At 44.4% G+C, this 71308-nt stretch overlaps 5 protein-coding genes and 1 long non-coding RNA gene across 6 annotated transcripts in view; all 6 read left to right on the forward strand.

Moving 5' to 3' along the window:
• Positions 1-3056, forward strand: part of LOC123156029 (uncharacterized) — a 3726-nt gene extending 670 nt beyond the window's left edge. The window contains exons 1-3 of the mRNA XM_044574214.1: positions 1-651; positions 1597-1703; positions 2733-3056. The exon at positions 1-651 is cut by the window's left edge and continues 670 nt beyond it. Of these exons, the coding sequence (XP_044430149.1) occupies positions 1-651; positions 1597-1670 (725 nt within the window). The 3' untranslated portion in view covers positions 1671-1703; positions 2733-3056. The remainder of the gene's footprint in view (positions 652-1596; positions 1704-2732) is intronic.
• Positions 3057-27011: 23955 nt separating this feature from the next.
• LOC123156103 (uncharacterized) lies at positions 27012-29579 on the forward strand. The gene is made up of 2 exons (XM_044574302.1): positions 27012-28516; positions 29279-29579. Exons 1-2 carry the CDS (start codon positions 27295-27297, stop codon positions 29308-29310), a joined length of 1254 nt encoding a protein of 417 aa, XP_044430237.1. The 5' UTR covers positions 27012-27294; the 3' UTR covers positions 29311-29579.
• A 693-nt stretch (positions 29580-30272) lies between these two features.
• LOC123156189 (uncharacterized) lies at positions 30273-35653 on the forward strand. Its single transcript, XR_006477920.1, has 3 exons — positions 30273-30820; positions 31325-32532; positions 35318-35653. It is a non-coding gene; the product is annotated as an uncharacterized lncRNA (long non-coding RNA).
• An 837-nt stretch (positions 35654-36490) lies between these two features.
• LOC123156258 (uncharacterized) lies at positions 36491-40308 on the forward strand. The gene is made up of 3 exons (XM_044574430.1): positions 36491-37793; positions 38853-38920; positions 39892-40308. Exons 1-2 carry the CDS (start codon positions 36578-36580, stop codon positions 38915-38917), a joined length of 1281 nt encoding a protein of 426 aa, XP_044430365.1. The 5' UTR covers positions 36491-36577; the 3' UTR covers positions 38918-38920; positions 39892-40308.
• Positions 40309-41065: 757 nt separating this feature from the next.
• LOC123156348 (uncharacterized) lies at positions 41066-45214 on the forward strand. Its single transcript, XM_044574507.1, has 3 exons — positions 41066-42333; positions 43254-43329; positions 44596-45214. Exons 1-2 carry the CDS (start codon positions 41103-41105, stop codon positions 43325-43327), a joined length of 1305 nt encoding a protein of 434 aa, XP_044430442.1. The 5' UTR covers positions 41066-41102; the 3' UTR covers positions 43328-43329; positions 44596-45214.
• Positions 45215-45355: 141 nt separating this feature from the next.
• Positions 45356-49036, forward strand: LOC123190000 (uncharacterized). The gene is made up of 3 exons (XM_044602577.1): positions 45356-46262; positions 47489-47564; positions 48697-49036. The coding sequence occupies exons 1-2, from the start codon at positions 45356-45358 to the stop codon at positions 47560-47562; spliced, it is 981 nt and encodes a 326-aa protein (XP_044458512.1). The 3' UTR covers positions 47563-47564; positions 48697-49036.
• The last annotated feature ends 22272 nt before the right edge of the window (positions 49037-71308 follow it).

A 71308-nucleotide genomic window follows, 5' to 3' on the forward strand; every position in this document is an offset into this window, starting at 1 on the left:
AGACAGGAAAGTGGGACGAGCTGCTGCTGCCGTCCCCGCTGCCGCCTGGGCGCCGGATGCACATGAACCACGAGGTGCTGGACTTCGGGGGCCGGCTCTGGTGGGTGGACGTGAGCTGGGGCGCCCTCAACGTCGACCCGTTCAGCGACCGGCCTGAGCTCTGCCCCGTCGAGCTGCCAGGAGGCAGCATGCTTCCGAACCAACAGAGCGCTATCGAGATGTGGCAGCTCCTCCTGCACAGGCGCATGGGGGTCAGCGACGGCAGGCTGCGGTTTGTCGAGGTTTCCGAGGAGCCCTTCCGCATCAAGTCGTTCACGCTGGGCGGCGATAGTGGCCGTTGGACGCTGGAGCATCAGGTGTCGTGGAGAACTCTCTATTCCGATGCCAAGGCGACGCCTTTGATTGCTGCCATTGATCCACTCAACCCCGACTCGCTGTATTTCACCGTGCTTGTGGGCAAAGCATCATGTTTAAGCGTGGATCTCTCTGTGCCTGTCGGCAAAGCATTATGTTTAGGCGTGGACATGCGCTCGAAGAGACCGACTGAGTCTATGGCATTAGGTGGTGGCGGCGTTCATCCAAGCAAGTGCAACTCAAGCTTTGTTCTGCCATGTGTGCTCCCCTCATTTCTCGGATCAAGCTCCATTCCAGGTGATCAGTCACACATTTCTCTTTATATTAGTTGCAATGATATCTAAGTATACATGATTACTGTCTTGGTGAGACTCTGCATATATGTTTAGTTCAAGTCATGTGTGTTTGGCCCCTTGGGTGCCGCATTGGTTGTGTTAATGAGCATGCCTGCAGTTTGTCCAGATTTTTATTCAAGCATTTCGACCCATTGGTTTTCTAATCGTGTTAGATTTTGCCTTGGTCATAGAGAAAATTTATCTTGAAACATGTATGCAGTGGTATGAGTATTTTGCTTCTAAACAACTATTTTTAGCGCTATCTGTAGCTTAGGTTAATCCTATAATGATCAGTGTTGGTTTATATTCTCAGTTATGAAGCTGTGTATTTCTTTTTCTGAAACTATTTCCTGAATGGTGTGTATCTTCTGCCTGTTATCAACTTATCTTTAGTTGACTGCTAGTTAACGCAGCGAAGTAGCAGCAGCCTGCGTTGGTGATTTGTTCCAAGTTAGAATCCAGTCTAAAAGCTGATTAGAGTTATCTCCTGTTTATGAATTTCTAATTTACAACATGTTCTATACTATTTATTTCTCTCTGTGCAATGAAGTTGTAGAAGGGTAGAAGGCTCCTTCAGGATTTTGTATCCATTTTAATCACCTAATTCATTACTTTATTTGACTGACTACTCAGTGCTTTTTCTAAAATACAATTGTATTCTTGTGATTGTCATGTAGTCATGGCTTATGCCATGCTGCACTGAATTCTTGACAGCCTGCTTTATGTATCAGTTGTCTAGCTCTTGTATGAGATGCAGTGAAATCCGTACTGTTATGATTTTTGTTGTTGTTAGTATTATGTTTTGTGTGTGTTAGTATTAGGACTGCTATTAGCATTTTGATTTTTTGTGTTAGTATTAGGATTTTTGTTCGAAATCTTGTACACTGATAATCATATCCCTTTGTAGGCAAGAACGGCCTCATGAAAAACAAGACTCTGGCAGATATTCTGGTTCGTTCAGACAAACAGCCGAATGCCTGAAGGGTACCGATTTACCACCTAACGAATCTCTGGGTACTTTCTCTTAGCTAATGGTCATTTGTGAATGCATTTATGGCTATATATCATCCGTTCACATGTCTATGATGCTGTATTGTTCTTTTATATATTCATTAATCAATCCATGCATTTTATAACCTGGAAAACAATGTTGTGCATATTTAACAAGTTATTACTACTATTTTCAGCTTGTTCTCTCTGTATTATCAAATATACTGACATCTTTCATTGTGAATACCTGAAAGTCTCTGGTTGAGTTCTACTCAGGGTTTTGTGGAACTTGAAATATTTGTAGGGGCCCAAAACTAGTTTACATTCTATTCTACATTTTGTATGTTGGCATATTCTCAAATCCGTAACCATCGCTGATAATTCTGTGTAAACGATTAGTTGTGTTGAAGTTTGCTACCTGAATTTATTCTTCTAGTCGTGCACTCTTGTGGTAGTAGGCAACTTGACATATGCTGAAACTATGAGTTGGCATCTTATCATGGATCTTCCATCCAAGTCTATTAATTACTCCCTCCGATCCAAATTAATTGACGCACACTTAGTACAACTTTAGTACGAAGTTATACTAAGTGTGCGCCAAATAATATGGATCGGAGGGAGTAACATTTCCTGAAGTAGCAGGTGTGATTGTGTCCGAAACTAAAGATCGATCAAACCATCGCGTATATAGGTACAGGAGCCTGCCCTTGTTCATTATCCCGACCACTGCCTTACTGAATAAATTTTATAAAAGCCTGAAATTAAAGGTGCCTACCTATTTCATCAGTATGCGAATTATGTTTGCTTCTCGTGAAATGCTTTTGGATATCTGGTGTACCCTGAAAGTGAAGCTCCCTTGCTTACTACACCAGTGTTGATTGTGTAGTTTCGTCTCATCAGTAGTAAGCAAATACGATACTAAACTTGGAAACAGGCATACATGGACCAAAGTAGCTTTTTTTTTACTCAAAACATTTTTTTTCATATTACTCATCTCCACATTGTTATTCAAACTCTCCTGATGTTTCTGTTCTCTCTCTTTTAAACTAACAGATACAAGTCATCTGATCAACTAGGAAGCTGATGGTGGATAAGTGTTTAGCAAACTCCTTTTGGGGAATATGGAGAAGCTTGGGTTTGCTGGAGTTAGCTGATGCACTTGCTGTCTCGTTTTTGGGAATCTGTGCGAGTTGGTTCAGACTTCCAGTTCACATTAGAACAGTCTAGTACTTAGAAATTACTAGGTTCAATTAATCAGCATGCATTGATCATTGGAGAATACCATGCTTGCAAGACGATCGCTTATATATCTTCCGCATGATAATAGAAACAATGTAATCGCAATGCTTAGCTTTATCTATCTTGTTTCTTTGGATTTGGAGGGACTGAGTTGCTCTATCAATAGTCACCGTGGAAATTGTGTTTTTTTAGGGGTTCCGTGGCACTTTTTTTTTAGGGGTAGTGGTTCCGTTTTTTTTTTTTTTGAGACACAGGGGTAGTGGTTCCGTGGCTCTGTGTGTTGAGTTTGAGCAATGGAGCTCTGAGTTTGAGCCAGGCCCTGAGAATTTTGGCGGGAAAATGGTGACGTCAGGTGTCCAGCCAATGGGAAGCTTTTGCAGCGCAGTAAGACCATCCATAACGCTGAACCCGGTCCATACACCACACCGCAATCTGTCTGACTGACGTATGGGCCCCAGTAATCTCTCCCGGTACAGTACCCAGTAGAACGACTGCACGCTGCTTTCCGTCCTCCCACCCCCCTGGTATCTACGTTGCGTGCACCCAGTCCACGTGCACCAAGCGTTCCAGAACAATCCCACTCTCCCCACCACCACAACCCCACAAGGAAATCCCCACCGCCAGCGAGATGCCGCTCCGCCGCCGTCTCCGGCGGCCTCCGCCGCTCCCTCACCACCGCCGCCTCGCATCCCCCGTGGGCCGCGATGGGCGCCACGGCGTCGGCGCCCCCCGGAGCGTCGAGCGCGGGGGTGTACCTCCATCACCCGCCGCGCGTCTCCCAACTGTACGTCCCGGAGCACTTCGCCCATACCGGCGCCGTCCCCGACCCCGACAGCGACGTCACGCAGGTTGTCGGCGGCGAGGTCTGCGCCGCGAGCGGCGACGGCCTCCTCCTCGTCTACTCAGACTTCCGCTTCGTGGCCCCCGTCGTCGCCAAGCAGGGCGCCCATCGGCTGCGGCAAACGCCCAGCACGCCCACCGTCGACCCCACCCACGTCCCCGCCACCACGCATTTCGTCTTCAACCCTGTCACCCACCAGCTATCCCGCCTCCCGTACATCGCCTGCCACCCCGTGGTGAAGTTACTGTACGGCCGCGGCATGGGCCTCCTCACCCAAGCCGACAGCGGGCACGGGCACGGGCCGCCTGACAGGTTCGCCGCCGCCAACCTGCTTGAGGGGAACCTCATGCTCCGGTTCCTCTCGCACAAAGACATGTGGGAGATCGTGGCGGTCTCGCCGTGCCAGCTCCCGTCTGCGCGGCGGTTGAAGATAAACCAAGAGCCGCTGGCGTTCCGCGGCCGCATGTGGTGGGTCGACGTGACCTGGGGCGCAGTCTCCGCCGACCCCTTCAGCGACCGGCCGGAGCTCTCCTTCGTCGAGCTGCCGAGGGGCAGCCTGCTCCCTGCAGGCGCTCAGGAGGACCAAGCGCTCGGCCTAGGGAGTCTGTTGCCTGACGCCGACAGCATCTTGTGCTGGAGGAAGGCCCCCGTCAGGTACCGGCGCGTCGGCGTCAGCGAAGGGCGGCTGCGGTACGTCGAGGTCTCTCGAGAGGAGCCGTTTCTACTCAGCTCCTTCGCGCTCGATGACGAAGGCAGCGGCTGGACGCTGGAGCACCGGGTGGCGCTCAGCAAGCACTTGCCGGAGGGGAAGACGCCGCAAATTGGCCTTCTTGATCCTCTTAACGCCAATGTGGTTTACCTCATGGTTGACGAGCAAACCATTATCGTCGTGGACATGGACGGGAAGGAGGTGACTGGGAGCTATCTGTCTAATGTCGACGTCTCCTATATACCATGTGTTCTTCCACCATGGCTCGGATCGACCCGGATCCCTTCTGCAGCTGCAGGTAGTCGCTTGCTCGTTCAACACATTACATACTTTCAGTTTTAGATGCGTAATGGATGAGTTTCTTTATGGATCACCTTTGACAGAATTTATTTTGTGTATCCTAGTGGTAGGATTTGTTGATCGTAATGTGGGGGTAGTCCAGTAGACATATTACTTCTCTTTACATGGCCATCTGACTATAAAAGTAATTTATCATGCTGTATATTAATAGATGTCATATTTATATATCCTGTCTTTGGTAACAATTGGGATTGCAATATATTGATATGAGCCACTAAGATATCACTCGAAAGCTGTAATCAAGGACTAAAATGTGTCAATCGTATCCAGAACGCAGATTATTACTTTGTTCTCAATCCCAAACTTCTCCTTGATTTGAAACTTCCAATCCCTTGTCATTTCTACCTGTTTTCCTGGTCATAAGAATTTTCCTTGAAACATATTCGGTGGTCTAAGTGATTTAGCTTTTGAACAGGAAGTTTACAACGTTTTTGTTGCTTCGATGGTACACTGTATGTATGTTCTACTTTATGTTTTCATATCTCTATAATTTGGTTTTAGAAGGTAACTTAAGGATTTAAATCTGTTGCATCCTTTTATTAATTCCTCTACTCTAGTCATTTGCTACCTTCCTCTATTGTTGTGCTATCACTTATGGGTACAGTGCTGAATTCTTCAGAACCTGCTCTAACTATCATTTTTTTGCCACTTTAATTCTTGTATACAATGCACAGAAATCTATAATGTTCTAAATTGTATTGTGTTAGTGTTGCTTCTGCTGTTCAAATTCTTGTAAATTGATCAAGTTAACTCTTTTCAGGCAAGAAGGACCCTGTGACTAACAAGACTTTGTCAGACGTCCTGGTTCGCTCTAAAATCCCGTAGAAGAGACTAAGGTGCCAATTTACCAGCTAATGATCTCTCTTTACTTTATGTTGGCTCATGCTTCTTGTTGTCTCTCATCCATTCACATTTGTCGTATGCTGCATTCTTTGGGGTAAACCCTCCTTTTGGAAAGAATGCTGCATTCTTAATACAAGCATCTCTTAGTCAATCGATGCAGTTTATGGATTGAAAAAAGCAAGCAGTATGCATCTTTTTGCCAATTACAACGATTATCTTCAACTGGTTTCGTGTGTATTTTCTAACATATCCCTATCCTTAAAACCAGCTTCTATTTGGTTGTGTTCAAGTTGATGTTTTAGTGCAACCTAGTAACATATTTACTTCTTAGAATAATTATTGTGTGCTACCTGAAATTGTTATTCCACTCATATTCTTCTGGCAGCTACTTGCCAGGCTGCCAAAATTTATGGGTTGGTGTGTCAGCATGGATATTCCATCCCTTCATTCAGGTGTATTAGTGTTTCTGAACTAGCAGGCAGAAAGGATGCCTAGCCTTATTTGTCTGGTGACCACTGCATTAGAATCTGAAGGATATCACTGTATTAGAATCTCAAGGATATCTAGCCTTGTCATCATGATGCCCACCATTTTTTTCGACTTAAGGAGCATCACTCCCATCTTTCATTTCTGAAAGTTGATAAAAACAAATGACGATATGATGACCGCCATTGTTTTTCCTTTTTCTGAAATACTAACTGATTAAAGCCTGAAACTGAAGCTTGATCTTTCTTAAAATTGATCGTGGTGTAATTTTCCACAACCAAACCTTGGATTGAAAATAAATGTGTTATCCAGTTGATATTTCACTTTTGGAAATACACATTGATGGACTAACTGTAGTAGCATTTTGGTTTACTGAATTTCATCTTGCTGTTTATCCATATCACTCATCTTCTTGATATGTTCATTCAAATGTGTCTAATGTTTCTTATTTTGTTTTCAGATTTCTCAAAACTAGCCGATGCTGCTCCGTAATCAATTAGGAAGCTGATGGTGGTAGCTTACTGAACTCTTATTTTGGTGAAAATCTGCAGGAGTCTTGGTTTGATGGTGTTTCGCGATCAACTTAACTGCATCTCCTTCGTAGGGAAATTGGAGAGAATTTTCAGACTATCCGGTTCCGGTCACAGCAGAACATTAAACAGATCCAGCATGTAACGACCATTACTGAACATCATATATGCTGTGTTTGCTAGCTAGCCAATATATTCCTAGGGCATGTTTACTCCGATGAAAAATCTCATTTAGGGATCTCGGCGTATGTCATCCATGCAGCATTGGTGGTTTGTTCCAGTGCAGTATTGCTATTTGTGTCCTGAGTAATGTATGCTTTTGTGCTAGTTGATGGTATATTGGCATATTGCTCTTGATTTTAGTTAATATATGAAGGATTACAACTCAATTTGGCTTCCGTGCGTGATGATTAGATGCATCATGAAAATACTGATTGAAAACGGGAAGACTCAACAGTAGTTTGTTGTTAGCTTGTCATTACTAGACAGTGGGTTGCCTAACAATTCATAACATATTACTTACTCCCTCTGTTCCTAAATACAAGTCTTTGTAGAGATTCCAATATGAACGACATACGGAGCAAAATGAATGAATCTACACTCTAAAATGCATCTATATACACCCGTATGTGGTCTATCGTGGAATCTCTACAAACACTTATAGTATTTAGGAACGGAGGGAGTATACAGTATTGGTCTGAAAATCATTTACAGCGCCTCGCTTCTTCTTTGAAGCACGTAAAAAAGGGTTTCATGCATTCCATCATAAGAACAACGATGCCCGCCGTTGTTGAGCGATTAGCTTTGGCACCGGTACTCCGGTAGCCCGTGTCGGAGCTAATCGCACATAGGCAGCAAGGTGTCTCCAACTCCTCGACGATCAGGTTCACGCCAAGCTTGGATATTTTGGGGGAATTTGTGGCAGTTGGTTCTCATATCCAACTACACAGTTAATTCAACATGCTTAGCCTTGATAACACTATCCGGGTTCTTTTTGCGGGTCTTGATTGTTAAACATGCAACATGTCACGTTATGTGACCGGCGCATCTCATAGGAGATAGTTGAGATAGTTAGGTTGTTAGAGTCTTATGTTTATCTCATGTAACCTCTTATCTCTATCTCCTTTCTTGATCTCCAAGCTTGTAATCCAAGTGCATATATGCACTGTTATGGGAGGTGCGCCCCATCTATTTAACACGAACTCGTCGGCCTGAGCGAGGCAAGATGTTCCGCTAGTTCGCACATGGTAATCAGAGCCTCATCTCTTCCCATCTACCTGAGCCTAGCCATGTCTTCTTCCTCCTCCTCCGACTCCTCCCAACCTACCCTCAATGGACAGGTCACCGAGAAGCTAACACGCACGAACTACATGTTGTGGCGCATGCAGGTTACTCCCCATGTGCGTGGCGCCGGTGTCTTCGGCTACGTCGACGACACCACGCCGGAGCCGACCAGGCTTCATGTCACCAAGGACAAGGATGGCAAAGAAAGCTCTGCACCCAACCCTCTCCACCCAATCTGGGTCAGGGAGGATCAGCAGGTGTTGGGCTACTTGCTCAGACCCTCTCCAAGGAGGTGCTCGTCACGGTGACCACGGTCACCACGGCGCACGCGCTCTGGACCACGTTGGTAGGTATGTTCACGTCGCAATCCATGAGCCGTGTGAACAATATCAGGAAGGCGCTCATCAACGCACAGAAGGGCAACCAGACGGTTGCCGCCTACTTCGCCTCTCTCCGCGGCCTCGCCGATGAGCTTGCTGCTGCGGGGAAGGCCATCCAAGACGACGAGCTCATCTCCTACATCATCCACGGGCTCGACGTCGACTACCAGCCCCTTGTCTCTGCCCTCGATGCCCGCGTCAGGCCGGTCTCCCTCGACGAGCTCTACGCCATGCTCAGCAACTTCAACCAGCGCATGGCCCAGTTCAACCACTCGGGCGGCAGCTTCTGCTCCTCTGCCAATGCCGCGGTCCGCGGCCGTGGTGGCGGCTCACGTGGCCATGGCTCTTCCCGCAACAAGGGGAAGTCTGGAGGTCACGGTGGTGGCGGCAACAGTGGCAGCGGCAGCTCCAACGACCACTCTGGTGCCTCCCGCGGTCGCCGTGGTGGGGGTCCAAATCGGGCCCGATCAGAGACACCCCGCTGCCAAATTTGTGGTAAGTCAGGGCACACTGCGAAAGACTGCTGGTATCGTTACGATGAAGATGACGATGACTCCCAAGATGAAGAAAAGGTGGCCGCCGCAGCTGATGGATCCTACGGCGTCGACACAAATTGGTATGTTGATAGTTGTGCCACTAATCACATAACCAATGAGCTTGAGAAGGTCACGATGAAGGAAAAGTACCATGGCAAAGATCACATCCACACGGCGAGTGGAGAAGGTATGCAGATTTGTCACATTGGTCATTCTATTTTTCATACCCCTCATCATCCAATTCATCTTAAGAAAATCTTGCATGTCCCTAGTGCTGCTAAAAGTCTTCTCTCTGTTCATAGAATTGCCCTTGATAATCATGTTTTCCTCGAATTTCATCCGTACTTCTTTTTGATCAAGGATCAGGCAATGAAGAAGGTTCTCTATCAAGGTAGATGTGTTCGAGGGATTTACTCGTTGATTCCGGAGCTTAGGAGACTCTATAAACAAGCCAATGGTGTTGTCAAAGTCTCGTCAACACGGTGGCACGATCGATTAGGGCATGCTGCTTTTTCTTTAGTTGAAAGATTACTTAGGAAAAATAAACTCCCATTTGTTGGTGAGCAAAATGTCGAAACTATTTGTGATTCCTGTCAATGTGCTAAAAGTCATCAATTACCATATCCAATATCTACTAGTGTTTCTACCAAACCACTTCAATTAATTTTCTCTCATGTGTGGGGTCCTGCCCCTACCTCCGTTGGTAGACACGAGTATTATGTGAGCTTCATAGATGACTATAGCAAATTTGTATGGATTTACCTCAAAAAGAGATCTGATGTATTTTAAGTTTTTCAAAACTTTCAAGCCTTGGTTGAACGAAAATTTGCTAGCAAAATTATTGCAGTATGAAATGATGACGGGAAAATGGCGGGCGTGAAATACGCGTCCACGTCATTGATACAGAATGAAATTTAAATGCATAAAATAAAAATAGAATCAAACATCGCAGGTACATTATTTCCAGAACTCTTACATTTACATAAAAATTCTGTTAATTACATCTCCGAAGAGAAAACCCCTGATTAAGAATTCCAACATATCTATTACATAGGATTGCATCACATTCCTATTACAACATTCTACAAGAGAATCCTCCTCGTGGTCGACGACGAACTCCTGCTTGGTGAGCTTGAAGTTTGGTTCCATGCAAGTACTCCTCTATGATTTTATGTGTGATGTTTGGGAATATATTTCCTAGCATGCAACCATTTTTGTGTGTTCAACCTCATTTATATGCGGAATGCAGGTTGATTTTGGCAAGGCATAGTTTTATCCTACATTTGGCACATAGGATATGGGTATGTATTTTCCTTTAGGATTTTTATATGACCTCTTTGGTTTTGGTGGCATATATATATGTGACATGCCAATTTTAATAAGTTTTGCATCATCACATTACTACTATCGCCGCGCGACACCGATGTGGAGCCCGTGTGTAGCGTAACGGATTGAAGCTTTCTGACACAATCTTGATGCTTTTTATGGTGCATGTGATATGTGCCATATTTTGTTGACTCTGAGTCCGCCCAGTATCGAGCCTGACCTGAGTGGAGTTTGCTTATCATATTTTGTTTGTTTAAAGCCTATCTGGGCTACATGGAATATCCCTTATCATGTATTTTGCATGAATTTTGTATGCATATGTGGATGTGGAGTGAACCTATTTTTATTAAGTTATTCTTTACCTGTATTACTACTAACACCGCGTAGCACTAATATAATGCCCGCGTGCAGCGTAACCAAGTAAAGGTTTGTGGAGCAGTTATGGCGTTGCATGATCATATGACATATATAATTTTTTGTTTATGTTTGTACCTTACATGGTATTAGCACTAACTCCACATAGCGTCATTTCATTGGCGCTCGTGTGTAGCAGAACCCACGTAAAGTAAGTTTGTGATCCATTTGTGATGATGCTAATAGTTTAGGCTCTTATAGCATTGGAGCATTTCATGACATATTTTATTTGACTTTGGCCAAAACATGTGGCCCGAATGTTTTGTTTAATTTTCTCTCACTTGTATTACTACTAACACGGCGTAGCATGAAGACAATGCCCGCGTGTAGCGTAACCAGGTAAGCTTGGTTTTTATGATGCAACATGTTTTATAATTCATATTGCATGATTTTGGTCTTTGCGTGTGTGGCTTGAACGCATTTTTAATTAAGTTTTTCCTTGCTTGTATTACTACTAACACCGAGTAGCATTAAGATAATGCCCTCGTGTAGCGTAACCAAGTGAAGGTTTGTATTTTATGCTCTTGTTTGTATTACAACTTACGTGACACATAATGCCCGTAGCGCAACCAAACAAAAGATTATCATGAGTTCAGCTTAGCGCGCTCGTAATTTCATTCCAACTTAGTCATATCCATTTTTTTATGATGACCAAGTTAAGGCATTTTTTTATATGAGGTTTTCGCACCTATGACACTCTCTTGGTTTGTATCCATGTATAGAGACCAAACAAAGGAACGCGGTGTTCATCTTGGCTTGTATCGCTAAAGGGACCGAACCAAGACGGAGATCAATGGGACGAAGTGCACGCAACATTTAAAGGAACAGTGCTTACAAGAACCATGCATGCTCCTTGACTCGTACCGTGATGGCCAAGCCGAAGGCGAAAGTTTGGGGTAGATATAACATGCTCCTTGGTTTGTACCGCGATGGCCGAACCAAGGACAAAAATTTGAGATGGATGCAACATGCTCTTTAGACTGTACCAAAATGGCCAAACCAAAGACAAAATTTTGAGATAAATTAAACCATGCACCTTAGTCTGTACCGCAATGGCCGGACTAAGGGCGAGAATTTTGGGGAGATGAAACATACACCTTAGTCTGTACCGCAATGGCCGGACTAAGGGCAAGAATTTTGGGTAGATGAAATATGCTCCTTGATTCGTACCGTGATGGTCGAACCAAGAACAAGAATTTTCAGAAGATGAAACATGCCCCTTGATTTGTACCGTGATGGCCGGACCAAGGGCTAAAGATTTAGGAGAAGAAGAAGAAAAAAAGCTCCCTGGCCTGTACCACAATGGCCAAACCAGGGGCTAGAAGAGAGCCATTGAATCTCACCTTCAAACCAACAGGACGCAGCACGCCTACCTCCTTCTCCTCTTTTCTTTGTGAGTTTGTATGTGTGTGTCATTTTTAGCAAAGGAAAGAAAATGAACTGCAGGCCGACCGACCAAATGAGAGACCAACTCCTGAGCAAACGAGCATGGGGATATTTATAGGGGCGGGCGAGCAGATGAAGCTCTCCCAGACGCGCGCCCACGTTTGATCGATCGTGGGATACGTGGGAATGGTGGGAGTGGGAGTGGGCTGCTCTTTTCTTTTTTTATTTGTTCAATCACTAATTATCCGGCAATGTCCCATCAGCCAATATGGGCTTAATTAGGCCACCATCTGTCAACGTGTGGACTGCTGCTCTAATCCATTTGCTTGTATGGCTTATGGATGATGAGGCAACTCTTGTGCATGCGTAGCCATTTTATAAAACTGGGCTAGGCCTGATTCTAGTAATTCATTAAGGCTAATTTTCTTAAGTGGCATGACAACGTACGGGTCTCTTGACATGCATGCCTAGCTATGTCACGTACGCACACCTCATGCATGTATGTATGCAATCCAATGGATCTTTTTTTTTTTGCAGCGGATCGCTCTTATTATTAGCTATTTTTATCAAATTTATTTTGTGTGCATTCATTAAGATACGACGATATTTTGATGGAGGAACATATTGCACGATGCTTCGACAATATTGGTGTCGTCTTTAACGGTGAAATTTTAGATCAATATCCGTCGGCGACGATGCGCGTACATACAGGACAGACAGAACTTGATGAATATTTATTTATTTTCTCATATTTTATAATTTCTGGTTTAATGTGTGCATTATCAACGTTCGAACATATAATATGCTTATTTTTGTCGATCGTCCACTGAGCGATTGATTATATTTTATTAACTGATTCTTTTCATCATAAAACAGATTTCTGTCGTTTTGCATTTATATTTTATGTGGTTTATGCATTTTATTTTATCTTGGTCAAAATTCATGTCAACAGATGCCCCTCGAGGTCTGGGTTCGATGATTTTTTTACTCGGACCCAGAGCTCGAAACTTGACAATCTATTTTGTGCTTACAATATTTCTGTACGTGGCTCATGATTTGTTTTAGTATTCTTTTTCAGCATCTGATTTTGTATTCAAATGCATCCCAGCTATACGTGGATGTGCAGTTTTTTTGTCTACACTGTGCATTTTTTATATTATAACTTAGGCTCGGAACTCTTTCTTTTCGGAGCGCACGACTTAACATTGGGAGTTTAAACTCATGAAGATTGGATCAAATTTAACATTTTTGAAACATGCTTATAGTTAAGCTCATATAGCATTGAGCATTTTTATGTGTGTTCAAAGTTTCAGACGACGCTTGTAGTTTAGGCTCATATAGCATTGGAGCATTATATCTCTTTCGCTCCATACATGGCTACTAGTTTATACTCGTATATCCTGGGAGCTTATATTCTCCATATGAAGGATACACATATCATGCTTTTGTAGTCATGCTGCCAGCGAATCATGCTTTGCGTAACATCAAAGTATTTTCTGTCGATGTGTTTGCATGGTGCCAATAATTTATGTTGGAGTATGTTTTTTGTTCATTTTTGTTGTAACTCTGACTGTTTGTAGTCTTGGGTCCTTCAATGGAATGATTTTGATGAGCAACTTTTTCTTCATGGTTTCCTATGTTGGGTGCTTTGAGGGCCAAGTCGTCAAAAGTGATTCGTCACACCCCTTGTAAGTGCCAACATACTTGGTAGGAGACTATCTGCAGACATCCATATTGTGCCAACCTCAATGAATTGTTCTTCACACTGAGGCTTAAATTCTCCACCTAATAATAACTTAGAAAACAATATTGTTCAACTTTTTCTTTGTAGAGGCCAATTTGGGGAAACATGCGATTTTTTTTACAAAATATCCAAGAAGGATATCTTGCATTTTTTTCGAGTCCTGATCGAACATGGTTGTAATTTTTTTTTGTACCAAGGACACAATTAGTCCCGATGAAATTTGAACAATTGTCGGAAAGAATATAGCTTTTGCTACGTGTCGAATCTTGGTACGCAACAACTATATGAGCTATATGTTAACATTCGATTGGAAAAGGGGTCAACCCACCATATGGAGGGTATGGTTTGACATACCTTGGCCAGTTGGCATGCCCTGTCTCCATATATTGAGCCTTAGCTTGCTGGGAAATCACCTATTTTATTATCTCAAGAGTGACACAAGAAGATACATAACTTTCTTTGCTTGAGGATGTGTTATTTATTTCCAAGGTATGCAGATTCTTCCTAGTTTTAATGGAAGAAAACATTTAATTGAGATAACTGCTCCTCAACAGAAGTCACTCCTCAACCCGCATAATTTGTTCTGGATGAAAATTGGCATAACCATATGTAACCTGAAGGTCGCTGGGTTTGATGTCTGGTTGCACTAGAATGCACTCTTAGCATTCTATACCACATGAAAGATCATGGTATGACCTCATCCACAACTTTTTCGTTGAGAAATTCGGAAGCATGTGCGTTGACATATATATGATTATTTTTGACAAATCTTGATGGGTTTGCCCCCAGTATTTAGGATATGGAAAGATTGGATTTATCGCCAACCTGTTGGGTGGATTTTTTTGGCACTGGATATTGAGTGTGCATTTTCCTTATGCGCCATTGGATATATGCTTCACATGTAGCATCCTTGGATGATGGTGCCCTTGTCCCAATGCTCTTGATTTACTACCATATTTTAATGGTATACCTTTTTGTATGTATTTGTCAAGTTGATCATATTTATTGACTATTATTTTTGTTAATTCACGCCACCCTTGTTTTTTGAAAAGATGATGCTATTAGTTTGGTTTCTCGCAAGACTCATGAAAGAGTGGGATTTTTTTATACAGAGAATATCCATGCTTATACTTTGATCTTGTTAAGCATTAGAGAGTTATTTCAATGACCTAGCTTGTGTTGATATGGGATTGGATCATATGTCTGAAATTGATTGCTCTTTGACTTACTACGATTTCACAGAAGATATTGTTTGTTCTTAACATATTTCCGTTCAAAAGAAACAAAGGAGCGTAATTGATCCTTTTTCTGTTTTGGTGGTACTCCCGAGTGGGCTTTAGCCACTTGATTATAAGTGCTTCTGCCATTTTCCAAAAACACTTCTGAAATTTAGATCAATCATTATGTAGGCTGACAATACCGTGATTTTTTATGCAGACTTGCATTTCCAGTTTGAGCCAGTGAGGCAAGTTTTGGTGAAATATGATTGATCTTGCACCTTTTGCTCGAGTGAACAATGTATGCTCACAGTTTTGTCTCTTGCAGCATTGGAGCACTCTTAGACATATGGTTATTTAATATGATGTTAGGAATATTTACTCCCAGATGCACACGTTTGAACTTCAATTTTTTGATGAGTATTTGATTTCCATCGATTTGTTGCAGCACAGTCTATACTCTTAAGATGTTGGAGTATATATAAATTTATAATATTTTTTGTACATTTGGCTAACAACCCATACTCATGTTGCCTTGAATATCTTACTATACTCATGTGATTCAGAGTATTTTGTTTTATGTAGCTCATCTTGTAGGGTATGATGTACCCTGGCCTCATGCTGCAGTATGCATGCATGTTTATATGCACAACATGCCTCAAGATGGATGGTCGTCTCGACTCTATGATGTATTTCGTTTTGTTATATATGTTAGTAGCCAAATGATTTCAAGATTCAGCAATCCCTTCCCACTTTTGCTGAAGGGCGAGATGAACTTTACCCATGTATTCCTCGATAGCGGTGATATGTATCTGACGTTTGTAGATGCCTTCAACCTTAAATGATATTGCGTTTTTCTAGCCTTGGACATCTTTGGATGAGTTTGTCCTTAGCATATTGGATAAGGTAAGGTTGATTTTCCCCCAACCTCCTGGGGTAGGATCTTCATTCGCTTGCATAAAGTTATATATGGGAGTGCTGTAGATGAACTTCCCTCCCGCGCGCCATGGGGTACCCAGAACAAATTTCATTTCCACGTCTCACAAATCCTACATATTAGGAGGTGTTTGGATCGAATATTATCCCAACATCTATGGAGAATATTTTTCTGAAGTCATGCTTAGTACTATAGGAGATTCAGGGTAAAACTTGCTCCCTGCACTCTTTTGAATCTTCTCCCATAAACTTGCATATTTATTTACTTTCAGTGGAGTTGCATCCGCTGGGGTTGTTGAAAACTTTTTGAGCATGGTGGTGCTCTTTTATGACACCACCTTCTTGGCGCTAGTATCCCCTTTGGGCCCATCATGGAAGTAACAACAATATTCAAGCATAGAGATCATCATGGAGCACACATTCCTTCTTCAAAATTGATAGGAATGAGTTATTCTCATATTTGTGTTTCATTTTGTTTTGCCTTTTATTAAATAGCATTTTACTTCGCGATGGGCAACTATGTCATTCTTTATGTTCGACCCTTTGTTATAACCATTAAAGTTGATTTTTATGTCTTGAGTAGTTTAAGCATGGTCCGTACTTTCTTAGTGCACCACACCTTACACTCATCAACATAAATTTGCTCAAGTTGACCATAGTTAGCTCTTAAGGTATGTGAACCATCAGTTTATTTGTATTTGTAGTGCCATAGTTTAGACTCATAAGTTTATTGGAGTATATGTTTTTTGGGTGCCCCAGTTTATACTCATGAGGGTATGGAGTTTTATATATATTTATTTTGGTGATTTTTTTCATCACAGTTTATACTCATAAGTCGTTGGAGGTTTTTTCGTGCCCCGGTTTATACTCATGAGGGTATGGGGTTTTATATATATTTATTTTGGTGATTTTTTTCATCACAGTTTATACTCGTAAATCGTTGGAGTTTTTTTTGTGCCCCAGTTTATACTCATGAGGGTATGGAGTATGTTTGATTTTTTTTCTGCATCACAGTTTATACTCACAAGTCATTGAAAAAAAAATTGCGCCTCAGTTTATACTCATGAGGGTGTGGAGTATTTTTTTTCTTTATGTGCCCCAGTTTATACTCTTAAGGGTATGGAGTACGCTTGATGATTTCTTTTCTTTGCATCACAGTTTATACTCGTAAGTCGTGGGAGTCTTTATTTTTTTTGTGGTGTGCCACAGTTTATACTCTTGAGGGTATGGAGTATGGTTGATGATTTCTTTTCTTTGCATCGCAGTTTATACTCGTAAGTTGTTGGAGTAATTTTTTGTGCCCCAGTTTAGACTCATGAGGGTATGGAGTATGTTTGATGATTTTTTTCATCACAGTTTAAACTCATAAGTTGTTGGAGTATATTTGTTTTAATGCCACAGTTTATACTCGTGAGGTATTGGAGTATTTTCCTTTGTGTGCCCCAGTTTATACTCTTGAGGGTATGGAGTATATGTTTCTTTTAAGTCACAGCTTATACTCGTAAGTTATAGGAGTAATATATGTTTTATACCATAGTTTATACTCGTGAGGTATTGGAGTATATTTTTCTTTCTATCACAGTTTAGACTCGTAAGTTTATTGGAGTTTTTTTGGGTGCCCCAGTTTAGACTCGTAAGGGTATGGAGTGATATTTTTTCTATCACAGTTTAGACTCGTAAGTTTATTGGAGTGCATTTTTTGGGGTGCCCCAGTTTAGACTCGTGAGGGTATGGAGTGATTTTGTTTTTGTGAGTCACAATTTTCTTTAAATAATGTTGCAGCATTTGTATTGCGAGCATTAATGCAAAATATATGTTATTTCCCTTCAAATTCACTTGTCTTCTATGAGAACAAAATTATGATGATACAAGAACATTTTATTCCCTGCATCATCATATTAAAAAAATGCACCTAGTGAAATAGTCATAGCCATAATATAAAGAAACAATGGTCATGTACATCCTTTTCTTTGATAAAGACTGAACAACCTTTTTCTTACATATTTCACCTATGAACAAACCTTTCAACGAGCTCTAAGATAACCGGTTATGTTGGAATGTCGCCTGTAAACCTCGAAGCTCGCATAGGCATCCAAGCATGCATACTTGATCTGAGCATGATCCAGGTTGGACTTTTCCCACTGACTGACAGTGATGCTTTTGTCCTTGTTAAGACTTATGTTTGCAACCTTCTTTGCTAGCTTCTCCAATGAAGCCAAATTCCCTGCTTTTTGGTTAGGAACCTTGATACCCAGTCCCTGCACATCAACAGATTTTCTGATACCCAAGTTATAGAACTTGAGTTTTTCTATGTCATTGCCAGGCCGCACCCACGAATTCGACTGTGTCATTGTCAAGAAATTGCGCAGAAGTGGAGGGATAAAACTCTTGGCATGAGCCTGGTATAGATGGTAAATTAGGCAATTCTTGCCCACACAAAGCTGCAAGACAGCAGCACGTTGTGGCTCTTGATTAGAGAGAACAACTTGTTGCTCAAGTGGAAGCTTCTTACGCTCTTTGCTGTGAACATATCTAGTGTATTCACAGTCAAGGCCAACAACACGCCACTTGGCATGATTAAGATACTTTTTCCAGATGAACCTGATGAAGGCAACAACTGTTGAAGGGTTGCTAGTCACCGTAGTATGAATTCTTATACCGCCCTTGCTGATATGAAAAAGGCGATCTGGATGATTATTGTCGACACTCTTGGGGAATTGGATACGGACTTTGCCGACCTTAATATTGTGAAGGTCGACATGGCGAACATTTCTTTGTTGAGGTTGATGGCACACCGACTCCAACGAAGTCTGAGAGGAATCATATGCAATGGGTGTTGATGACGACAAAGGACTTGACAATGTTGACGTTGGGTTCACATGACATGTTTCATAGCCATGGGAATTGGGGTGCTTTTTCTTGCATTCAAGGGGAAACTTGAGAACCGTCTCAGAGCATTCTCCAATGGATTTATCAGCCAGTGGAAGAATAGGCTCTGAAGCATCAACTTGACCTTTATTCTGAACCTTTGACGTCCTTCCATGAAGAAACGATGAGGAGCGAAATATAGTCATGGTATTGCCCCCATTCATAGGTTGCTCATAGTGGAGTTTGTCCATTGTCTTCCCTTTTCCTTGTTTGTCTACCCTCATACTTCCCCCAAACTTGAGTGGAGAGAAGACTTCCATTCCTTGGTCATGTTCAGTCGGTGATGCAGTCATATTATCCATACGCTGATTTGTTGAAGTCGCACATGGACCAACTGGCACATCAAGCCAAATGTCTCCAATGCGGAGTCTCATTGACTGCGGCACCCGACCTTCCATACCTTCAAACTAAAGAAAACCATATATTAGTTTTCTTCATCCTTTTTTCGTGTATACATACATAATACTTTATGTTTCATGTACTATGGAAATTCATGTGTTGCAAACCTATGTTGGAATTCAAAGATGAGGGGAGAAATAGGTCCCACCGGGCGTGCCAGAATCTGATGACGGGAAAATGGCGGGCGTGAAACACGCGTCCACGTCATTGATACAGAATGAAATTTAAATGCATAAAATAAAAATAGAATCAAACATCGCAGGTACATTATTTCCAGAACTCTTACATTTACATAAAAATTCTATTAATTACATCTTCGAAGAGAAAACCCCTGATTAAGAATTCCAACATATCTATTACATAGGATTGCATCACATTCCTATTACAACATTCTACAAGAGAGATCCTCCTCGCGGTCGACGACGAACTCCTGGTTGGTGAGCTTGAAGTTTGGTTCCATGCAAGTACTCCTCTATGATTTTATGTGTGATGTTTAGGAATATATTTCCTAGCATGCAACCATTTTTGTGTGTTCAACCTCATTTATATGCGGAATGCAGGTTGATTTTGGCAAGGCATAGTTTTATCCTACATTTGGCACATAGGATATGAGTATGTATTTTCCTTTAGGATTTTTATATGACCTCTTTGGTTTTGGTGGCATATATATATGTGACATGCCAATTTTAATAAGTTTTGCATCATCACATTACTACTATCGCCGCGCGACACCGATGTGGAGCCCGTGTGTAGCGTAACGGATTGAAGCTTTCTGACACAATCTTGATGCTTTTTATGGTGCATGTGATATGCGCCATATTTTGTTGACTCTGAGTCCGCCCAGTATCAAGCCTGACCTGAGTGGAGTTTGCTTATCATATTTTGTTTGTTTAAAGCCTATCTGGGCTACATGGAATATCCCTTATCATGTATTTTGCATGAATTTTGTATGCATATGTGGATGTGGAGTGAACCTATTTTTATTAAGTTCTTTTTTACCTGTATTACTACTAACACCGCGTAGCACTAATGTAATGCACGCGTGCAGCGTAACCAAGTAAAGGTTTGTGGAGCAGTTATGGCGTTGCATGATCATATGACATATATAATTTTTTGTTTATGTTTGTACCTTACATGGTATTAGCACTAACTCCACATAGCGTCATTTCATTGGCGCTCGTGTGTAGCAGAACCCACGTAAAGTAAGTTTGTGATCCATTTGTGATGATGCTAATAGTTTAGGCTCTTATAGCATTGGAGCATTTCATGACATATTTTATTTGACTTTGGCCAAAACATGTGGCCCGAATGTTTTGTTTAATTTTCTCTCACTTGTATTACTACTAACACGGCGTAGCATGAAGACAATGCCCGCGTGTAGCGTAACCAGGTAAGCTTGGTTTTTATGATGCAACATGTTTTATAATTCATATTGCATGATTTTGGTCTTTGCGTGTGTGGCTTGAACGCATTTTTAATTAAGTTTTTCCTTGCTTGTATTACTACTAACACCGAGTAGCATTAAGATAATGCCCTCGTGTAGCGTAACCAAGTGAAGGTTTGTATTTTATGCTCTTGTTTGTATTACAACTTACGTGACACATAATGCCCGTAGCGCAACCAAACAAAAGATTATCATGAGTTCAGCTTAGCGCGCTCGTAATTTCATTCCAACTTAGTCATATCCATTTTTTTTATGATGACCAAGTTAAGGCATTTTTTTATATGAGGTTTTCGCACCTATGACACTCTCTTGGTTTGTATCCATGTATAGAGACCAAACAAAGGAACGTGGTGTTCATCTTGGCTTGTATCGCTAAAGGGACCGAACCAAGACGGAGATCAATGGGACGAAGTGCACGCAACATTTAAAGGAACAGTGCTTACAAGAACCATGCATGCTCCTTGACTCGTACCGCGATGGCCGAGCCGAAGGCGAAAGTTTGGGGTAGATATAACATGCTCCTTGGTTTGTATCGCGATGGCCGAACCAAGGACAAAAATTTGGGATGGATGCAACATGCTCTTTAGATTGTACCAAAATGGCCAAACCAAAGACAAAATTTTGAGATAAATTAAACCATGCACCTTAGTCTGTACCGCAATGGCCGGACTAAGGGCGAGAATTTTGGGGAGATGAAACATGCACCTTAGTCTGTACCGCAATGGCCGGACTAAGGGCAAGAATTTTGGGTAGATGAAATATGCTCCTTGATTCGTACCGTGATGGTCGAACCAAGAACAAGAATTTTCGGAAGATGAAACATGCCCCTTGATTTATACCGTGATGGCCGGACCAAGGGCTAAAGATTTAGGAGAAGAAGAAGAAAAAAAGCTCCCTGGCCTGTACCACAATGGCCAAACCAGGGGCTAGAAGAGAGCCATTGAATCTCACCTTCAAACCAACAGGACGCAGCACGCCTACCTCCTTCTCCTCTTTTCTTTGTGAGTTTGTATGTGTGTGTGATTTTTAGCAAAGGAAAGAAAATGAACTGCAGGCCGACCGACCAAATGAGAGACCAACTCCTGAGCAAACGAGCATGGGGGTATTTATAGGGGCGGGCGAGCAGATAAAGCTCTCCCAGGACGCGCGCCCACGTTTGATCGATCGTGGGATCGTGGGAATGGTGGGAGTGGGAGTGGGCTGCTCTTTTCTTTTTTTATTTGTTCAATCACTAATTATCCGGCAATGTCCCATCAGCCAATATGGGCTTAATTAGGCCACCATCTGTCAACGTGTGGACTGCTGCTCTAATCCATTTGCTTGTATGGCTTATGGATGATGAGGCAACTCTTGTGCATGCGTAGCCATTTTATAAAACTGGGCTAGGCCTGATTCTAGTAATTCATTAAGGCTAATTTTCTTAAGTGGCATGACAACGTACGGGTCTCTTGACATGCATGCCTAGCTATGTCACGTACGCACACCTCATGCATGTATGTATGCAATCCAATGGATCTTTTTTTTGCAGCGGATCGCTCTTATTATTAGCTATCTTTATCAAATTTATTTTGTGTGCATTCATTAAGATACGATGATATTTTGATGGAGGAACATATTGCACGATGCTTCGACAATATTGGTGTCGTCTTTAACGGTGAAATTTTAGATCAATATCCGTCGGCGACGATGCGCGTACATACAGGACAGACAGAACTTGATGAATATTTATTTATTTTCTCATATTTTATAATTTCTGGTTTAATGTGTGCATTATCAACGTTCGAACATATAATATGCTTATTTTTGTCGATCGTCCACTGAGCGATTGATTATATTTTATTAACTGATTCTTTTCATCATAAAACAGATTTCTGTCGTTTTGCATTTATATTTTATGTGGTTTATGCATTTTATTTTATCTTGGTCAAAATTCATGTCAACATGAAAAACTAAACTCCTTCTTCTAAACACTTGGCATACCACACCATGTTTCATGCCCTCATGCTCATCAGCAGAATGGCTCTGCTGAACGCAAGCACAGGCACATAGTTGAGGTTGGGCTAGCCCTCTTGGCAGGGGCCTCCATGCCTCTCAAGTTTTGGGATGAGGCTTTTCTCACAGTTGTTCATATCATCAATATGCTTCCTAGTTGAGTCATCAACAATGAAACTCCGGTAGAAAGATTCTTCACACAAAACCAGAATACAAATCTCTTCGTGTTTTGGGTGTGCTTGTTGGCCCAATCTTCGCCCATACAACAAACACAAACTCATGCTACGCTCCAAGCAATGTGCTTTTCTAGGATATAGCCCTCAACACAAAGGTGTCAAGTGCTTAGATATATCCACTGGTCGCGTTTATATATCTCGTGACGTTGTTTTTGACGAAACAAAGTTTCCATTCGCCACTCTACATCCAAACGCTGGCGCTCGCCTTCGAGAAGAAATTCTCCTCCTGCCCACTCATCTCACCAGTATTGATCAAGGGGGATCCGAATTATGATGATCAATTGTTGACTAACTCTGCTACTAATGGTGTGCATGAGCTTTCTGATGATGCTACATGAGAAAACAGCGAAAACGATGCAGAAATCCATGAAAAAAACGCGCCGGCAGGTCCATATTCCACGTGTCCGCTTCTGGGAGGCAAATCCTCCTCGGGATCGGCCCCGCAACAGCAGCCCAGTCGATCCCCCTTGGGATCCGCATCCGCAGGCGCGACAGACGCGCCTGCGGCAGCGTCCACCGACCACGTCGTTGTCTCCAGCCCAGCGCGCGACACGCGTTCCCCCTCCAGTGGCGGCGGCCCGAGTCCCCCTCCACGCCACTCCTCGCCTGGCACGCGGCTGCACGCGGCTCATCAGGACGGCGTGCGGTTCCGCGACCAGCCGCTCGTGTACAAGCGGCACTACTCCGTTCGCCAACCTGCCGCGGGGCCCAAGCCTGACGCGGGATCCGGCGCGGACTCCAGCGCGCCCACGCGCGCGTCCACATGCCCGACCGGCGTCCGCTTTGAGGTGGATACGCCATCATCAGCCAATGACGAGGCCCCAGGATCCTCTGCACCGACCGAAGACGCTGCACATGACCAAATCGTCACAGAAGATCTGATAAGAGCAGATTCTGCTACAGGAGTCCCTGCCCCGGGATTCTCTGTGGCTGGTGATCCTGCTGCTGCACCGTCACGCCGTACATGACTACAACATGGGGTAATACATCCTATTAATTATAAACACATAACCAAATATGGTATGGTTTGTTCTACAGGTGAACCCTGTGAACCACATACACTTGAGGAAGCACTTGGTGATGAAAAATGGAAGAATGCCATGAACGAAGAATAGATGGCACTTAAGAAAAATAAAACTTGGCATTTAGTTCCCCCACAGCAAGGTAAAAAATTAATTGATTGCAAGTGGGTATTCAGAATCAAAAAGAAATCTGATGGAACTATTGATCATTATAAAGCTAGGCTCGTTGCAAAGGGTTTTAAACAACGGTATGGCATAGACCATGAGGACATGTTTAGTCCGGTTGTTAAAGCTACCACTATCCGTCTTGTTTTGACTATTGTTGTTTCCAGGGGATGGAGTCTCAGACAACTTGATGGACAGAACGCGTTTTTTCATGGTGTTCTGGAAGAGGAGGTATATATGAAACAACCTCCTGGGTTTATAAGTAAAAGTGCACCCTCTTATGTCTGCAAGTTGGACAAAGCACTCTATGGCTTGAAACAGGCACCAAGAGCATGGTACTCCCGTCTCTGTCACAAAATGCAAACACTTGGTTTTGTTCCTTCAAAGTCCGACACTTCTTTGTTCATCTACAACAAGTCCAATACATGCATATTTGTCCTAATATATGTTGAATGATATTATTGTGACAAGCTCGTCTGATGAAGCCATCACATGACTTTTGAAAGATTTGAGTGCAGATTTTGCTTTGAAGGATCTTGGAGACTTGCATTATTTTCTTGGGATTGAAGTAAAGAGGCACAAGGAAAGTATGCAGTTGACTTGGTAAGGAAAGCTGGTCTGCAAGGTTGTAAACCTACACCTACTCCACTATCAAGCTCAGACAAATTATCTCTTACACAAGGAACTCTCTTGACTCAAGAGGACATCACAAAATACAGGAGCCTGGTAGGAGCTCTTCAATACCTCACTCTTACCAGGCCTGATATTTCTTTTGCTGTTAACAAAGTATGCCAGTTCCTTCATGCACTTACAACTGTCCATTTTAACTGCTGCCAAAAGGATAGTTCGATATGTCAAAAACACATTAAGCATGGGTCTTAATTTCAGCAAAACATCTTCTACACTTGTTAGTGCCTTCTCTGATTTTGATTGGGCAAGCTGTCTTAATGATAGACGATCTACTTGTGGTTTTGTTATTTTCTTTGGATCCAACTTGATATCATGGTGTGCTCGCAAACAAGCTACAGTCTCCAGATCCAGTACAGAGGCAGAATATAAGGCTCTAGCAAATGCCACAGCTGAAATTATATGGGTTCGGTCCATACTAAAGGAACTTGGTATGAAGAGTAAACAAGCTCCTTGTCTGTGGTGTGATAACCTTGGTGCTACCTATCTTTCAACTAATCCAGTGTTTCATGCAAAGACTAAACACATTGAGATAGACTTTCATTTTGTCAGAGAAAGAGTTGCTCAGAAGCAACTTGACATTCGTTTTGTGCATTCCCGTGAGCAAATTGCATATGGGTTCACAAAGGCATTGCCTGTCAAGAGCTTCGAAAACTTCAAGTATAATCTTAACTTAATGCAGTTATGATTAAGGGAGGGTGTTAAACATGCAACATGTCACGTTATGTGACCGACGCATCTCATAGGAGATACTCCTTCCGTTCCGAATTACTCGCCGCAGAAATGGATGTATCTAAATGTATTTTAGTTCTAGATACATTCATTTCCGCGACGAATAATTTGGAACGGAGGGAGTAGTTGAGATAGTTAGGTTGTTAGAGTCTTATGTTTATCTCATGTAACCTTTTATCTCTATCTCCTTTCTTGATCTTCAAGCTTGTAATTCAAATTGCATGTATGCGCTGTTATGGGAGGTGCGCCCCATTTATTTAACACGAACCGTCGGCCTGAGCGAGGCAAGATGTTTCGCTAGTTCGCACATTGATCACTCAGTGTTTACTTGCAAGGCATCGCTTACTTAGTCTCACTTCAAGGATAAGTGGTAAACACATATGGAAGGGCTCCCCTATGTCTCACTTCAAGCAAGACAGAGCATCCGCTCATTGAAGGGACGTGGGAATTGGCCGACCGAGTTGCATTGTCCGTGCATTTCGGATTTCATTCGTTTGTTTCCTTAGTCCCTTCTTTGATTTCGTTTTCTCTTTTTATTTTTGTTATATTTGCATAGAAACTTTAAAAAATATTTTAAAAACTTATGTTTGAAAAAATGTTTGTGAAACTTAAAAAAACTGCTGATAGCACTTGGAAAAAATGTTTCAAGATGTATTTGAAATAACAAATAACACATATTCAAACAAGAAATGTTCAAAAACATGTGTTTGAAAAAATGGTAATCATGTATTCAAAAAAGTTAAATGTGTATAAAAAATGCTTCTAATGTATATGAAAAACTTACAACATGTATGAAAATGGTAGACATCAAAACATAAATATGAACAAAATGCTAATATAGTATTTAAATAATATTAAAGGCTTATAAAAAATGTTCTAGATGTATACCAAAAATGTAGAAAGTGTATTAAAAATTGTACATAAAAACATAAATTTATAAAATGTCAATCATGCAAAAAATGTTAATCGTATATTTCAAAAATGTTAAAACATGTATTAATTTTTTCTCCTAATATATAACAGAAATATACAATGTTAATGAAAAAACTAGACATGTGTTGAAGAATAAAAGAGAAAGATGGTGAAAACTGAAGAAACAGAAGAAAGAAGCAAAGATAAATGGAAACAACCAATGAAAACCAAGAAAACAAACAAAGAAAGAAAAGCAAAAAAACCTAAGAAAAACCAAGAAAGTAATAAAGAAAAAAGAAAAAGGAATATCAGAGAAAAACCGGTAAAAAATTAAACCAGTTAAAAAACGAAGGAAAATAGAAAACTGAAGGAAATCAGTGAAGAAACCGTAAAAACCCGGAGAAGAAACAAAGAACCAAAAAGGGAAAAAAGAGAATAGAGAAAAAAACAAAGAAAACCGCAGCGGATACAACTAGCAAAGAAACGAACGCACAACCAAGGAACGATTCCGCGCTGCCCAGCACCAGGTCCGGTGAATTTTCATTTCAAAAAAAAAAGGTCCGGTGAGGTTTTTGGCGGGAAAATGGTGACGTCTGAGGTCCAGCCAGTTGGGCGATGGTACGGCTGTTCATAATGCAGAACTCGGTCCATGCACCAATCCTCAACCTGTCTAACTGACGTGCGGGCCCGGTGAGCCCTCACGGTGTAGTAGCCAGTGGAACAACTTCACGCTGCTTTCCGTCCTGCCACCTCCCTGGTATCTATCTATGCTGCGTGCACCCACTCCATGTGCACCGAGCCACTTTCCCCTCCACCACCACAACGAAATCCCCACCTGCAGCCGCCGACCGGCGTCAGGACCGCGAGATGCTGCCCCGCCACCTCCTACGCCTCTCCGCCGCCGTCTCCGGCGGCCTCCGCCGCTCCCTCGCCACCGCCGCCTCGCACCCGCCGTGGGCCGCGATGTGCCACTCAGCGTGGACCGTCGGGGCGCCGGGCGCGCAGGTGCGCCTCGCCGAGCCGCCGCGCATCTCCGAGGTGTACGTCCCGGAGCAGCTCCTCAAGACCGGCCCCCTCCCCGACCCCGACGGCGACTTCGTGCAAGGGCATGGCGGCGCCGTCTGCGCCGCGAGCGCCGACGGCCTCCTCCTCCTCGTCTACGCGGAGACGCGCCTGTTTGCCCGCATCGTCGCCAGGCAGGGCGGCCGCCCGCTGCGGCTGCCACCCCAAACCGACGCGCTCAAGAGCATCGACCCCGACCACGTCCCCAGCGTCACGCGCTTCGTCCTCAACCCTCTCACGCGCCAGATGACCCGCCTCCCGGACCGCGTGACCAAGTTCGAGGTCTCCCCGCTTTTCAACCTCCGCATGGGCCTCCTCACCCAGGCCGATCGCGGCCACGGCCCGCCTGACAGGTTCGCCGTCGCCGAGCTGCAGGAGGGGGACCTCATGCTCCGGTTTCTCTCGGAAAAGGGCAGGTGGGAGAACGTGGTGCTCTCGCCGTGCCAACTCCCGTCTGCGCGGCGAATGAAGATCGACCAGCCGGCGCTGGCGTTCGGCGGTCGCCTGTGGTGGGTCGACGTGACCTGGGGCGCTGTCTCCGCCGACCCCTTCAGCGATCGGCCGGAGCTCTCCTTCACCGAGCTGCCGAGGGGCAGCGTGCTAGCTGCAAGGAGCCCGCTGCCAGAAGCCGATGCCGAGGTGTCTTGGCGTGAGTACCGGCGCGTGGATGCAAGCCAAGGGCGGCTGCGATACGTCGAGGTCTCTCAAAAGGAACCGTTTCTGCTCAGCTCCTTTGTGCTCGACAACGATGGTACCGGCTGGACGCTGGAGCACCGGGTGGCCCTGAGCAAGCTCTGGGCGGATGGAGGCCACCCATGGCTGCCCTTACCGGCGGGGAAGACGCCACAAATTGAGCTTCTTGACCCACTTGACGCCAATGTGGTGTACCTCACGGTTGACAAGAAACACGTTATCGTCGTGGACATGAACACGAAGAAGGTGATTGGGAGTTATCTGTATGGAAATGACTTCTCTGTACCATGTGTTCTTCCTCCGTGGCTTGGATCGAGCCGGATCCCTTCTGCAGGTATATTACATTACATACTTGTCAGCTATACTTTCAGTTTTAGGTGCATAATGCCTAAGGTGCTTTGTGGGTCATCTTCGGCACAATATATTTTGTTTATCCTAGTGGTTGGATCTGTTTTGATCATTATGTCAAAATCGTCCAATAGAGATAATGCTTGTCTCATGACTAGATGGCTAAAAATTTAGAGATACATCGTGTTTATTAACAATTATTTATGCACCATGCATGTGTTTGGTAATAATTGGGATTGCAAAGCTCATATAGATCATAGGCACGGAGAAATCTTTGCATCTGTTGTCATTTCTTCCTGTTGTCCTGGTCATAAAGATGTTTCCTTCGAACATATTTACGGTAGTGTAATCGATTTATACTTTGAATGGAAATTTTGCAAGGTTTTGGTTGCTTTGATGTTACACTGTGTGCTCTAAATTTTATCTCCGTCTCTCTAACTTATGGATTTAAATATCTCTTCTAAATTGTCCATTTAAATATCTCCTTATGGATTTAAATCCCATTTAAATATGTTGTATTCTTTTAATATCTCCTCTACACCGTTCAAGTGTTATCCTCTAACTATTGTTGTGCTATTGGTTATTAATACACTGCTGAATTCTTGAGAATCTGCTGTAATTACCATGCCTTTTTGCTATTTAATTCTTGTATGCAATTCACAGAAATCTATACTGTTGTAATTCTGTTAGTGCTAGTGTTGCTGTTTGTCAAATTCTTGTACATTGATCAAATTATAACACTTTTCAGGTAAGGACACCGGGAAACACAAGACTCTGTAAGACGTGTTGGTTCGCTCAGACATCCAGTAGAAGGGACGAAGGTACCAATTTACCAGCTGATGACTCTCGTCATTTCGTTTTAGCTGATACTTCTTTGTCGATCCATTGTTCGTGGTATCTCATCCACTCACCTATTTAGGATGCTGCATTCTTGTTACAAGCAGTATCTCTTACGCCATTCATGCAGTTTTATGGATTGAAAGCAAACGCCATGCACATATTTGCCAATCACTACAATTCTTTTCAACTGGTTTTCTGTGTATTGATTGTCCAACATCTGGCTATCACTAATACCAGTTTCTCGTTGGTTGTATTGTAATTGGTGTTTCTATACAACTAGTAATATTTGCTGGCTAAAACTAGAAACATACCTACTCCATAGAATGGTTTTTATGTGCTACCTGAACTTGTTCGTCCATTCACTTTTGTGTGTGTGAAGAATTCCATTCATATATATTATTGTGGCAGCAACTTGTCAGGCTGCCAAATTACCGGTCCCTGTGTCAGCATGAACTTATACATCCCTCCATCTAGCTGTATTAGTGTCTCTGAACTGCAAGGCATAAAGGATGCCTAGCCTTGTTCGTCCGGTCACCACTGTATTAGAACCATGAAGTGTGTGTGTATATATATATATATATACTTCCTCCGTCCGAAAATACTTGTCTTACAAATGGTTGAAAATGGATGCATCTATAACTAAAATAAGTCTAGATACAACCATTTCTAAGACAAGTATTTTCGGACCGAGGGAGTATATATATATATATATATATATATATATATATATATATATATATATATATATATATATTTTTATTAATGGATGAGTTGGTTGAATAGTCCCATCACTTTCGTCTGGTTTTTTTCGTCTGTTTTTTTTCCCGTCCTTCCCCTAGCACCCCTCCACGCTGGTTTTCTCCCGCACGTTTGCTGGTTTTTTCTTTTCCCTCGATCTAATCTGGTGGAGGGGTCTCCTCACGCACGTCAAGGCCTCCCGCCTAATGTTTCCTCTTTCCGCATCGAGGGCCGCCGCCGCCGCCGCCCCCCTCCCCTGGCCGCCCCGCGGTCTTCTATCTCTCCAAGCTCCGCCGCCGCGCCCTGTCTTCTGTCTCTGCACGAATCTCTGCTGTGGAAGCCATGCCCTGCCGCGCCATCCGGGCACGCCGTGTCCGGGATGATGGAGGTGATGTCGGCCAGGTCCCTATTCCCGTCGGCATCTTTTGCGGCGGGACCCGTGGGGGCAGGTCCCTGTTCCATTATGCGTCGATGGCGTCGGCGTGGCCTTCCCCTACCAAGCACGGCGGCTCCTTGGCTGGATCATGGTGATGATGCAGCCGGATCGGCGGGGGCTAGGGATCTCGCCGGCTGGCGTTTCTTTGATGCCTGGGTGTTCCAATGGTGATGGAACAGATGTATAATGTACGGCACAAGACTTTGGACGAGGCTGATCTGCGTGGATGATTGTGGCTTGGCCGTCGGGCACACAATCCATTGATTCACACATAAGGTTTGCCTTTTTTTTCTTCTCTTTGCATTCTTTTCTATTAAGTTTTTAGATCTTTTGTGTTGGCCAACGAAAAAAAGATTTAGCACCCTAGATTTCTACTTTATATCAGTCTGGAAGCTCACCAGCCAATCAATCCACTTGGATTTCAAAGATATAATGGACTATATTCACTCACGTTGCCCACGCCCTGTTGTTTCATAGATATATCTATGCATATTTTGGTATTGCATCGTTAAGCAGTTCCTGGGAATTACGTGCATCAGGCATAAGTTTTATTTCCTCTATGCTTTAGTTGGAAATGGCAACTTGATTTAACTAGATTGGTTGTAAGCTTCGCTAAATTCCACAACAGTTATATTCGTGATGGGATCACACGAATGCCCTGGTGCCCGGTGTTCAGTGTGTTGTTCGATGAGCAGTTGGGTATTCCCAGGCCCATATGAGCACTTGGGTGGCTGACTGGTTGTATGTGGTACTTAAGTTACATTTTTCTTCTATATACAGAATAAATTCTGCAAGGCCCGTGGCGACTGAAAATTCTGCTTTAAGCAGTCCCTGGGAATTACGTGCAGCAGGTGTAAGTCCTATTTCCTCTATGTTGGGAATTACATTTTTCTTCTATATACAGAATAAATTCTGCAAGGCCCGTGGCGACTGAAAATTCTGCAAGGTTTTATGTACATGAAAAGGTAAATTTCATATAGTTGCAATTGCAACCAGAGAATCCATGGTTTGTTAGTTTGTTTCTCATTATATGCATGGTCTTTCCTTTGAAATTCCAATATTTATATTGTAGAATTGCCAGTTATAGAACATATGACAAGGTATTTTCAGTTGTGATATCAGAGTGTCCTTTTTGTAATTTTCATTTGTAGCACTGAGTTGTGCAGATTTATGATGGTCAAAATAATGTTGGCTAAATCTATTAGTAGAGTTATTTATTCTGTTCTGCACACCTGAATATTCAGAGTTATATGCATGCAACGACGTCTACATGTACTCGGTCGATGATCACTACTCTGCAGTACAAAATTTCTATGAGCACACTTAAGCAGAGTTATATGCAGACAATTAACAGTAATAGCAATTGTTGTTATTTTCAGAGCAGTTTTAATTTTAAAAAACATGTACTTGATTAATCTTTTCTTTTCTTTCATGCAACGAATAGAGTATACACAATATACTACAATTTGGTGTAACCCACACAAGGATTCAAGAAGCAGGGCCAAACAGGACTAATGAAGACATAGCACAGTACTGTTCTTCAGGATATGATGTTTATTTTTGCCAAAATTATTAAGAGATGAAGTAGTTTATTAGGTTTCCATTCCTTATATTGTGCATTTTTTATGTGACTATTCTCGGTACATATATTCTTAAGAAAAACAAGATAGTTGTTGAATGCTCTCTGAAACATAGCATAGATTTTTTGTCGAAAATAATACTCTATTTACTTTGAATGTGAGTTCTGTTTTGCTTTAAACAGCTGAGTGCATTCTGAAATATTGTCTCAAAGAACAAGGTGCATGTTGAGTATTTCTCCTCCCTCCCTCATCTGAGCGAAGAAGACATGCTGGAGTTGGGCGACTTCCACACCTCCCTCATCGACGGCGTCTACAATATACTTGGCAAAGTCGAGGACGTATACAAGATTCTCGGCAACGACAATGGTGTCTCCTTCCACCTTTTCAACAAAACCACACTTGGCGCCAGTAAGCACTCCCTCGCCCACCTCTCTTCCTCATGCCTCCAACGTGTTGTGCTTTCCGCGGCCGCTGAACGCACAACGCCGCTGTGTAACCACTTGCTCCAGTACATGTGTGCATTTCAGTTTTCTACTCGGCATTCTCTCAACAATCTCAAGTTATTTGGTGATTGGTTCTTTGACTTATAGGCTAAATCACATGGTTGAACTCACGATCTTCTAGAGCCAATATTTGTGGAGCCTACGGGGTTTTTTTTTTGAAAGGGAAAATAAAAATCACTATGTGAGGGTTTGTTACAAAAAACATAATCTTAGAACTTTCATAGTTTAGCAAGTATCTGGTTCTGAACTTTCGAAGAGTGCTTATAACAGTAATTTCTTCAGTCTTTTGTATCATTTTCCAGGAATTATTGCAAATACAAGTATTACACCTCTATATATTATATTATTTGTAATTCCGATTTAACAACGATTCTGTTGTAGTAGCATCCTTGTAGTTCACCATTGGGATGTGCACATTTAGTCTTTATTAGTAATACAGTTTCTTGATTTTCCTTGTAGTTCACCATTGGTATGTGCACATTTAGTCTTTATTAGTAATACAATACTTGATTCTTGAGTTCTGAACTGATTCATGACAGTAATGGTACGAAGTGAAAAAGAATTCTTGCTGTGATATGGATCCCTGTTCTGATTTTAGTGATTGACGCCGCCGTCTTCCAACACATGACGGCTGCAGCCCCATCCACCAGGCCACCTACACAGTGTCGCACCTATTAGCCAGCAAATCGCATGTGTTCATGTGTGTTGTTCCACCGAGATCATCGATCAAGTCATAGCTATCTAGCTTCCACGGAAGCATCCACCTACCAGCTAGCTTGCTGCTTGTACGTGTGCATCATCTGGGACAGATCCGCCGGCTAGCGCGGCTAGCGACCGCTGTGTACGTACGTGCTCTAGCGGTAAGTACGTAGCCAACACAGACCGCAGCCATCTATACCAGGGATCCTCCGCCCTACCGAGTCTTGCAAGCGATCATTGTAACTTTGTAAGAAATATTTCTGTTTGATACTGTCATGCGTTGTTGTTGCACTGTCACAACCATCCATCTACACACCAAATATATGTGAACAAGATTCATTGGGGTTCCTATTATGGCACTGAGTTGAATCGACAAAGAAGCTTCCATTCAGCATGCTATGTCAATGGAAGAATATCTGAAGCAAACCTCTGCTACTTCTCTGTTCTCTTTCATTTGTCGTGGGCAGCCAAATTGGTTGAAATAGTTATGGCCAGGGAATGTGGCAGCAGCCAAAAAGGGGTTTCTCTATGCCACCCCTCTGTTCTCTTTCATTTTCTATGGGCAACCATGTTGCATCTTATAGATTAGTGATCAAGATGTAAATATATCATTTGTGTCTTTACGTTACTAAAACTTTGTTGAGAATTGATTAATTTTAGATTTGCTTCTAGAAATAAATTTACATCTGAAGAATTGGAGCAATTATGGCACTGAGTTGCTGAGATAGTAGGTGTAGGACTTGGTGATGTAATAATGATCAAAATTCATACACACAATATTGGACAGGATAACAGTATACATGCTTTCGTGAGATGATTGGTCTTAAGCATAAAAATGCTTCCATGTGCCAATGCACAATAAAGAGTTCTATGTTTTTGTACCACTTTATTTTGTGCATTAGATCTGATAGTATATGTTAGTATATGTGCCATTTCAGTTTTCTAAGCATAAAAATGCTTCCATGTGCCAATGCGCAATAAAGAGTTCTATGTTTTTGTACCACTTTATTTTGTGCATTAGATCTGATAGTATATGTTAGTGAATTTCATTTTTGTTGAAATAGATTACAAGTGAAGAGGATTTCAATTATTTTCTGTATGTTATTGGCTATCTTGTCTATACATGTGAAATTTGATATGCAATGAGTAACAACCAACCCACAATGAATAGGATGACATAGTAATGCTACGAATAACCCATTATCAACAAAAGAACGTTCTCAATCTTTTTAAGGCCCGTGGCAACGCACGGGCACTCTACTAGTATATATAGTGTTACTATTCATCACCTAGGGTGCAGAATAAGTTATTCTTCATCCGAGGTAATATTACGATCATTTCATAATTAAATTATGTTTGGAATTCAAATAGTTACATTCATATTGATTCACTACGTAAAATTTGGCATAAGAAAAATAAAAATATAGGTCATAAGACAAGAAAATTTACAGTTTATGTGTATTTTACACTATATTTTTACGTTTGTAATTTTACATAACATAAAATATTTTTTACAACGATTATATATTTTCTTACAGTCTCTTTTTATGTCGGAAATAAGACAAAACTTACGGAACGTAAAATTACGATGAATTGATGGTAAAATAGAGGGGGTGAAGAATAACTATTCCTCATCCAGGGTGACGAATAGCGCGACCATATATATCTAGCCTTGTCATCATGATCACCATTGTCTCTACTTTTTCCGAAAACGGTATGACCAACTGATTAAATCCTGAAACTGAAGCTTGATCTTTATTAAAATTGATCGTGGTGTACTTTTCAGCTGCAATCAAGTCTTGGATAGAAAATAAACGTGTTTGGACGATAACTCACTGTTTTGTATCAATTTGAGAAATAGATATTGATGGGGTTTGTAGTAGCGTGTCTGTTTTCTGAATTTCTTCTCCATATCACTCATTCTCTTGACGTGTCTGTTCAAATGTCCCTAATGTTCTGATTTTGTTTTCCATGTTTCTTAAAACTAACAGGTGGTGGTGTCTAATCCTTGATGGTGGGGGTCTCATTTTGGGGGAAATCTGGAGAAGTCTTGGTTTGATGGAGTTTTGCTATCAACTTACTGTATCTCATTGAGGGAAAACTTGGAGAATTTTCAGACTATGGGTTCACAACAGAGCATTGCAGTCAAATTGCTAAATCAGTCAGCAAGTAACGGGCATGAGCATCGTGTATGTCGTGTTTTACTAGCTAGAAAATACATTCCTAGAAAGGATTGGTGCTTGGACATGTTACTCTTGTGCGATATCATATTTACATATCTTTACTTAAACCATCGATGTTGCATTGACGATTTGCTCCAAATAACCATTGACGCTGCATTGCCGATTTGTCTTGTTTTGTATCCCGGGAAAGTCTCAACCCATTTGGATGTATGGTTTGTGATTAAATAGCCTTTTGAGCTCATATAAATAAACATGTTTATTCAGAAAACGATACATCCAAATGGGTTGATACTTTCACAGAATACAAAACGAAACATTTATGATTTACTGAATTTTTTTTTCAATTTTTCAGATCACTTCAAAAAACTTAGTTCAGTCAATTTTGTACGTCGGATCTTTAATGGATGGCTGATGAAGGGGGGTAAGTCACGGTGAGACTTGGCTTCGTGAAGTCACCAAAGCTGCGTCCAGATAGAGTTGCTCGTCCATTGGCACGTCTGCGGAATATGTTTTTTGAAGAAAGAAAAAGGTTAGATGCCCAACATACTACTCCCTCCATTTATAAATACAAGTCTTTTTAGAGATTTCAACAAATGACTATATACAAAACAAAATGAGTGAATCTAAACTCTAAAATATATCTACATACATTCGTATGCTGTAGTTCATTTAAAATGTTTAAAAAAATTTATATTTAGGAACGGAGGGAGTAGAATTTTGGCGGGAGGAAGACCACTAGTAGAGTTCTGGCGGGAAAACGGCAGCCGATGGGAAACAGCTGTTCAAACGCGCCGCTCCTTGGCTTCTCGATGAAGCCTCGCTAGTCCAAAATGCGAAAGCTGGTCCGTGGACTACACCACAATGGACCGTATCACTGACGTGTGGCCCCGAGAGCTCTCTCCCGGCCGTGCAGCCGGTGGAAGAACCACACGCCACTTTCCTCCTGCGCCCCCTCGGAAAGTGGTCGGCGTGCACCCAGTCCATGTGAGCCGGGACCTGGAATCCTCCCCTCTCTCCACCCCAAGGGAGAAAATTCCCCACTTCAGTCTGCGCACCCAGCGTCGCCCGATGCCTCTCCGCCGCCGCCTCCTAGGTCTGTCCGGCGGCCTCCGCCGCTCGCTCGCCACAGCCGCCGCGCACCCCCCGTGGGCCATGATCAACCGCTCGGTGGAGTTCGTCGGGGCGGCGAGCGCGGACGTGCGCCTCGCGTCGCCACCGCACGTCTCCGAGCTATGCGTCCCGGAGCGCCTCGTCAAGACCAGGGGCAGCCCCGGCCCCGACGGCGACGTCGTTCAGTCGCCCGCCGGCTCCGTCTCCGCCGCGAGCGGCGACGGCCTCCTCCTCCTCTCCTGCCTAGACCTGCGCTTCGTCGCCCCCGGCGCCGCTCGGGTGCGCCAGCATCTCTACGGCCTCGACCCCACCCACGTCCCCAGCGTCACGCGCTTCGTCTGCAACCCTCTCACCCGCGAGCTACGCCGCCTCCCGGACTCCGGCTCCGACCCTGAGGCCGACGTCCTGTGCGGCCCCAACATGGGCCTCCTCACCCAAGCCGATCGCGGGCACGGGCCGCCTGGCAAGTTCGCCGTCGCCGACCTGCAGGAGGGGAACCACATGCTCCGGTTTCTCTCGGAAACAGGCAAGTGGGAGAACGTCGCGCTCTCCCCGTGCCAGGTCCCACTTGCGCGGCCAATGGACATAGACCAGGAGGCGCTGGCATTCGGCGGCCGCCTGTGGTGGGTCGACTTGGCCTGGGGCGCAATCTCTTCCGACCCGTTCAGCGACCGGCCGGAGCTCTCCTTCGTCGAGCTGCCGAGGGGCAGCGTGCTGCCGGCTGGCGTGCAGCACGAAGCTTTTCGCCGAGGGAGCCCGCTGCGTGACGCTCAGGGCAGGGTGTGGTGGGAGCAGGCGCCCGTCAGCTACCGGCGCATGGGTGTCAGCGAAGGGCGGCTGCGGTACGTGGAGGTCTCTCAAGGGGAGCCGTTTTCTCTCAGCTCCTTCGTGCTCGACGACGAAGGCAGCGGCTGGACGCTGGAGCACCGGGTGGTGCTCAACAAGCTCTGGGGGAGCACCATGGGACTGCCTTTACAGGAGAGGGGGTCGACACGCATTGTCCTTATTGACCCGCTTAATGCCAATGTCGTTTACCTCACGGCTCACAGGATTGCCGTCGTCGCCGTGGACATGGACAGGCAGGAGGTGATCGGATGTTATCCCTATAGAAACGACCTCTGTATGCCATGTGTCCTTCCACCGTGGCTTCGATCGACCCGAATCCCTTCTGCAGGTATTCACCCACTCGTTTTAGTTGCTAGATTGCATATTTCTAAGGTTTAGTTTCACATTTTGATGTCAATGCATGAGATACTTTTGTCCAATAGACATATTACTTTTGTCTCTACATAACAAGATCACTCGAAAATGACTGACAAGCGCGAGTAGTAGCAATTGTTTGTACACTGTGTTTGTTAACAATTGGATCTCAAATAAAAGTTTTCTGGATGAAAGGTCCTTGGCTCCTGCCTTTTACAGAAATCCCAAAGAAAATTGTTATTGGTGATTTGTATGAGAAGAGCCAATGCATTGATCTAGTGGCACTTCTATCACAATTCTCTTTTTGTGTTTAGTACTTTGGGGTGGACCTGAAGTCTCAATCTCAAATATCTTCTCGACTTGAAACTTCCAACCTTTGGTCATCTCTACATGTTATCCTGTTCTGGAAGTGTTTATCTTAAAACATATCTACGTAGTGTCAGTGATTTGCCTTTTGAACATATTTTTTTCCAAGTTTTGGATGCTTTCTAGCTTACAAGTCCGAATAATCTTATCCTGGTTGGTGCTGCTGCATGTTCTGAGTCATGAAGCTGTCCATATATTCTGAGAAGTGAGAACTGTTTCGTTAAATGACATGATGTATTTTCTGAGTTATGAAGCTGTCCATATATATTCTGAGAACTGTTTCGCTAAATGACATGCTGTATTCGACCTGATTAGAGTCCTCCTTTTCGATAAATAGAGTTATTTGCAGGCTTGTAATTTACACCGCATGTTCTACATTTAATTTCTGCCTACACAATTTCATTTTAGAAGGATTTAATGATGTTATATCCATTTTAATAATGCGTCTACACTACCCAAGTGTTAAACAAATATATTCTTCAAATTGCTGTGTTGTGGCTTATGGGTACACTCTGATCAGTTCTAGTTAACCTGCTCTAAGTATCATTCTTTTCTAGTTCAATTTATTGTATCCAATGCACATAAATCTATACCTGTTACAAATTATGTTGTCTTAGTGTTGCTATTCTTCAAATTCTTGTGCATTGATCAAATGAACCCTTTTCAGGCAAGAAGTATGTTGAGAAAAACAAGACTCTGGCAGATGTTCTAGTTCGTTCACACAGTCACTAGAAGGTACCAGACAATTAGTGAATCCCTATTTACTTCCCTTCTGATGCTTCATTATTGATTGCTAGTTGTATCTCATCCAGCCACAACTTTAGGATCCTGCATTCACATGTATCTCTTACTCAGTTCATGCAGTTTATGGATCTGGAAAGCGATGACATGCATTTATTGCCGATTACTACTACTACTGATTTTCTCTGTTTGTCCAATGTATCTGTTATCCTTCCTACTACTGCCTGTTTGTTGTTGGTTGAGTTATAATTGGTTTTTAGTGGAATTAGTAATATTTGCTTGGAATGGAAACTAGTAACATATTATACTGCGTAGAATGTTTATTTTGTTGAAGTGTGCTACCCGAACTTGTTCTTCCATTCATATTTTTGTGGCAGCGACTTGTGCTAGCTGCCAAAAAGTGTCATTTGGTGTCTCAGCATGGAAGTTTGATCCTGGTGTATTAGTGTTTCTGAACTAGCAGCCATGATCTTGTTCATCATGCTGAGCACTGTACACTGAAGGATTTTTCACCCTGTCATCAGGATGACTGTTGTCTTTTCTTTCCCTGAGATATGTTCCCCAACCATTTAAAGGCTGGAACTGAAGCTTGATAACTATTAACAATTGGTCGATGTGTAATTTTCGGGTGCAACCAAAAGTCGGATAGAAAATAAACATGCTGCCAGACCTTCTTTCTATTTAAGTTTCGGAAATGCGCATAGGTTGACCATCGTAGCATTTTTGTTTACCCAAGATTGTTTCTCAGGGGAAAGTAAAACTGGGATACCAGCAGAAGCTGGACAGCCCCCATTCACTTCTCATTGTTCAGGCAACAAAAGATATCTAAAGAAGTTATCCGAACAACAGTTCACTTAACCGAGTTAATTAGTAAATACAGTGTCCATGTAACCTTAACCCCCATGTTCTCATACAAAAGGAAAAATGTGGTGCTTGTATCTAATATTCCTTAATTTTATCCTCAGGTTTCTTAAAACTAAGGTGCTGGTGCTCTAATCAACCAGGAGGCTCATGGTGGTAGCTTAGTATGCTGGGGGGAAATCTGGAGAAGCCTGTGTTTTTGGAGTGCTGATCAACTCACTGTATCTTGGATCGTAGGAAATGTGGTACTTTTGTTAGACTTTCAGTTCGCTCTCCAGTATCTGCTGTAGACACCAGTAAGATAGTTCATTCGTCGCAAAACTGGTGCTTCTGCAATGTTTACTCTGATGAGAAACCTTATTTAGGGACCTCTGCTTCTGCCATAGGTGCTGAACTGACTATTTGAAGGAACGGTTCAGTATTCGCTGCCCTAAGCTAATATGTATAATTTTGTGCCAATCGGTCGTGCATTGAACTTGTTAAGTGAGAAGGATGAAATGAGGTTGCTTTTTGTGCCCTGATGGCTCTTAATTCAGCAGGATGAAATGAGTATGTGAAGTGCACATCTTACCATGCGTATGTACTGTGCTACACTTTTGCTGTATTCGTTTTTTTCTTAATAATTGTTACTTATTTTGCTACACTTTTGCAGTTTTGCTGTATTCGTTTTTTTTAATAATTGTTAGCTATTTTGCTACACTTTTGCTGTATTCGCTTTTTGTCTTAATAACTGTTACTTATTAAAAAAAATATGATAACTTTTTTTTTGCGGATCTAATGGGTCTGTCACACTAGGCCTGGATAGCCTTGCACATGGGCTCTTGGTTTAAGGGAGGCCCAGGCCTAGAACATTTCGGCGGGAAAATGGCGCCGTTGAGCTATTCCAAACACGGATGGGGGTTCGTGGACTATACGGCAAGGTTGAAATCAGCTATATGTGTTTTTGTAAGAAGAAAAAAAAGTTTATGTAAGCTGTAGCGGACAAAAAAAAAGCTAGAAGGCCCAACACCAATCCCTTCGAAATTTGGCGGGAAAAAGGTGACGTCATAGGCATGCCTCGGCTTCTCGAGAAGCCTTTACAGGCGTACGGCCATTCCTAATACGAAATCAGTGCATAGACCACCACCCAATAGACCGTTTCACTGACCAGTGGGCCCGGGAGACATCTCCCAGTCGAGTACCCGGTGGAACGACCGCAGGCTGTATTCCTCCCGCGACCCCCCCCGGTCCATGTGAACCCTCTGCTCTCGCCCACGGCGCACCGAGTCCACAGTCCACACCACACCACACCAAGCCAAGGAAATTCCCCACCGCGATGCCTCTCCGCCGCCGCCTCCTAGGTCTATCTGCCGCCGTCTCCGGCGCCCTCCGCCGCTCGCTCGCGACGGACGCCGCGCACCCCCCGTGGGTCATGCTCGACCGCGTGGCGCAGGTCGTCGGAGCGTGGAGCGCGGCAGCGCGCCTCGCCGAGCCGCCGCATGTCTCCGAACTGCGCCTCCCGGAGCACGTCATCGAGGCCTTCCCCGCCCCCGACAGAGACTTCCTGGAACTGCGCTCCGGCGCCATCTCCGGCGCGAGCTGCGACGGCCTCCTCTTCCTCTCCGTCCTAAACGCGCGCTTCACCCCTCCCGCCGCCGGCGAGCGGCGCGCCGGTCGGGCGAGCACGCACCCCGCCGTCCCCGACCCCGCCCACGCGCCCCGCGTCACACGCCTCGTCTGCAACCCTCTCACCCGCGAGCTATCCCGCCTCCCGGACTTCGTCTCCGACCCCGAGTACGATTTCATGCTCGCCACCCAGATGTCCATGGGCGTGCTCACCCAATCAGACCGCGGGCAGGGGCCGCCTGACAGGTTCGTCGCTGCCTTGCTGAACGGGGAGCAGATGCTCCGGTTTCGTTCGGAAACAGGGGAGTGGGAGGCCGTGGCGCTCTCGCCGTGCTTTTTCCCACTTCCGCGGCCGCGGCGAGTGACGCTGGACCAGGAGACGCTGGCATTCGGCGGTCGCCTGTGGTGGGTCGACCTGTCCTGGGGCGCACTCTCCGCTGACCCGTTCAGCGACCGGCCGGAGCTCTCCTTCGTCCAGCTGCCGAGGGGCAGCGTGCTGCCTGAAGGCGCGCACGGCCAAGCGAGGAGCTTGGGTGTCATCGACTGGCATATGCACACGCCCTTCAGGTACCGGCGCATGGGTGTCAGCCAAGGGCGGCTGCGCTACGTCGAGGTCTCTCGGGACGAACCGTTCCTTCTCAGCTCCTTCGTGCTCGACGACGGGGGCAGCGGCTGGATGCAGGAGCACCGGGTGGTGCTCAACAAGCTCTGGGCGAGCCACATGTCCCTACCCTTACAGCAGGGGGCGACGACACGCATTGTCCTCATTGACCCAGTTAATGCCAACGTCGTTTACCTCGCAGTTGACACGCTAGCCGTCGTCGCCGTGGACATGGACAGGGAGGAGGTGATTGGGAGTTATCCGTACAGCGACACCGGCGCCTGCATACCATGTGTTCTTCCACCCTGGCTCGGATCAAGCCGGATCCCTTCTGCAGGAGGTGACTCGCTTGTTTAGTTTGCTAGATTACATACTTTTCAGCGCAATATACATAATACTTTTGTCTACATAACCTGATCACTCAATAATGACCAATACACGTAATTAGTAACAATTGTTTCTTCACTGTGTTTGTTAACAATTGGATGTCAAATGTTGTTGTTATGGTCGAACGACCCTTGGGTTCGGTTTCTTATAGAAAGCCCAAAGAAGATTGTTATTGTTCGTTTGTATGAGAAATGGCAATGCATTGATCTAGACACACTTGTATTATATTCACATTTTGTATTAGAATGGTGCAGGTACTTGGGGGTGGGGTCTCAAGTTCCAATCCCAATTTTTTCCTAGATTTCCAACCCCTGGACATATCTACATTTTATCCTGATCAGAAAGAGTTTATTTGGTTTTGATCAGAAATTTAGCTAGTTTTGGTTGCTTCGTAGCTTACAAGTTCGAGTAATCTTATCTGGTCGTTGCTGGTGCAGACTCTCAGTTACGACTTGTCCATATTTCCTGCGAACTGTCGTGTAAAATGAAATGCTTGGACCGGATTAGAGTCCTCCTTTTTTGAAAAAAAAAAGAGTTATCTGCAGGCTTTGAATATGTAATTTACACTGCATGTTCTACATTTAATTTCTGTGCCTCTATAATTCGTCTATTGAAGGATTTTATGATGTTATATCCATTTTAATCACGCGTCTACAACCAAGTGTTATTGTCAAAATAAATATATTCATCAAATTATGTTGTGGCTTATGGGCACACTCTGATCGATTCTTGTTAACCTGCTCTAAGTATCATTTTTTTTCCTAGCTCAACTTTTTATATGCAATGCACATAAATCTGCACTGTTATAGATTATATTGTCTTAGTGTTGTTGTTTTCAAATTCTTGTGCGTTGAATAAATGAACCTTTTTCAGGCAAGAAGTTCGTTCGGAAAAACAAGACTCTGGTAGATGTCGTAGCTTATTCCGACAGCTACTACAAAAGATGAAGGTACCAATTTAGACATTCAGTGAATCTATATTAGAGTCCTCCTCGTTGGTTGAGTTATAATTGGTGTTTTAGTGGAATTGGTAATATTTGCTAGGAATGAAGACTTGTGACATATTTACTCTTAGAATGGTTATTTTGTTGAAGTGTGCTACTCCATTCATATTCTTGTGGCAGCAACTTGCGCTAGCTGCCAAAAATTGTCATTTGGTGCCTCAGCATGGAACTTTGATCCCGGTGTATGTATTAGTGTTTCTGAACAAGCAGGCATGTAACTTTTGATCCCGGCGTATATGTGGTACTGTAGATATAAATAGTTTTCTCCATAAATTTGGTCAAAGTTTGACTTTTCAAAAAAATCTGTATGAACTACATTATGATTTTCTCTGTTCATCGAACATTCCTTAATACTGGCTTGTCGTTGGTGTTTTAGCTGAACTAGTAATATTTTTTGAATTTTTGAACTAGTTATATTTACTGGGAACCGAGGCTAGTAACATACTCTCTTTGTTGAATGCCTACTACAGTACGTTCAAGTGTGCTACCTGAACTTGTTGTTCCCTTCATATTCTTGTGGTAGCAATTGGCTTGGCTGCGAACATTTATCAGTTGGTATGTCAGCATGGATCTTGTATCCAGGAATATTAGTGTTTCTGAACTACTACTCTAGTAGGCATGAAGGATGTAGTCTTGTTCATCATGATGATCAATGTATACGTGCATGAAGCATATATTGCCTTGTCATGAGGACGACCGTTATTCTTTCGCCTGAATTATTATCATCAACCAATTAGAGCCTGAAACTGAATCCTGATAATTGCTAACAAATCGATCGTTTTGTGATTTTCTTTTGCAACCAAGACTTGGATAGAAAATAAACATGTTGCCAGATTGACAGTATTGTTACAGTTTTGGAAATGCAGATAGATGGACTACATTAGCGTTTTTTTGTTTACTCAAGATTTTTTTTTCTTGGTGGAAAGTAAAGCTGGGATACCAGCAGATGCTGGGCACACACCCATTCTCGAAAGCCGAATCACATAGCGGGCAACAAGAGATATCTAAAAGAAGTTATCCGAACAGCAGTTCATTCAGTAGTTTCATTTTGCTGTTTTTGCGTATCACCCATCCTCTTCACATGTTTATTCGAAATCAATCACCATGCTTATTACAGTCTCCCTATAATTTAGATTCCCACGTCAATCATACAAATAATATTTTTTTTTGCGATGTGTGTGTCTCTGATGTTCCTTATTTTTTTCTCCTCAGGTTTCTTAAAGCTAACAGATGCTGAGTAGGAAGCTGATGGTGGTAGTAGCTTACTGATGCAGGGGGCAATCTGGAGAAGCCTGAATTTTTGGAGCGCCGGTCACGATCAATTCACGGTACCACGTTTGCACAGCGTATGTGCTGTAAACACTAGCAAGACGATTCATTCCTAGCAGAGTTGATGCGCACACATGTTTACTCTGATGGGCGATGAGGAATCTTGTCTAGGGATTTCTGGTTCCGTCATAGGTGTTGAACTGACGATTTAGTTGGAACGGTTCAGGGTTGGCTGCCTAAACTATGCATGATTTGGTGCCAAATGATGGTGCATTGCTCTTGTTAAGTGACAAGGATGAAGTAGGGGCTGCTTGGCCTGATGCCAGTACTTGCTATGCTAGTTATTAGGCGAGTCTGAATTCAGTAGGATATATCACCATGACCTGTTTTCTGTGTGCGAGATGTCCATCTTTGCAAGCATATGTTGGAGTCTGCGCTGTGTGCTGCAGCTTAGAAGAAACGAATTATTTGGTTCTTTCTTTTGTTATAACTACTTCTTTTAAAGAAGATTGTACGGCAACTGCTGGATCTACTACGACTGTATCACGGGAGGAGGAAGAAATGAGGGACGCCATATTCTGTTTTCGAAGCTTGATTTTGGCCACCTTTTGTTTTTTAGAACAAGGAAGCTTGAATGGGCTGATCCGTATAGGGGCTCCTGGTTTTAGGGAGGCTCAAAGGCCCGGAGCGTTTCGGCGGGAAAATGGTGGTGCCGTTGAGCTCAGCCGATGGGCAGCGCGCAGCTGTTCAAACTCACGCGCTCCAAATGGCCTCCTCCTCGGCTTCCACAAAACGTCGCAGGCTGTACGGCCGTACCGAATGCGGAAATCAGTTCGTCACTTCTACGACTACGAGCCTCATGTCAGAAAGCTCATGTGCGGCGAGCACACGGGCCTACTCACCCGAGCCGGTCGCGGCCACGACGGGCACGGGCCGCCCGACAGGTTCGCCGTCGCCGCGCTGCAGGGGGACCGGATGGCCCGGTTTCTCTCGGAAACAGGCAGGTGGGAATCTCTGCCGGTCTCCACGTGCGAGCGGGCGATGGTGCTGGACCGGGAGGTGGTGGCTGGACGCGACCTGCGGCGCCATCTCCGCCGACCCCTTCAGCGACCGCCCGGAGCTCTGCTTCGTCGAGCTGCCGAGGGGCAGCGTGCTGCCGGCCGCCGCCCCACATCGAAGAAGAGGGCGCCTGTGCGTCACATCGAAGCACCGGCGCCTGTGCGTCAGCCAAGGGCGGCTGCGGTACATCGAGGTCTCTCAAGAAGAGCCATTTGTGCTCAGCTGCTTCGTGCTCGACAACAATGGCACCGGCTGGACGCTGGAGCACCGGCTCGACCTCAGCCGCTACGAGACTCACCGGTACGGCCACCCGTGGCTACCCTTAAAGGGGGATAACACGCCACAAGTTGGGTTTCTTGACCCACTTACCGCCAATGTTGTCTACATGTCGGCCTGCATCACCACTCTTGAGGGTACGCCACGAGTCGTCTTCGTCGTGGACATGAAGATAGACCTTCCGTTTCGGAGTTATGCGTATAGATCGGGCGAACCCTGCTTCGTACCTTGTGTTCTTCCGCCGTGGCTTGGATCGAGCCAGATCCCTTCTGCAGGTTGTGACCCGCTCCTACTCTGTTTTTCTTCCATCTTTACATGTGCAAGTGCAATGCAGGTGTTGCCAAGAACTGTAGATTTTCTCCGAGGAATTTGTTTTCTGCATCTTACGGGTAGGATTTGTTGATTCTTATGTTGGAATCGTCCAATATACATGATATTTTTGTCTCCCATAGCTAAATAACCACTCAAACATTAGTAATATATATACCATGTGCTTGGTAACTGTTGGTATCACAAAGAAAAGTTTGAAAGGGGATTAGTTTGATTGTTGACTGGTGATGTGTATGAGAAAGGGCCCGTTGATCTTTAACTAACCACTAGGAAATGGTAGCATAAATTGCAGCCATGGATTAGTATGTATCAGTCTTATCGAAAAACACAACTTATAATTCCACTTTTGTTCCTTTTCTGTTCTTAATTAGGCTTAAAATGGTGCTAGATTCAAACTGCTTAGGACCTCCAGTTCTCAGTCCATTCATTAAGTTAGAACTTCCAACCTTTTGTCATTTTTAACCTGTTGGCCTTGGGCATAAAGAATTTTTCTGAAAACATATTCATTGTAGTTTCAGTGATTTAGCCTCTGAACAGAAAATTTGCAACTATTTTGTTTGCTTTCATGGTAATCACTATAGCTGACAAGTTCGAATAATCTTATCCTGGTTACTATTGGTGTTCATGACATTAATCGTCAGTCGCTCATCTCTTCAATCTTGACTGGGAGGTTTTGGCCTTCCATTGCTCCAGAAAGCTCATCAATCATGGGAGAAATACGATAGGCCTTGGCCAGTGACTTTGACTTAATTAACTCAATGAATGACTAATTTCTAATCCAAAACAGCATTCTCCTTCTTTGGTACTTCTACAAGCTAGAATGCTCTTATCTAGAACGTGATTATAATTTTATGCTGTTTGTGACTTTCCAGTACACAATGCATGTTCTACATTTCATTACCATCTCTCAGTATTTAGAAATGGATTTAAATATGTCGAGTCCATCTAACCACTCATGTACACTATTCAAGTGTTACCTTGCTGAATAATTAGATCATGTACAGTAATTATTTGTGCTATGGGCCTATGGCTTATGGGTACACTGTGCTGAATAATTCATAACCTTCCCTAACTATTAGGGCTTTTTTTAGCTCAACTCATGTATGCGATGAACAGAAATTTGTTGTGTTTGTTCAAATTCTTGCACATTGATCAAATGAACCTTTTTCAGGCAACAAAGGTGTTAAGAAGAACAAGAGTTTGGCAGATGTTCTGGTTCGTGCAGACAATCTGCAGAAGAGATGAAGGTACCAGTGAATGAATCACCTCTTCTGTTGCTTTCTTTTAGCCGATGCTTCTTTATTCATCCAGTGTCAGTTGTATCTGATCAATTCACATGTATAGTTAGGATGCTGCGTTGTTGTTACAGTACAAGTATCTCTTACTCAATCCATGTAGTTTATGGATTGAGAAAACAACGGCTGCATATTTTTGCCATTTACTAATACCATTTCAGCCAGTTTTCTCTGTGCCGTCCAACATATTGTTCTACTTAATACCAGCTTCTGGTTGGCTGAGCTCTAGTTGGGGTTTTAGTGGGACTAGCAATATTTTGCGGACTCGAGTCAAGATAATTAACATATTCACTCCGTAGAATGATTATTATTGAAAGCGTGCTACCTGAACTTGGTAGAATTGGGGTGCAGCACGCCGATGGATTACTAGAGTCGGGCGCTGGAGTGTCATGTGTGCAGTATTTTCCTTCTTTCATTCATGTTCTTGTGGCAGCAACTTGGTGTTCCCCAAAAGTACTGGTTATCGTGTCAGAATTGGCCTCCCAACCTTCCATCCAGGTGTATTAGTGTTCCTAATAGCCGGCACAAAGGAACTTTTCTATCTGGGACGAGCAATGTTTTGGGGACTCAAGTCAAGACTACTAACATATTCACTCCGTAGAATGATTATTATTGAAGGCGTGCTACCTGAACTTGTTCTTTCATTCATTATTCTTGTGGCAGCAACTTGCTGCTGCCAAAAAGTACTCTGGCTGTTGTGTTTCTAAACTAGCCGGCACATAGGATGCCTAGCATCGTCCATTTCTGGAATACTGTACTAGAACCTAGCCTTGCCATGATACTCCACTGTCTTTCCTTTTCATGGAATGTTATCACCAACTGATTCAGGGGTGAAACTTAAGCTTGATATCTCTAGACATTTGGTCATGGTGTAATTTCTGCTGTAATCAAGACTTGAGCAGAAAAAAAAAATGGTGTCCTGATGATAACTCAGGTGTTCTATTTCAGTTTTGGGAACAGATATTGATGGACTATGGTAGCTGTTATGTTTACTCAAGAATTTCCTTTGACTGTGTTTCCATTTCGCTCAATCTCTTCACCTGTTTACTCAAAAGTGTCCCTAATTTTTCCTCTTCCTTTTCAGGTTTCATTAAACTAACAGCAGCTGTTGCTATAGTAAATTAGGAAGCTGATGGTGTGGTATCTTTGGGAACCGGAGAAGTCAGGGTCTGCTAAGAGTTTGCCGATCAACTCGCCATATCTTGTCTTGGTGGTGATCTGGGAATTCTTTCAGACTCCGGGTTCGTGGTAGAACATTCCAGTAGAACTGCAAAATTAGTTCAGCATGCAACAACTATCATGAAACATCATCGTGTTCTTGTATGCTTTGTTTAGTAGCAAGACATTGCATCTGCAGGAAAAGATTGATGCTTCTACATGTTAACTCTTACGATAACTCTTATATATTTATGGATCTATGCTTATCTCACCAGCGCTGCATTGAGGATTTGTTCGAATGGATCAGCATTTGCTGCCATATCTTATACATTTTCATCACCAAAGATCTTGAGCTGCAGGTGTAACCTGCACATGATGGTGCAGCCTCCGAAGAGCATGAATAACCGGCGCACGGAGCATCTCCATCAAGCCGGTGTCGTGGCAGTCCAAACAAGATACTGCCTGCAATATCTATACATAGCGGAATTCTTGATGCTTCCATGACGATTACATCCCCCAATCTGTCCATGTGTTGCTCATATATAGTATTTCTGACTATGGGGCAACCTTTGCCACTACATGGTCAATTCACTGTGAGTTAGACAACCGTAAATCTGTGAATCTTGAAGATTGCATAACAGCACATTATTCATCTGTTCATTTTCTTCAAGAGAGCCTTATCGATTCTTTACAACATTTCAAAGCAATACAACAACAATAGAATTCACACCTATAAATCAAAGATGCACACAACCAATTTATTATAAACCAAAGAGCAGTGTGACAAACCTGTAGCTTAACAAATAACAGGAAAACAAAATATCTCAAACATTTATCAAGTGGTCCATGGGCGAGAGCTTAAACTTAAACCCATGCTTAAGTTGGATCACATAGTAGCATTCATCATGTTCACGGAATAGCTAAAGCATTAGCCCTGGAAAACTTCAACATCAGTAGGCAAGTTGATTCTCCTTAGCAGATTGCTGTGTCTGTCCATGCATGGCAGTTTGCAGCTAGCACTGTCTAAACTTATACGAGTTGTTATGCACAAAACTTCAGTCGATTTTTAGACAAAAGGAAACCTTTTCACATGCTTTAATGAAATGTACTCCCACCGTCCCATAATACAAGAGCGTTTCTGACACTACACTAGTGTCAAAACGCTCACATATTATGGGACTGAGGGATTAGCTAGAATGCTTAACAAGAACAGAGACAGGTTCTTAACAAGACATAACACAACTCTCCCTCACCCATCAAACTCGAAAACAAAACAAAACAAAAGCCAACACCAAAATAACAATCTGAACTTCCATGCTTGGATGGCCTGCTTGATATTTATGCTTCATCATCGCCATGTCCAGCTTCACTTGATGCTTCAGCCACAACACCTGTCCCTGCTAAATGGTGTACAAGTCAGTAGGATGAAACCATGCATCTTAAGGTCTGATACACATTCACTGTCTTATTTTGTGGCACAACAACTGAAATAGATTAATTAACATATACTCACAACTAAATGTAAAAAACTAAAAATTAGTAAAGATACCTGGTGGACTGTAGAAGCTAAGGTAGGGATAGAGGGCCCATGTAATACCTTCTTGCTGACACAGCTCGTTGGAGAGCTCCTTCAAGCTTAGTGACTTGAGATCGATCATATAGGTGCCAAGATCCGTGATTGCAAAAACAATGACAGTGCCCTCGATGGAGCCAACCAACTCCGTGGTTACCTCGGGATCGCCAACGGGGAGAATAGTCTCGAGGTTGATGCGGCTCCGTCGTGTCCATGACGCAAGTCCATCAGGATCCACCTCCCTCCACCAGATGGTGAGGTCGAAATTGTACAGCTCTGCGAGCCCAAGCCGACCGTCGTCCGATGCCATGAGGATAGGGGCGATGGGGCACCGAAAATATATAAAAGAACACCTGCACCCAGGCCCTTCCTATCTAGCCATCCATTCTGCGCTTCGCGATTCGTGCAAACACATTTCTCTTTTTTGTTTCTCTCGCATAAAACATGTTTTGAAGTTCAAACCTTTGCAGCGTGCCAAAGCTTTCTATCTAGAATCTAGGATAAATCTTTCAGATTTTTTGGTCAAAAATAATTTTTTTGTATATTTATTTTTGACCAAAAAATCTGAAAGATTTATCCTAGATTCTAGATAGAAAGCTTTGCCACGCTGCAAAGGTTTGAACTTCAAAACATGTTTTATGCGAGAGAAACAAAAAAGAGAAAATTTCAGATAAAAAGTTAGTTGTGTTGCACAGATCTTAAAGTAATATTGGACAACTAGGATAGAAGGGCCCGGGTGCAGATGTTCTAAAAATCCACGTCCGATGGGGCACCCCATTGAGCACGGCAGATGAATGTCCGATAGACAGTACCCAGCCAAGTCATACATGAGAGTACCATTACTATGGTCCCTCGAAATGGGGAAATAGAGCACGTCTCCAACGAGAACACTAGGCATCGTGGTGAAGCTGATTTCAATCTCAACAAAACCAACATCCAGAGTGACCGGAGAGCTCCAGTTACCCGTCTCCGACGAGTACACGGAGGCAGTGGCGACCCTCGCTTCCTCGTCAAGGCTGACGAAAACCACAAGGGATGGACCCAAATGGCAGTCATCGTGCCTGCAGCCGTCCGCGGCACAGAGCACCGACGCAGAGCTGCTCGTCCCCGGCATTTCGGGGCAGCGCAGCACCGTCTGGCTGCCCGTCACGGGCTCCCAGATGACTAAGAGCGGGATGTTCGCATCCCTATCGAAGTACTGGAGGAGGACGCGGCCGTGGCGGCAGTCCTCCATGGAGTAACGACTGTGCAGGAGATCGGGCTCGCACGGGCGGAAGTCAGTGGTGGGGACGAACTCGGTGCACAGCCAGCTGTGGAGAAAGCCGAGCATTGGAGGCGTTCGGTGGAAGTCGCGGTACCGGCGACGGAAGCCGCAGCTGGCGAGGAGGCGGCGCCACGGCTTGCACGCGAGGGAGGCGCGGAGGAGGTTCCCGGGATCGTCCGGCGGGAGGCGGATGAGGATCTCCTCCACGAGCTCCTCCATCTCGCCCAGCTGCCGCACCAGCTTCGGCGGCATCGTTCGTGGCCGGTGATCGGGGATCGGGAGGCCCTAGGGTTGTGGTGGTTTTGGGGGGATTGGATTTGAGAAGACGAACGGAACGAGCGAGAAAATTTCGGCGGTTCTTCATATTTTCAATCTGGCGCCTCTTTGTTTTTAATTTTACATTTTAGCGTCTCAATCGTTACAAAATTACTGAAGTGGGCACAACTCATCAAATCAAAATATAAAAAGGACTAGAGGCCATGGCAAGATTTTTTTTTTGCCCCGCATATATACAAGAACAGGAGGATAGCACACGCTTTGACATGTCGATCTTTAGTTGTGAAATTATTGGCTAGTGACAGGCGCCGGGAGGCGGGCCGAAATTTCGGCCGGTCACACCGCGCTCGTCCAATCTAATCTTGTTTAGCTGTCTGATGTGTCCACCTATTTCTCAAATCTCTTCCCAGACAAGTCAAACACCCGGGGGAGAATAGAAATCACACGTGGATCCGTGCTTGCGGAGCCGCGGGTCGCCTGTGTTGTCTTCAGCCACCCAACTTGCCAGCCACCCGCGTCATCCACACTCGTCGGCCTCCCTATGCCATTGCGCCGTCGCCGCTCGTCGTCGCCGCTCACCGTGGCAGCTCGTCGGTTGCAATACCGACGTCCACTGATCTGCCCCTTCCTATGCAGCAATGGCGGGGGCGTCGGTTCCAGCATCTGCCGCAACACCATTGGTGCATAGAAAACATCGTGTGCATCAACGCCTCGCCGCTACAGCTATTTCTCGCCGGTCTCTAGTTGAAGCTTTTCAAATACTCCCTTCGTTCCATATTACTCGTTGCAGAAATGGATGTATCTAGAACTAAAATACATCTAGATACATCCATTTCTACGACGAGTAATTCGGAACGGAGGGAGTAGATGGTTGAAGTTTTTGTGTCAACAATTGCAACTTTTTGCTTTCCCTGATGCCAGTTGAAGCTTCGTATATCGCCGGTTGAAGCTTTTTTCATCACCGGTTGCAGCTCCCGTGGTTGCATGGTGGCCGACCCTCGATCCCCGTCGTCTCCGGTTGAAGCTTTCGACAATACCAGTTGTAACATTATCATCGTCGGTTGCAACTTTTAGTGTTGCGCAGTGGCCGACCCAACTTTCTCGTCGCTTTTCTCCTCGCCGGTTGCAACATCGTCCTCTCTGGTCGTAGCTTTTCTCGTTGCCGGTTGCAACATCGTTGTCCCTGGTCATAGTTTTTCTCGTCTGCAACACCGGTGGCATTGGATGAGGCGGAGCGGGGGGGGGGGGGGGGGGGGAGGCTTGTTGAGGAGGTGCGCGTGGGAGGCGGCGGCCTACTCGCCGAAGAAGAAACATGTGAGAAAAATGGGAAAGGGGATCGCCCCCATGCTGAAGGAAGGGGAGGCCGGTGACTCTATGATGGCCGACAGACAATATCCGACAGGGGAGGCATGCCGGCTTGGAGGAACAGCACGGATCCGGCCAGAGGCACTCGGCGAGGGGGTGGGCAAAGGCTGTAGTCGGCATGAATGAGCTGCGATGCTTTTTCTATTGTGAAATAAAGGAGAAAGAGATAAATATGCGCGTGTGAGAAGACGACTGGCCAAAGCGTTCGGCCGGTGCACTGAACTGCAAGCGTTTTCCGATTTTTTTTCCTATGGTTATTATGACAATTTGTATTCCGCACATACATGCAGACCATGCAACGCTATTGTGCCGGCTAGTTTTATAAAAGTTATGTCCTTTTCTCTCTCTATCTGGTTTCTTTCTTTTTTCATTTTTATTTTGAGGTTCATTTTTTATTTTATTTTAAAATTTATGAATATTATTTAGAAAATTCATATTTTTCTTCAAAATTGCGAACGTTTTTAAATATTTTCATATTCATTAACATTTTTGAATCCAGATTTTTTTTAAAATTTATGAACAAGTTTAAAACTCATGAATATTTTTGAGAATTCATGAATATATGTTTCATATTCGGGATTTTTTTAAATTTCTAAAAAATATTTAAATTCGTGAATGTTTTCTACAATTTGTATGTTTTTTAAATTCAAAAAATAACAGTGAGTTTTTTAATGAAAAGTGTTTTAATAGAAGCACAAAATGAAATAAAATAAATAGTTTAAAACCGAGCAGATTTATTTGGCAACGCAATATCCACTTAGCGCTATATGAGCCACGCCCATGCACGCTTGCTCGCAAATCCTAAGTGTTCTACTCCCGCTATTCACTTTTTTAAGGTGTTGTAGACATTTTAGACAACGTGCAAAACAACTCAATTTTAGTTGTCTGAAACGACTTTAAAAGTGGACGGAGGGAGTATAAACTTTTGGAAAACATTTTAATAAAAAACCAACGCAAATAGAAAAATGTATGCTGAAAAGACGATAAAAAAGGCAACCCTATACGAACATGGTGCTACATGGGGCGAGGGGAGTAATGCTACACGCACGGGTGGGTTTTATGGATTAACGGGTTGTGATTATGTGGCGGTTTTTGATTCGAAATTAGAAGGGTGGCGGGGCCCAAATGTCGGGACGCGGGGGGGGGGGGGGGGGGGGGGTGGGGGGGGGGGGGGGGGCTACTGCGTGTTTGCTTGCTATCCTACATGTTACACGTGGGACAAGACCTCTCAGATTTTATGTTGTTACGGTCGGTTGATTCAATTTCATTTTTATCTCTGCTAGGTTGGGCTTTCATAATGCTCGGGATGGTGGTGTTCTTATTCGCTGGCACTGGCTTGGCTTGATGCTCCATGTTTTACTTATTTTGAGAGGACTATGAAATTGTTTGGTGTTTGGCGGTATTATCAATACACATTTTAGTCTCGATGACGACCAGTAGTAATAATGTGAGCTCCGTTTTAGCCTACGGAACTAATCGACCACAAACACAACACACACACCGAGACGTAACACAAAGAACACCATACTACTGCCATGACAGCTTGTGACAGGCCCAAATAACCTGAATGTGCAAAATAACCACAAATAAATGGGCCCACCAATGAATCCCAAAGCCCCAACGCACGTAGTGACAACATACCTAAGGAACTAAGAATTTTTGAACAATTTTCAAATTCACAAACATTGTATTGATACAAACATTTTTTAGAATTTTTAAACAATTTAAAATTTGTGATTTTTTAGAACTTGCAAATATTTTTCATATTCATGATTTAAAAAATTCACAAACATTATTTAAATTTGTAAATAATTTTAGAATATGTGAACATTTTCAAAAACTCATGAGTATGATTTTTTTCCATATTCCTGAATTTTTTATATTTATGAACATTGTTCAAGTTTGCAAACATTTAAAAGACTTAGTCAACATCTTTGGAAATTCATAGCCAAATTAGATTTCTGAATATTTTTAAAAAATTTGAAAATGTTTTAACAGAAAAATGACCGCAATCCCCAATCCCCAACAGACCTTGCTGAGCTCCGCCAGTAGCAGGAGTAGCCCGAGGCATGCTCCAACATATTGAGCTTAGGCAACAAGCCTCGCCAACTCTTCTCCTCTACCCTACTCGGCCCGCTCCTCGACAACGAAGCTGTCGCCGTACGCTTCTTTCTCCCACTCCTCCACCTGCCCTGTACTCCCTTTTCCTCATCCACAATGTCGACGCTCAATCCTCCACACAATTTAGAGACAATAGCCAGAATGCCACTATGAGAAACCAAACTTGCCAAAATACCACTATGAAAAACCAACTTGCCAATATACCACTACTTTCAGTTTTCTCTAGCCAAAATACCACTAGTGACTAACGGAGACTAACACCATCCAAAAAAGACTTCTATACCCTTACCTCTTCACGGCCCAAAGCATACATTTCAACAACAAAAAGAGCAGCTATAGTGCAACATTTCAGGAGCCAATTGACATGAAAACATCACCAACTCAACATACTCTTACTTTGCATCATCCAACAAGATAGCAACTTTTCAGCATCATTTTGAAAAATTCCAGCAGCATTTTGACAGCATTTCGGCAGCATTTTGACATGAAAACATCACAAATTCAACATAATCTAAGTTTACACCATTGAACATCAATATAACAACATTTCAGCAGCATTTTGACAGCATTTCAGCAGCATTTTGATAGCATTTCAGCAGCATTTTGACATGAAAACATCACCAATTCAGCATAATCTCAGTTTGCATCATTGAACATCAATATAGCAACAAATCAACAATGATACATAATGGTTCGAAATAAGATAACATCAACAACGATACATAATGGTTCAAAAGAAGCTAGCATCAACACATAATGGTTCAGACCACCATTTCTTCAAACAAAAGATCATGGTTCTCACAACCATAAGCAAAAGATGATGATTCTCCCAACCAAATGCACTAAACTCGCCGTAGAGGGCTAGGAGCAGCAATTTTACTCCTTGTAGATCCACTAGGAGGCGTACAAGCAACTGCAATAGCTGCTGCCCTCTGCCTTGTCATTGGACTCGTAGGAGTATCAAGTTGAGTACCTTGCTTAGTTGGTGTCTTAGGAGAAGTAGCCACAATGCTTGCTTCAACCTTTGACTTTTTCCTACATTCAAAACAATATTGTTAGTAATTAATATGTAGGACATTTGGCAACAATGTGAGAAGTAGTATCATGAAAGAAATACCATGGAAGAGGAGTAACATCATGAAATAAATACAAGTGAAAGAGATGAGAGTTATGAAATAAATACCGCGGAGGAGGAGTAGCATCTCGATCCGCGTCACTTTCCATCTCAGGCTCCTTGCATGTCTTTCGAAGATGGCCTATTGCTCCACATCTTTTGCATTTGTGTCTTCTACCGGTTCCACCTTCGGTGTAATTCTTTATCCTCCTAGTTCTTGGACGTCCAGCACTCTTGGTAAGTTTGGGAGGGATCATATCAAATCCGGGATTTACCTTGGGCCATTGGGATCTGCCCCTAATTGGCATGAGAACTCCAACATATGCTGCTTGGAACCTTGCCACTGAGAAGCACTCTGCAACATAATCCTCTAGCTTGGCTTTTTTGGAGAAGATGAACCGAAGAGCATGTGTGCAAGGTTTACCACAAATCTGCCATCTTCTACAAGAGCACTCGTTTTTCTCCAAGTTAACGATGTGCCTCCATCCATTTCCTGAAATCTCAGCTATATTTGGCGATGCTCTTGCTTCCAAATAATGCAGCCCCTTACTTTTCAGATTCAACTCCTTTATCACACTAGGTAGTATGTAACCTAGCAGCGCTTCACTAACGGCTCTCCTTTTCTCGAACAATATCATTATCATTTCTCTAAGGTTGTCCAAAAGCTCAACAAGTGCAAGTTGCTTCACATCCTTAATCCAATTGTTGAAAACCTCTGCCAAATTATTGCTAACACACTCAACTTTTGTCATTGCTGAAAATTTGCTTCTTGTCCACACACGGTTGTGATGCATGTTCAAATAGGCTATTGCTTCGGCGATTTGTGCTTGTATTTCTGCCATTAGTGAATCATGCTTCTCTACTTCATATGTCCAAGCTGCAGGCCACATATTATCTAGTATGTCACCTTTGAACTTTTTCTTGAAGTTGAGCATTAGATGCATCATGCATTCTCTATGTTCACAATTTGGGTAGACCTTAGAAATGGCATTCTCCAACCCCTTGCATGCATCGGTATGGATTGCATTTTGGGGAACGTAGTAATTTCAAAAAAATTCCTACGCACACGCAAGATCATGTGATGCATAGCAACGAGAGGGGGGAGTGTGATCTACATACCTAGTAGATCGACAACGGAAGCGTTTGGTTGATGTAGTCGTACGTCTTCACAATCCGACCGATCAATCACCGAAACTACGACACCTCCGAGTTCTAGCACACGTTCAGCTCGATGACGATCCCCGGACTCCGATCCAGCAAAGTGTCGGGGAAGAGTTCCGTCAGCATGACGGCGTGGTGATGATCTTGATGCACTACAGCAGCAGGGCTTCGCCTAAACTCCGCTACAGTATTATCGAGGACTATGGTGGCTGGGGGCGCCGCACACGGCTAAGGAAAAGATCACGTGGATCAACTTGTGTGTCTCTAGGGTGCCTCTGCCTCAGTATATAAAGGACCAAAGGGGGGGGGAGGCTGGCCGGCCACATAGGGCGCGCCAGGAGAGTCCTACTCCCTCTGGGAATAGGACTTGTGGAGGGGGGGAAAGAGAGAAAGGGGCCGGCCCCCTCTCCTTGTCCAATTCGGACCAAGGGAGGGGAGGGGCGCGCGGCCCATGTAGGGCTGCCTCTTCTCTTTTTCACTAAGGCCCATCATGGCCCATTTAGCTCCCGGGGGGTTCCGGTAACCTCCCGGTACTCCGGTAAAATCCCGATTTCACCCGGAACACTTCCGATATCCAAACATAGGCTTCCAATATATCAATCTTTATGTCTCGACCATTTCGAGACTCCTTGTCATGTCCGTGATCACATCCGGGACTCCGAACAACCTTCGGTACATCAAAATGCATAAACTCATAATATAACTGTCATCGTAACCTTAAGCGTGCGGACCCTACGGGTTCGAGAACAATGTAGACATGACCGAGACATGTCTCCAGTCAATAACCAATAGCGGGACCTGGATGCCCTATTGGCTCCTACATATTCTATGAAGATCTTTATCGGTCAGACCGCATAACAACATACGTCGTTCCCTTTGTCATCGGTATGTTACTTGCCCGAGATTCGATCGTCGGTATTCCAATACCTAGTTCAATCTCGTTGCCTGCAACTCTCTTTACTCGTTCTGTAATACATCATCCCACAACTAACTCATTTAGTTGCAATGCTTGCAATGCTTAAGTGATGTGCATTACCGAGAGGGCCCAGAGATACCTCTCCGATAATCGGAGTGACAAAACCTAATCTCGAAATACGCCAACCCAACATGTACCTTTGGAGACACCTGTAGTACTCCTTTATAATCACCCAGTTACGTTGTGACGTTTGGTAGTACCCAAAGTGTTCCTCCGGTAAACGGGAGTTGCATAATCTCATAGTTATAGGAACATGTATAAGTCATGAAGAAAGCAATAGCAACATACTAAACGATCGGGTGCTAAGCTAATGGAATGGGTCATGTCAATCAGATCATTCTCCTAATGATGTGATCCCGTTAATCAAATAACAACTCATTGTTCATGGTTAGGAAACATAACCATCTTTGATTAACGAGCTAGTCAAGTAGAGGCATACTAGTGACACTTTGTTTGTCTATGTATTCACACATGTATTATGTTTCCGGTTAATACAATTCTAGCATGAATAATAAATATTTATCATGATTATAAGGAAATAAATAATAACTTTATTATTGCCTCTAGGGCATATTTCCTTCAGTCTCCCACTTGCACTAGAGTCAATAATCTAGATTACACAGTAATGATTCTAACACCCATGGAGCCTTGGTGCTGATCATGTTTTGCTCGTGGAAGAGGCTTAGTCAACGGGTCTGCAATATTCAGATCCATATGTATCTTGCAAATCTCTATGTCTCCCACCTGGACTAGATCCCGGATGGAATTGAAGCGTCTCTTGATGTGCTTGGTTCTCTTGTGAAATCTGGACTCCTTTGCCAAGGCAATTGCACCAGTATTGTCACAAAAGATTTTCATTGGACCCGATGCACTAGGTATGACACCCAGATCGGATATGAACTCCTTCATCCAGACTCCTTCATTTGCTGCTTCCGAAGCAGCTATGTACTCCGCTTCACATGTAGATCCCGCTACAACGCTTTATTTAGAACTGCACCAACTTACAGCCCCACCGTTTAATGTAAACACGTATCCGGTTTGCGATTTAGAATCGTCTGGATTAGTGTCAAAGCTTGCATCAACGTAACCTTTTACGATGAGTTCTTTGTCACCTCCATATATGAGAAACATATCCTTAATCCTTTTCAGGTATTTCAGGATGTTCTTGACCGTTGTCCAGTGATCCACTCCTGGATTACTTTGGTACCTCCCTGCTAGACTTATAGCAAGGCACACATCAGGTCTGGTACACAACATTGCATACATGATAGATCCTATGGCTGATGCATAGGGAACATCTTTCATATTCTCTCTATCTTCTGCAGTGGTCGGGCATTGAGTCTTACTCAACTTCACACCTTGTAACACAGGCAAGAACCCTTTCTTTGCTTGATCCATTTTGAACTTCTTCAAAATTTTGTCAAGGTATGTGGTTTGTGAAAGTCCAATTAAGCGTCTTGATCTATCTCTATAGATCTTAATGCCTAATATGTAAGCAGCTTCACCGAGGTCTTTCATAGAAAAACTTTTATTCAAGTATCCCTTTATGCTATCCAGAAATTCTACATCATTTCCAATTAGTAATATGTCATCCACATATAATATCAGAAATGCTACAGAGCTCCCACTCACTTTCTTGTAAATACAGGCTTCTCCAAAAGTCTATATAAAACCAAATGCTTTGATCATACTATCAAAACGTTTATTCCAACTCCGAGAGGCTTGCACCAGTCCATAAATGGATCGCCGGAGCTTGCACACTTTGTTAGCTCCCTTTGGATTGACAAAACCTTCTGGTTGCATCATATACAACTCTTCTTCCAGAAATCCATTCAGGAATGCAGTTTTGACATCCATCTGCCAAATTTCATAATCATAAAATGCGGCAATTGCTAACATGATTCGGACAGACTTAAGCATCGCTACGGGTGAGAAGGTCTCATCGTAGTCAATCCCTTGAACTTGCCAAAAACCTTTTGCGACAAGTCGAGCTTTGTAGACAGTAATATTACCGTCAGCATCAGTCTTCTTCTTGAAGATCCATTTATTCTCAATTGCTTGCCGATCATCGGGCAAGTCAACCAAAGTCCACACTTTGTTCTCATACATGGATCCCATCTCAGATTTCATGGCTTCAAGCCACTTTGCGGAATCTGGGCTCACCATCGCTTCTTCATAGTTCGTAGGTTCATCATGATCTAGTAGCATGACTTCCAGAATAGGATTACTGTACCACTCTGGCGCGGATCTTACTCTGGTTGATCTACGAGGTTCAGTAGTATCTTGTTCTGAAGTTTCATGATCATCATCATTAGCTTCCTCGCTAACTGGTGTAGGTGTCGCAGAAACCGTTTTCTGTGATGTACTACTTTCCAACAAGGGAGTAGGTACAGTTACCTCGTCAAGTTCTACTTTTCTCCCACTCACTTCTTTTGAGAGAAACTCCTTCTCCAGAAAGTTTCCGAATTTAGCAACAAAAGTCTTACCTTCGGATCTGTGATAGAAGGTGTATCCAATAGTCTCCTTTGGATATCCTATGAAGACACATTTCTCCGATTTGGGTTCAAGCTTATCAGGTTGAAGCTTTTTCACATAAGCATCGCAACCCCAAACTTTTAGAAACGACAACTTTGGTTTCTTGCCAAACCACAGTTCATAAGGCGTCGTCTCAACGGATTTTGATGGTGCCCTATTTAACGTGAATGCAGCTGTCTCTAGAGCGTATCCCCAAAATGATAGCGGTAAATTAGTAAGAGACATCATAGATCGCACCATATCTAGTAAAGTATGATTACGACGTTCGGACACACCATTACGCTGTGGTGTTCCGGTGGCGTGAGTTGCGAAACTATTCCACAATTTTTCAAATGTACACCAAACTCGTAACTCAAATATTCTCCTCCACGATCAGATCGTAGAAACTTTATTTTCTTGTTACGATGATTTTCAACTTCACTCTGAAATTCTTTGAACTTTTCAAATGTTTTAGACTTATGTTTCATTAAGTAGATATACCCATATCTGCTTAAGTCATCTGTGAAGGTGAGAAAATAACGATATCCGCCACGAGCTTCAATATTCATCGGACCACATACATCTGTATGTATGATTTCCAACAAATCTGTTGCTCTCTCCATAGTACCGGAGAACGGTGTTTTGGTCATCTTGCCCATGAGGCACGGTTCGCAAGTACCAAGTGATTCATAATCAAGTGGTTCCAAAAGTCCATCAGCATGGAGTTTCTTCATGCGCTTTACACCGATATGACCTAAACAACAGTGCCACAAATAAGTTGCACTATCATTATCAACTCTGCATCTTTTGGCTTCAACATTATGAATATGTGTGTTACTACTATCGAGATTCAACAAGAATAGACCACTCTTCAAGGGTGCATGACCATAAAAGATATTACTCATATAAATAGAACAACCATTATTCTCTGATTTAAATGAATAACCATCTCGCATCAAACAAGATCCAGATATAATGTTCATGCTTAACGCTGGCACCAAATAACAATTATTTAGGTCTAATATTAATCCCGAAGGTAGATGTAGAGGTAGCGTGCCGACTACGATCACATCGACTTTGGAACCGTTTCCCACACGCATCGTCACCTCGTCCTTAACCAATCTTCGCTTGATCCGTAGTCCCTGTTTTGAGTTGCAAATATTAGCAACAGAACCAGTATCAAATACCCAGGTGCTATTGCGAGCATTAGTAAGGTACACATCAATAACATGTATATCACATATACCTTTGTTCACCTTGCCATCCTTCTTATCCGCCAAATACTTGGGGCAGTTCCGCTTCTAGTGACCAGTCTGCTTGCAATAGAAGCACTCAATTTCAGGCTTAGGTCCAGGTTTGGGTTTCTTCTCTTGAGTAGCAACTTGCTTGCCATTCTTTTTAAAGTTCCCCTTCTTCTTTCCTTTGCCCTTTTTCTTGAAACTAGTGGTCTTGTTGACCATCAACACTTGATGCTCCTTCTTGATTTCTACCTCCGCAGCTTTCAGCATCGCGAAGAGCTCGAGAATAGTCTTATTCATCCCTTGCATATTATAGTTCATCACGAAGCTCTTGTAGCTTGGTGGCAGTGATTGGAGAATTCTGTCAATGACGCAATCATCTGGAAGATTAACTCCCAATTGAATCAAGTGATTATTATACCCAGACATTTTGAGTATATGCTCACTAACAGAACTGTTCTCCTCCATCTTGCAGCTATAGAACTTATTGGAGACTTCATATCTCTCAATCCGGGCATTTGCTTGAAATATTAACTTCAACTCCTGGAACATCTCATATGCTCCATGATGTTCAAAACGTCGTTGAAGTCCCGATTCTAAGCCGTAAAGCATGGCACACTGAACTATCGAGTAGTCATCAGCTTTGCTCTGCCAGACGTTCATAACATCCGGTGTTGCTCCTGCAGTAGGCCTGGCACCTAGCGGTGCTTCCAGGACGTAATTCTTCTGTGCAGCAATGAGGATAATCCTCAAGTTACAGACCCAGTCCGTGTAATTGCTACCATCATCTTTCAACTTTGCTTTCTCAAGGAACGCATTAAAATTCAATGGAACAACAGCACGAGCCATCTATCTACAAACAAGCTTAAACGAGCAAGATACTTATCAGGTACTAAGTTTCATGATATATTTAAGTTCAGTTCATTTACTTAAAGAACTCCCACTTAGATAGACATCCCTCTTAATCCTCTAAGTGATTACGTGATCCAAATCAACTCAACCATGTCTGATCATCACGTGAGATGGAGTAGTTTCATTGGTGAACATCATTATGTTGATCATATCTACTATATGATTCACGCTCGACCTTTCGGTCTCCGTGTCCCGAGGCCATATATGTATATGCTTGGCTCGTCAAGTATAACCTGAGTATTCCGCGTGTGCAACTGTTTTGCACCCGTTGTATTTGAACGTAGAACCTATCACACCCGATCATCACGTGGTGTCTCAGCACGAAGAACTTTCGCAACGGTGCATACTTAGGGAGAACACTTCTTGATAATTAGTGAGAGATCATCTTATAATGCTACCGTCAATCAAAGCAAGATAAGATGCATAAAAGATAAACATCACATGCAATCAATATAAGTGATATGATATGGCCATCATCATCTTGTGCTTGTGATCTCCATCTTCGAAGCACCGTCGTGATCACCATCGTCACCGGCGTGCCACCTTGATCTCCATCGTAGCATCGTTGTCGCCTCGCCAAGCTTGTGCTTCCACGACTATCGCTACCGTTTAGTGATAAAGTAAAGCATTACATCGCGATTTCATTGCATACAATAAAGCAACAACCATATGGCTCCTGCCGGTTGCCGATAACTCGGTTACAAAACATGATCATCTCATACAATAAAATTCAGCATCATGTCTTGACCATATCACATCACAACATGCCCTGCAAAAACAAGTTAGACGTCCTCTACTTTGTTGTTGCAAGTTTTACGTGGCTGCTACGGGCTTAAGTAAGAACCAATCTCACCTACGCATCAAAACCACAACGATAGTTTGTCAATTTGACTCCGTTTTAACCTTCGCAAGGATCGGGCGTAGCCACACTTGGTTCAACTAAAATTGGAGAAACTGTCACCCACAAGCCACCTCTGTGCAAGGCACGTCGGGAGAACCGGTCTCGCGTAAGCGTACGCGTAATGTCGGTCTGGGCCGCTTCATCCAACAATACCGCCGAACCAAAGTATGACATGCTGGTAGGTAGTATGACTTATATCGCCCACAACCCACTTGTGTTTACTCGTGCATATAACATCAACATATAAAACCTAGGCTCGGATGCCACTTTTTGGGGAACGTAGTAATTTCAAAAAATTTCCTACGCACACGCAAGATCATGTGATGCATAGCAACAAGAGGGGGGAGTGTGATCTACATACCTAGTAGATCGACAACGGAAGCGTTTGGTTGATGTAGTCGTACGTCTTCACGATCCGACCGATCAAGCACCGAAACTACGGCACGTCCGAGTTCTAGCACACGTTCAGCTCGATGACGATCCCCGGACTCCGATCCAGCAAAGTGTCGGGGAAGAGTTCCGTCAGCACGACGGCGTGGTGACGATCTTGATGCACTACAGCAGCAGGGCTTCGCCTAAACTCCGCTACAGTATTATCGAGGACTATGGTGGCTGGGGGCGCCGCACACGGCTAAGGAAAAGATCATGTGGATCAACTTGTGTGTCTCTAGGGTGCCTCTGCCTCAGTATATAAAGGACCAAAGGGGGGAGGCTGGCCGGCCACATAGGGCGTGCCAGGAGAGTCCTACTCCCTCTGGGAGTAGGATCCCCCCCAATCCTAGTTGGAATAGGACTTGTGGAGGGGGGGGGGGAAAGAGAGAGAGGGGCCGGCCCCCTCTCCTTGTCCAATTCGGACCAAGGGAGGGGAGGGGCGCGCGGCCCATGTAGGGCTGCCTCTTCTCTTTTCCACTAAGGCCCATCATGGCCCATTTAGCTCCCGGGGGGTTCCAGTAACCTCCCGGTACTCCGGTAAAATCCCGATTTCACCCGGAACACTTCCGATATCCAAACATAGGCTTCCAATATATCAATCTTTATGTCTCGACCATTTCGAGACTCCTCGTCATGTCCGTGATCACATCCGGGACTCCGAACAACCTTCGGTACATCAAAATGCATAAACTCATAATATAACTGTCATCGTAACCTTAAGCGTGCGGACCCTACGAGTTCGAGAACAATGTAGACATGACCGAGACATGTCTCTAGTCAATAACCAATAGCGGGACTTGGATGCCCATATTGGCTCCTACATATTCTACGAAGATCTTTATCGGTCAGATCGCATAACAACATACGTCATTCCCTTTGTCATCGGTATGTTACTTGCCCGAGATTCAATCGTCGGTATTCCAATACCTAGTTCAATCTCGTTGCCGGCAAGTCTCTTTACTCGTTCTGTAATACATCATCCCGCAACTAACTCATTTAGTTGCAATGCTTGCAAGGCTTAAGTGATGTGCATTACCGAGAGGGCCCAGAGATACCTCTCCGACAATCGGAGTGATAAAACCTAATCTCAAAATACGCCAACCCAACATGTACCTTTGGAGACACCTGTAGTACTCCTTTATAATCACCTAGTTACGTTGTGACGTTTGGTAGTACCCAAAGTGTTCCTCCGGTAAACGGGAGTTGCATAATCTCATAGTTATAGGAACATGTATAAGTCATGAAGAAAGCAATAGCAACATACTAAACGATCGGGTGCTAAGTGTCGTGGTTCTAACTCTGACAGTGATGTAGGGGGGTATGTATGGAGAGGCTAGATCTCAGCTATTGGGAAGTCGTAAACACACCAAGATGTACAAGTTCAGGCCCTTCGCGGAGGAAGTAACAGCCCTATGTCTCGGTGCCCGGAGGCGGTCGATTGGATTACTGGCGTGTGAATAACAGGGGTGCGAACCCTTCATACTGAGGAGGGGGGTGGCTTATATAGAGTTCGCCGGCCCCCTCCTGCCCTCAGTAATGCAGGGGTTAAGGTACATTTAAGGTTGGGCGTTACTGGTAACGCCCCTAATAAAGTGCTATGATGACCATAAAGACTACTTAACATCTGACCGTTTGCCTGCGGAGTGACTGTAGGTCTCCTGGCGGTCGAGTGGTTGGCTTCATGGTCGAGTGACAGCTTTCTGGTCGAGTGCCTTGAGTCCGTCGAGTGGGATACCTTCAAGTCGATTGAAAGGTGACTTCTCGTAGGGATGTCCTAGGGTAGGGCTCCTTGGACAGGTCCGTGCCCCTATCCTAGGTACATGTCTTCATCATTAGCCCCCGAATGGATCGAGGTTAGAGTGGCGAAAGAGTTGGAGATCTTTCCGACCGGTTCTTTGAGCTACGTGAGCGCCTCGTTTTGGGTCAATCGTCACGGATGACGTTGCCAACCTTTTTCGGTCGCCTTGATCCATTCCAGGCCTTTCGTCAAGTGAATTTCTTTGCTTGTGAAATACTGAGCGCCGGCGCGATCGGGGTCTTCTGTTTTGACAAGTTGTTCCGTGGCCCGCGGATGTCGCGGGATTCGGATTTTGGGAAGCGCGCGGGACGGGAGCGGCCGCAGTAATCGGAAGCGATAAAGCGGAAGCTCCTCGATCCCCACATCGCCTTTTTTGCCACGTACTGCGCGCGCGTCTGCTGCGGGATTTGACTGGATAGCCTGGGCCTACCAGTCAGCCACTCGGAAGCGGCCCCTTATAAGTTGCCGGCTCGGGGTTTCCAAGCTGTGCGCTCCCTTCTGCTTTCTTCTTCCTCTCTCTCTTCGCGAGTCCTTCCGCCACCTCCGTTCTCGCCCCAGCGCAGCAGGCCCGTGCGAGACTTTGCCGGCGACGATGACGAAGGGCAAGACCTCCGCTCTGGAGCGCGCGAAGAAGGCGGTGACGGCGGGGAAAGGGAAGAGGTCCGCTTGGGGCGGATCTTCCTCCAGGACCGCTCTGCCCAAAGGTTGGATCCAAGGCGACTGGATGCCGTCGGTGCTCCGTCAAGAGGATCTCGACGACATGGTCGAGGGGGGAGTTATTCCCCACCAAGCCGCGCATCTTCCGGGGGGAGAGATCGAACCTCAACCCCGCGACGGTGAGTGCGTGCTCCTGGCCACCCACATCGACCGAGGGTTTTCTCTGCTACCCCATCCCTTTTTCCGGAGCTTCTTGAACTTCTTCGGAGCGCAGCTCCACCACTTTACTCCCAACTCCATTGTCTACCTTGCCGCTTTCATTTCCATGTGTGAGGCTTTCTTGGGTTGCCGCCCCCATTGGGGACTTTTCAAGCACATCTTTACTTGCCGTTCTCAATCGGTCAAGAAGGCCAAGTCGAGTGACGAGAGGACGCAGGTGGTCCAGTTGTGCGGGGGCTTGGCGATCCAGACGAGGGGGAAGAGCTGTTTTCCATCCATTACTTTCCCGGAGTCGGTCCGTGGTTGGCAGTCGACCTGGTTCTACTGTCAGGACCAGGCGACCCCAGGATAGTCGACTGGTCTTCCTCCTTTCTCCCTCGACCGAGCTGAAAAACCCGCTTCTCTGAAAGTGACGCCGGAGGAAAGGGCCCAAGTCAAAGTGTTGGCTGGTCGAGTGGTTGAGCTTGTCCGTGAGGGTGTGACTGGGATGGACCTGCTGGAGGTCTTCCTCCAGAGGCGCATCCAACCACTCCAAGCCCGTGACCACCCGATGTGGTTGTACTCTGGTCTTGATGACACCACTCGGATCCACCCAGAGGAGGTCACCGACGAGATGCTGGCGGGGTGGCTGTCGAGCATCACGGGGAATAAAGACAACCCCCGAGGAGCCAGGAGGGTGACTCCACTCGACAACTCGTATGAAGTGGACCAGGTATGTCTTTATGCTCCCGACTGAAATCTTGTTTTCTGCATTGGTCTTCTTTGAGTCGGTCGATTGACTTTCGTCTGGTCTATTGTTTTCCAGGCGACCACCGAGATGTACTCGACGCCCAACGGGTCACAGGGGCCAACTGAGGAAGGGGAGGCGAGTGGAGGTGAGAGCGGAGATGATCAAGGCGAGTGGGAGTCCGACGGTGAGGGAGAGGGAGGCGACGACGTCTTCTCCAGCGAAGAGGAGGAGGAGGAGGTCGAACCCCCTCGCTCAGAGGGGAGGTCCAAGAACACACACGACCCAGCGCGGGAACGTGGCAAGGTGACTGCTTCTATTGGGCAGTCGTCGAAATGCCCTCGGACCTCTTCTCCTACTCTGACTGGGAAGGTTCCCAAGCACCCACGCACGACGCTATCCAAGCCGCCCAAGGCCTTGCCCAAGATGAAGATAGCTGTCCCTACCATTTCTGGGTAATAATAAAACTTGCTTTCCTTTGTCGACCATGGACAGATCCTTGGTCGATTCGTTGAGCCAACTGACTGACTTTCGAGATTTGTAGCGCTGCTACTTCTGAGGTCTCTGCCAAGGACGACGACCAAGGGATGGAGGATGCTGTTACCTCCAACCTTGGTACGATTACTGACGTTCTGCTTTGAGTCGACTGATCATTTATTGCAACCTTGGTCGATTGAATGTTTCCTTTGTAGCCCCTGCTCATGTTATCGACCTCCCGGATGACGACGACGAGGGGCCGTTGAGAGTGAGGAGGCCCAAGAGGGCGTCGGCTGACAAGACTCCCCAATCCGCTCCGACGTCCGAGGCCGTGGCTCGGGATGGCGGTGACACCACTCGGGCTTCTGTGACCTTCGCCGTTCCTCTGGCGAGTGCGCGGCCTTCATCATCGACTGCGGATCCGTCTTCGCTTTTTGCCGCATACCCCGTCCCTGAGGACCAAGCGGCTGCTGCAAAGGAGGCTATACGCCAGGCGGGGATCATGATGGAGCAAGTGAAGATGGCTTGGGAGGCCAGCCAAGCAGCCTATGACGCGAGTTCGGCTCTTCAGAGCAACGTCCAGGTCAGTCGACTCAACACTTGGTCTGTTATGATATGCTGTTTGAAGAGTCTCTTTTCCGAAGATCTTTTGTATCTGTATCTGTACACCCACTGGGTGTGTCTGCCAATCCTTGGACAAGTGGGGGCACGCTAAGTGCACCCACTGGGTGTAGTCCCCGAGACTACGGTGGACTGTTGGCAGTCGACTGTAGTCTTTACATTGTGTTGCTGTAGCTGTATTTCTTCACTCGGTTTGGTCGGGGCCAGGTCGAGTGGGACTGTATTCGGTCAACTGCGGGCAGTCGACTTTCTCTCTTTTTTTTTGGTCGAACCAGTGGGGGCACGCTGAGTGCACCCACTGGGTGTAGTCCCCGAGACTACTGTCAAATGTTTTTGATTCGGCTGTGGTCTTAGAAACGTCATCATTGTCTCTTAGTTACTCGGAAGCAACTTATCTTGGACGTCTGTCGACTAATTTTTCTTTTTACAGAAATCTTGCGAACTTGTAGCTCGCTATACTGAGTTGGAGAATCAGCAGATCCAGCTCAACCTTAACTTGAAGCTTGCTCAGGAGAATTTGAAGAAGGCGCAAGAAGAAGCAAAAGGTATGGATGGTGAGGTTCTCCATTCTTAACGGGTGACTTTTCTTTCTTGTCCATTCTTGATGTTGGTTCCACTCGACGCGCCGCAGATAAACTGGAGGGAGCTCTGAAGAAGAAGGACCAAGATCTTGCAGAGGCACAGAAGGAGGCCTCGAGCAAAACGAAGCTCGTAGAAGAGAAGCTGGCTTCGGTCGGAGCTCTTGAACAGGAGAACTCCATATTGAAGACTGCTCTCGAGGCAGCTAATCGAGACGCCAGTCGACTGAAGAAGGAGAAGATGGCTCTGCACGACAAGGCGGGCGAGCTGGCGGGGAAGGCAAAAGATCTAGAGGCTTATCTTAGAGGACTCACCAAGAAGCTGTTCGTCATGCTCGAAGGTAGTTACTCTGTCCCGACTGTCTTGCAGTTTACCGAGCCTGTGTGGGGCCACTGTCTTACTATTGAATCGTGTTTGCAGAATTCTGCCAGAACTTTGAAGAGGAGACCAGTCGAGTGGAGCCAAGCTTGGACCCTGTTAACTCTCTTGTGAAGGACGAGGCTGCAATGAACGTGCTCCGTCTAGAGTCTCGCACTGCCAGCGTCGTTGACTATATGGCTCGGCTGAAAGTTGCGATGTCGCGGATCGACACATCACTCTGGCCTGGGGCGACGCTTCAGAACGACCTCGAGTCTCTGATGGCTCGACTTAACGAAGTCCCAGGTCGAGTGGCGGAATGGAAGAAATCTTCTGCTAGATGTGGTGCCGATGTCGCTCTGTCTCTGGTCCGCGTCCATTGCAAGGAGGCACGAGAAGAAAAGTTGGCGGCCATCCAAGTTGCCAATACCAGGAAGCACAGCTTTCAAGACTTCATGGAGACTTTCATCGCTGCTGCCACCCGTATTGCCGACGGGATCGACTTGGATGAGTTCGTCGCCCCTTCCAGTCCTCCTCCTGAGGAGTGAAAAACTTTGATTTTACCTCGGAATGCCGAGTGGATTTGTAACAGTTAAACTCTACCGAGCCGAGGGCTCGAGTACTTTGAGGTCTGGGACCTTTTAGGCTTTATCTGAACTTGGTTTCTCGTTGGATATCTTCATGGTTTGATTCGTCGAGTGGAACTTGATCTTCACTCGGAATAACCTTGTATTCGCGACGCGGCTCCGAGGGAGAAGGTAGCAGTCGACTCGCGAATTGGGCTGCGTCCTGTACTTAGGCGAGCACTGTGCTACAGATAAGTCCCCGAGTGGGAGGTTTGCTCTCCACTTGGTAGGAATTTTAAACACTTAGGCAAGCGCTGGGCTGCAGCTAAGCCCCCGAGTGGGAGGTTTGCTCTCCACTCGGTAGGATTTTTAAACAATTAGGCGAGCGCTGGGCTGTAGCTAAGCCCCCCGAGTGGGAGGTTTGCTCTCCACTCGGTAGGATTTTTAAACACTTAGGCGAGCGCTGGGCTGCAGCTAAGCCCCCGAGTGGGAGGTTTGCTCTCCACTCGGTAGGATTTTTTAAACACTTAGGCGAGCGCTGGGCTGCAGCTAAGCCCCCGAGTGGGAGGTTTGCTCTCCACTCGGTAGGATTTTTTAAACACTTAGGCGAGCTCTGGGCTGCAGCTAAGCCCCCGAGTGGGAGGTTTGCTCTCCACTCGGTAGGATTTTTTAAACACTTAGGCGAGCACT

Source organism: Triticum aestivum, chromosome 1A, assembly GCF_018294505.1.
Source record: "Triticum aestivum cultivar Chinese Spring chromosome 1A, IWGSC CS RefSeq v2.1, whole genome shotgun sequence".
NCBI lineage: Eukaryota > Viridiplantae > Streptophyta > Magnoliopsida > Poales > Poaceae > Triticum > Triticum aestivum.

What these genes read in the sequence shown, in the direction of transcription:
- LOC123156103 (XM_044574302.1), top strand. Translation starts at nt 27,295, where the DNA reads ATGCTGCCCCGCCACCTCCTACGCCTCTCCGCCGCCGTCTCCGGCGGC. An exon ending in GAGCCGGATCCCTTCTGCAG is followed by an intron (nt 28,517 to 29,278) that starts GTATATTACATT and finishes AACACTTTTCAG; the next exon opens with GTAAGGACACCGGGAAACAC.
- LOC123156258 (XM_044574430.1), top strand. Translation starts at nt 36,578, where the DNA reads ATGCCTCTCCGCCGCCGCCTCCTAGGTCTGTCCGGCGGCCTCCGCCGC. An exon ending in GACCCGAATCCCTTCTGCAG is followed by an intron (nt 37,794 to 38,852) that starts GTATTCACCCAC and finishes AACCCTTTTCAG; the next exon opens with GCAAGAAGTATGTTGAGAAA.
- LOC123156348 (XM_044574507.1), top strand. Translation starts at nt 41,103, where the DNA reads ATGCCTCTCCGCCGCCGCCTCCTAGGTCTATCTGCCGCCGTCTCCGGC. An exon ending in CCGGATCCCTTCTGCAGGAG is followed by an intron (nt 42,334 to 43,253) that starts GTGACTCGCTTG and finishes AACCTTTTTCAG; the next exon opens with GCAAGAAGTTCGTTCGGAAA.
- LOC123190000 (XM_044602577.1), top strand. Translation starts at nt 45,356, where the DNA reads ATGGTGGTGCCGTTGAGCTCAGCCGATGGGCAGCGCGCAGCTGTTCAA. An exon ending in GAGCCAGATCCCTTCTGCAG is followed by an intron (nt 46,263 to 47,488) that starts GTTGTGACCCGC and finishes AACCTTTTTCAG; the next exon opens with GCAACAAAGGTGTTAAGAAG.